Here is a 72,089-nt window from a genome sequence, read left to right as displayed (position 1 = left end):
AATATTATGACTGCTGCCCAATACTCCCTGAACACAGTAAAAAGAATCAGGCATGAACTAGAGACTTGCAATGGTGACTACGAGTATGTAGCAAGAAGAAAGATCCCTAGCAGACGATCTGATGGTTGTCTGAAAATTTCTATGACTTCACCAGTCCAAATGTTTGGCCTCCAAACTCCCCAGATCTTAAGCCCATGGATTATTTTGTATGGGGCGCAGTTGAAAAAGACACCAATCGCACTTCCAGTAATACAAAAGCCCAGTTAATGGATAAAATTAAAACAGTTTTTGAGGCCCTTCCCAGGGAGACTGTAGCATCAGCTTGTTCGAGGTTTCGTAGCAGGATTGAAGCTGTGATCGATGCTAATGGTGGTTATTTTGAGTGAATTTTGTTGATGGTATTGTAATTTACTCTGCCTGTAATTTTTTTGTCAATTCATTAAATTTAATAGATACAAAGCGGATTTTCTTTTTCCTTACGAAACTGTCGAATTTATCCCGAACACCCTGTATATAACGGAAATGGGAGCAATCGAGTAGATCTCTACTATGTCTTCGATGGTTTTGCAAACAAAAAAGCAAGTAAACAATATAATTCTAAAATGTAGAAAGTTTTCCTTCGAAAACAGCTGTAGAATTTTAATTTATATACCTATATGTCATCCCCCTCGTTATTTATTTGCATATCAAGAGGACCAGTAAAAATGTCCAGCTACGCCACTGTGATTGCAGAATGATAAAACGCATTTGATATAACAAATTATCAGATAGGCATTGTTCAATATTATGATTTTTGTGCATCATTAATGATATGGCAATAAAAAAGCCACATGCAATAACAGTTTGAGTCTTGACCAACGTTCTTGATTTAAGACGGTGCTAATAGCATCGAATTCGAAATAATATACGGAAAAGCTTGGCACTGCTCATTTTGCCATTTTCAGTTAACCTTTTTTTCAAACTTCATGCTCATGTAGAGTTAGCTTTTTTTTTTCATTTATTTAGAATGTTTTCCAAATTTGATAAACAAGTCGATAAGCGAATGCTAATACGAGAACATGGGGACAATTCACCAGATAATAGTGTTACGGATTTGGTATTTAAATAGCTAATATTAATTGAATTATAAATTAAATTGTTTTATTCCTCGTGCAGTATAGCGCGTGACGAATATTATAGGAAAGTTAAGTCGGAAAATTAAAAATACAAGAGTACGTACATTTAACATTTAATAAATAAATCTCTCTTTTTGATTTCGAGAAAGTTCCAGAAAATTCTCGCGCGCGATTTAAAATCTTATAAAAGGATGAAAAACCTCTCAGTTAGTTATGATTTTAGTTAGTTAGTTGCTATTTTAAGAGTTTGTTTAGAAAACTGCTCTTGTTGACTGTAGCGAATTGGCGGATTAGCTTTCTCTAGCTGTTTTGAATTATTAAGTTCTCTTGAACGTTTGAGTAGTTAAAAGATAACTGCTATGATATATTGTAAAACTGCACGAATATTTGAGGAAATTTAAGCATTTTTGTTGTGATAATAATAAATTTGTTCATTTTTCATCGGACTTGTACATTCAATTGAAACGAACCCGTACGCACGCAACAATTTTTGGTGTCAGGAGTGGGGTTTTGAATGCCAATTATAAGAGCGATGGAAGAACAATTCAGGCAAATGATGACTGCATTTGCTACTTTCCAAGAAAAGATGGAAGGGTCCATCAACTCCGTTAAAGAAGAAATGAGTTCGGGACAGGATTCTGTTAAAGCCGAGATGGAAGCAGATAACGAAGAGATGAAAGAGTCTGTTAAAAACGAGAAAGCTGGTCAGGAAAAGATGGAAGAATCTGTTAAAAACGAGATGAAACTGTCCAGGAAGAGATTACATGCATAATAGAAAACAAATTTGATTTTATGGAAGGCAGAATAGACGCCGTTGAAAATAAAGTTGGAGAAATTCAAGAAAGAGTTTCTGCTGTGGAGCTACAAATCGAGGGAAGAGTTTCGGCCGTCCAACACCGAATCGAACAACAAATTGAAGAAAAAGTATATGTCGTCCAAGAACATATCGAACAGCAAATTGATGACAGGGTTTCTGCAGTTGCCAGAGAAATTGATAATTTAAAGAAATTCGTAGCGACGGCAGAGAGCAATTCGGATGGTTTTAAATTTTTACCGATGCCTGCTCGTCCCGTTCTGAAACTATCTACATATGACGGCAAGACCTCTTGGCAAGTGTATAAAACACAATTTTCTATATTGGCGGAAGCGAATGGATGGGATTCCCAACCAAAGGCCTGTCATCTCGCCGCTTCTCTGAGAGCAGACGCCGCGGATATCCTGCAGATTCTTCCCGAAAACCAGAGATTAGACTTCGAAACTTTGTTCGGCGCACTGGAGCTGCGCTTTGGTGAAAAATGTTTGGAAGACTACAGTAGGCTTCAATTAAAATCCCGCCAACAGAAGCCCACGGAAACACTCCAGGAGCTCGCCACGGATGTAGAAAGGATGTCGCATCTCGCCTTTTCGGAGTGCCCGACAGAAACAAGAGACATCTTGTCGCAGCAATATTTCATCGATGGCATCCGTGGTCCCGAAATACAGAAAGCTCTGCGAATGGCGGATCTTAAAGATCTTAAAAGCGCTCTAGTGTACGCCATGAAATTCGAGGCAGCCCAGCAAGCAACTCGTAGAGACCGCCACCCAATCAGAACTGCTCAAGTCCAGGAGACAGGGGATCAAGTAGACGATTTAACTAGACAACTGAATACCTTGAGACGGAATATTGGTGACAAGAAACCTACCGTAAAGTGCTGGAAATGCGGTGCTGAAGGACACATACGACGAAACTGCAAAACACCCCCAGAGCACGGATGTTAAGACCGCTCCTAGCAAGCAGCAGGGAAACTAATTAGTGGCCATCTCGTGGGGCAGAGGTTGCCAGATAATGAAAAGCCCCAGTTTAAAGCGCTTCAGATTTCTGCAGTGAGAGGCAGAAGTAATGGACTTTTTATAATAGGACATATTAATGGACTTCCCTGCAATATGACTATAGATACAGGAGCCAACGTTACTATCATCCGAAAAGATTTGGCTCAACAACTGGAAAGCAAACATATCTGGACGCCGCCCTGCGTTGCCCTACAGACTGTGTCCGGTGAGAAGATCGACATCGATGGGAAAATAAACGTGAACATCACGTTTGGAAGTGCCACTTACCATCACACGGCATATGTGGCGGATATTACAGATCCATGCACCTCGGACTGGACTTTTTAAGGAAATATAATTTTTCCTTAGACTTCAAAAGCAATAAACTGCATTCTGCCTCTGAGGACATGGCGTTATTTGGAATTAATGATGAAGAAGTTAAATCTGCACATAAAATCATAGCAAAGACGATATCACAATACCGGCAAGAACAGAAATTTTACTTCCTGGATCCATAGCCGAAAACAGAAATTTCCGCTACGGCATCATAGAATATCCCAATAACTGTAATAGCCCGAAAGGAGTACTAGTAGCCTCAACAATCGTCGACCTATCGAGAACGGTTATCCCGGTGAGAGTTGCCAATGTAACTGAGATGGCGAGAGTTATAAAGAAAGGTGAAGTGGTTGCAGCATGTACTCCAGTAACCAGCGTTGAAAGAAAGAGTAGCATCTTGGAATCCGTGTCCTCAGAGAGTATTACATCGGAGTTATTGCACAATGCGGAATTAAACGATGAAGAGAGGAATGCTGTCGATCGCGTCATAAAAGATCTTCAAGTTGTTTTCTCCCGCTCGTCTTCTGACGTCGGTCGAACCAGTTTAACACAACATAGAATCGATACCGGCGATCATTCTCCGATCATGCAACATTCAAGACCTCTACCGTTTGCTAAACAGGAAGAGGTACGAACACTTTTAGGAAGAATATAACGTAAGAACTGGTGTCAGAAAAGAAAAACGCAACAATACTTTCTCTAGGCATTGTATATAATACCTAGGCATTATAAAATGACAAATGTTCTTTAGGCAAAGTATGAAAAAAAGGTTATGATAAGGCTATTATTTAAAAGACGTTCATTCCTCAAAAGAATAAATGTTATTTTGAAAAATTAATGAAAGAGTGCCATTAAAGAACTTATTCGAAATATGTAAAAAATAGTGAGATGATCTTGATACAATATAATAAATTTGTACTTTCTATTTGGCTGAGAATGGAAATCAGTAAGATCTACCTGACAACGGAAATTAAATTCAGACACAGTCATAAGTTTGACAACAGTGCCCTTTTTAATACCTTTTTGTTTTTTCTGGTAGGGCTCACAAAGGTGATTGTACAGTTCAATACCATTAAGTGTAACGTTTTTGTAATTGGTTGAAAGTTCTTTCAATATTCTGTCACCTTTTCCGTGTCCAGTACTCAAAAATGAGTTTCCATGAAGTACGGGAAATAACTCAGCGTCCGTGACGTAATATTGTATAGCAGGGGTGGCCAACAAGTCGATCGCAAGGCTAATTTTGAGTGATCATCGATTGCTCGGAATGACTGGAGAGGAATTCCGTATACAATGGACATTGAAGCGATTGTAGAATACAAAACGTTTTAGCAATAGTTTAATGCATTCTGGGAATTTGCCGACATAAATTCCTAGAATTCTGACAGCCTGACACTGTGGTCTCCGCCCATCCAGCACAATATATTTTCACTTACGTTTTACACTACCACCGGACGCAGTGCGTGAACGCGACTGTTCGGGCTCGACTTATTGATCGCAGTGCCTTCGCACCGACGGTGCGAATAGCCAAGAGGCTATTCACACCACCTACGTTCGCGCATGCGCACAATCAGTCCAGGTACCAGCATTTTACGCCGATTTCTGTAAAGCAGGCGGTAGCGAGAGCGAAGGTTGTTAACCCTAACTCAGCAATAGAAAGGGTTGTTAATAGTTCACCAGCAAGAGAATAATTCACAAGTAATAATTATCAGTTACAAAGACGAGGTCAATCTATATAATGTTCAGGAAATGATTAGATAAAATGGGGATTTAATGATGTTTCTAATTGCAAGCAAGTGTTCGCTTATGCGTCAAACTATTACGCTACCAGCGTATCAAAGACTCTAAAGAGACTACTATATTCTAAAGCATTCATTTATTTAATAAAAACATCACTCAGGTATATAACATACAATTAATCTTCACTAAGCCTAACTAACAACAGAAACATGTTTTACTAATTCTAAGAATTGCCCTTTTGCCACTCTCATGAAACCAAACTAACAACAATTATTAGTGGCCAAAAGGTACAAGTAATAAGTATTTTAAAATTATAAGTATAAAATTAAAGTAAATACAAACTACATTGTTTTGAAATACAACATCCTCCCACCTTAAGTTGTTGGGAAACAACTTAACCTATTAGAAATATTAAAGAAAAACTTAATGGAAAAACATAAAAGAACTGAATTAAAGTCCAAACATTTACTATAAGTCAAACTATAAGTCTAGTCTTTGGATAGTCCTGACTTCTCATCCACTCCTGGTTTTTATGCAGAATATTTCTAACCAATTTCTGTATTACTGGTGGTGCTTTTGATGGAAGAGGAGGTAAATCACTTTCATCATATGAGTCATTTTTCAAACAAGAATTTACCGAACGAAAAGGATTGGCTCCTATATACATTCTATTTACTAACGTTCCTGGTGTCCATAAATCTGATCTCCAATAATCAATCACTGAGAAAGGACCTGCTTCAGCATTTACAACGTCTGGTATCATTAATTGTATATTTCCACCTTTCTCAGAATCATATGAATTGTAAACCAAATAGAGGCCTTGAAGAGAGCATCCAAAGTCAGTTACTGCAAGTCTAGGAGAGGAGGCACGTACTGGAAATCTAATAAAGTACTGTCAGTCTTTAAATCTCGATGAGTAATATCATTTTGAAACAAGTGCACTAAAGCTTTCAAAAGCTGAGTAAGTAGTCGCAATGCTCTGTGACCAGAAACATCCATTCCTTTCAAATATTCTTTTAAATTGCAATTGTATCTCTTCATAACAAGAAACAGAGTCATATTTCTACCACATCCATCACTCAGAAGACGAATAGGAAAGGCTTGTGGATAGTTGGTGAAGGCACCAGGAAGTAAAGGTGTCTGATCAGCAAAAGCAAAATACATTTCAACTATATTTGGATGAGGCCACAGTTTCTTTTTCCTGACTTTATATTTTGTCATTTCACTCAAAGAAAACTCGCCAATAATTCGCGAAGAATTTGAATTTAGATAATTAATGATACATCTTTTTATCCAAGCAATCAACCGTATCACTTCATCATAACTTGAAAAATAATAATTGTACCAACTTGATCCGTAATGTCTGTATCCATTATTTTTCTTTTCATCCGTTTTGCGGCTACAAGTGTTTGAGTAACTTCGAGAACAGATAGAAGAGTGCTCATCAAATTTTGTTTTTCTCTTTTCCTGAGCTATAGAATGCTCATCAATATTTTGTTCTGTGACAGGCCAGTTAGATGATGATTCTAATAACCAAGTGGGCCCCTCCCACCATTTGGTTACGGTAGCTTCTTTTCTTTTGTGTTGTTAGTATTATTATTAATCAATATTATTTATCCTCAATGACCACTTTGGGTTTCAGTTTTTCTTCTGTTTGAAATGTAAGTAATTTTTTTTTTTTTGTTTTAAATCAAATTGCTTTTCTTACATATCTATTTACTCGATAAGTGAGCATTCTCGGCAACAGATCTCTAAACTGCGGTTATTACACTGAGAGAAAAGTAAGGGTCAGTATCTCTACATATAATAAAAGAAAGACTCTGTCTGTGTGTCTTTCGTTCGCACTGCGCGTAAGCTAATAGACCCACAGCTACGAAATTTGGTACATAGGTGTATCTAGAAAAGAGCCAGTGCACCTCGAAGCCATTTTTTCGAAATTAGATTTTTTTTTTTTTAATTTTATGTTTTGTGACGAAATCGCGTCATTTTGATACATAATGGGCTATAGGAAAGCGAGATTTTACTCTACACCAGGGATGTCAAACTCATAGGTACACTTGGGCCAAACAAACAAGGTTTAACTTTAGGCGGGCCAAAAAAAAAAAAAAATCAATATTTACAGAAACGTAGATTTATTTCGAATAATACAATAATAAACATATATATATATATATATTTATATAGAAAAGAACAACACAAATTTAATGTTTACGTCCTGATACTTGACATCTCTTCTCTGCTATTATCTTTCCTATATCAGGAGAAATTTTGTTTGCAGTGATAACTTTCAACGCTGACCCAAGGTGAGCATCATTAATACGGTTTCTAATAGGAGACTTATTACCTTTCATGACTGAAAATAACTGCTCGCACCGATAAGTGCTACCAAACATGGAAATAATTTCATATGCGAATTTTCGAGTATTTTCGAACCTGGCTGGTAAATATTTGTAAAATTCAGGCACGCCCACTTCAATGAATTTTGCTTTCAAATTTGAGTTGCATTGAATCTCGATCACCTCCATTTGCATATGGCTAGTTACTGAGTCAATACTTATTGAGAAAAATCGAAGAAAACAAAAAAAAAAAAAAAAAAAAAAAAAAAAAAAAATTGTCTTCGAGGGAACTAAAATTATTAAACCTCGTTTCAAATTCAGTTGTTAAATTTGCAATTTTTTCTGCGTATTTTTGATACGAACAAGTATCATCTAAACTTGATTTATTCATGCTGCACGTCGGGAAGTGCGTCAAATCTTCATTTTTAAGTTGTTTTTCCCAAAGAACTAGTTGACATTTGAATGCTTTAATTATGTCAAACATGTTCGTAATGAGATGATCTTTTCCTTGTAACGATAAATTTAAATCGGTTAAGTGTTTGGTTATATCAACCAAGAAAGATAAATCTTGTATCCATATTGGATCGTAAAACAAACTTACGTCTTGATTTTTCGTTTTTAAAAACTGACATATTTCTTCTTTCAAATCCCAGAATTGTTTGAGAATCTTGGAGCAAGATAACCAACGTACCTCGGTATAGTAGGACAAACCCGAATATTCACTATCTAACTCACTTAAGAAAGCAGTGAATTGACGCTGATTTAAACCTCAAAATCTTATAAAATTTATATATTTTTTTTTTATATATGACAAAACATTCTCCATATTTATTACTTTCGTGCATAGAACTTCTTGATGTATAATACAATGCATATGATGAATGTTTGAACCATGAATTTCACTAAGTTTTTTTCTTAGTAATGCTACGAAGCCCTTGTTTTCCCGGTCATTGATGAAGCGCCATCTGTAGCTACAGAATTTAATTTTGCCAAAGGTAGATTGTATTTCTGCAGAAGTCCAAAAACACAAGTAAATATATCTTCTCCTGTGGTAGTACCAGGCATCGGTATTAGTTCCAGTAACTCCTCAAAAATGTTAAAATTCTTGTCACAAGAACGAAGAAACGCTGCTAATTGAGCTTTGCCACTAACGTCCGTGCTCTCGTCACAGGCAATGGAGAAACTTTCGAAACTAGATGATTTTGCTTTGATCTGATCACTTAAATTCGCGGCTAAATCAGTAACTCTTTCCGCAACTGTATTTCGAGACAATGAAATTGATTGAAAAGCCTTCACATTTCCAGGACAAACAATTTCTCTGGCTTTCATTAGGCATTCCTTGATGAAATCACCGTCAGTAAAAGGCTTCGAATGTTTAGCTATCAACTCGGACAAGACGTAGCTTGCATGTACCGTCGCTTCACTTTCTTGCAATACTTTACTAAACATGGACTGTTGCTTTTTCACTCCTAACTTGAGCTCTTTCAACTTTTCTCTCATTAATCCTTCGTAATTGTTATATTTCGATTTGTGTTGTTCGTAATGACGTTTAATATCATATAACTTTGGTACATTAATAGTATTATTACATATCAAGCAGATTATTTTATCTTTTATTTCACAGCAAAAATATTCTAATTCCCATTTTACTTGGAATATTCTATGTTCGTCAGCGATTTTTCGTTTAATTTTACTACCACTTGGTTTTGATATAGACATACTGAATACAAAGGGTTAACGTTAAAAAGTTAACAAAAATTTATTCTCTCCACAAGAGATAAATCAAAATGCTGAAATATTTCTTCAAAAATATTCTAACAATATCACAAAATGTCAAACGTTTAGCAAAAATCAATTCAAAACAGAGAAACTAATTCTATCTCACAGCGAAATCGCTACAAATCAATCACAGCATTAAGTAAACAAACAGTTCGCTAGAACTACAGCTACTACTGAGATGAGTTGTTTGTTCTCGGCTTTTATAAGCTTTATAATTAATTTCTCGAATATACTGGAAACATCTATAATATCTGGATTTTTGTGGATGGCAACAGCAATTACGAGATATTTATTTATTAGGTATTAAATGCAAGGGCTGTTCTATTTTTAACCTTCCAACGCAGCTGTCTTTTCAAAAAATCGTCTGCGTTGCTAAGGCTACATGAAGCAAATCTAATTACAATTCTAAATAAAAAAAAACTAAATAAATAACTATGAAATCCGTAACAATATGAATTAAGTAATAATTAATTATAAAGCAAAGTGCATGTACATGCATGCACCAATATATCGTATAAAACTATGATTGGAAAACTGAGACCATGAGTTCGGCCACATTCGGCTATCGGGGGATGCGTACAAGGTCTGAGTGCACGTGTCCCCCAAAAGCCGAAGGTAGCTGAACGCAAGCTACTCACACGCATTTGTAACTTAATGAGTGTGTGTGTCAGCTCGCTGTGAGTAATCTAACAACACTGAATAAATTATCGTTAATTACTTAGCAGTAAACATTTCATTTTTTTCTTCGTTGATATGTTATTTTATTATTACATATTATTATTTGCCGATATATTGGCCGGGCCGCAAAAATATTTGTTGTGGGCCGAATGCGGCCCGCGGGCCGCGATTTTGACATCCTTGCTCTACACACTCCATTTTCACATCGTCATGAAACGTAGGCACTTACCTATTTTACGAACTTAAAATAAATCGACTAAATACGAATTTGTTTAACAAAGGGAGCTTAACACCTTTTAAACGAGATTTGTTCTAAAAATTTTTATTTTTAAAAATGTACAGTTTATTTTTCTTTGACTTTTGGACACGTTAAACTTTCATCTTGCGACTGCTTTTACAAAAAGAATTTTAGAAAAATGATAATATTTTGTATTTTTTTGAAAAAAATTGAATTGAAGCTTCCGAGTACACTTCTCACATTTTTAAAAATGTGATTTTGGCAACAATTTTCCTTTCTTATTGCTGTTGATAGATTTTTAATGAAATCGCATCATTTTGAATAGTTTCGTTCTTTTAGAAATATGGGTTTGGCAACAATTTTTCATCGTATTTCTTATGTCACTGTTTTTAAGAAATTGACATATTTCATTGTCATTTTTATATATATATATAATACATTTTTATTGATTTTTTTTTGATAAAGTTGTTCTACAGAGTAATATTCTGCGCGGAATTTTATGTTTTTTGAGTTGCTTTCATGTTATTTTTTGCTTATTTCACTATCTGTAAGATATTGAAAAGTTTTGCATGATTTTTTTTCTTCAACATAAAGTTGGTTAATTTTTTATTAGGATAATTAATATTTGTATTAAGGGATATAGCTTATTTCATTGTAATTTTTTCTCTTGAAAATATAAGATAAAATATCATTAATTATACTTTGCTTTTCAGAATTTTTTGTTTTTTTGTATTCTTTTATGTTATTTATTGCTCATTTCACTGTTTTTAAGATATTGAAAAGTTTTGAGTGATTCTTTTTTAGGAAACAAAGTTCTTAACCTCCTTTATACCATTTGAGTTCTTAAGATTTTGCAACGGGAAGTTGGCTAATTTATTTATTAGGATAATTAATATTTGTATTAAGGGATATTACTTATTTCATTGTAATTTTGGTAGGGTACGAACTGCGCCAAATTTGATCGAAAATTCCCGTCCCCCTTTTATCTAATCCACGAACTGCGCGACGTTTCCTATCCCCTATTTCTTTCCCAAGAAGATTGGGTGCTACAAAAAGTCATTTATCGTCATTAATGGAACATTTTATTGAGACTGCAAGCCTTTTTTTCCGTTTATCAATATTATAAAAATTGTGCATGCAAAACAAATATTAATTTAAAGTCTGGCGTGTGCTAAAGTAAAAATAAATTTGTTTTACGCTCATTTTAAAGTTTTATGATGCTTAAAGGAATGATAAGCCAGATCTTTTTTATGCTCTGTAAGAATTAACAACTGTCCAAGTTGTAGATTTTAGTCGCTGATATACATTTATATATCAGTTTTGAATACTAAAATTGATAGATTAATGACATACACAAAACTGACACATAATCAACCTATCAAATATCGGATTTGTAGCTCACCTTAAATAACTTTCTTGTCTAGATAAATATTAACAAATCTTCCTAGATAGCAGAATGGTTTTAACTTTAAAATTTACCATTTTAGTTAAAACAGTTCTAATTTAATTAAAAAAAATTCTCTTTATTAAATCTAAAAATTGGACTTCTTAAGTCGTTCTAAATTCACACTAATATTATTGCAATATATTCCCGTATTAAGCTTTCCATTTTTAGTCATTGAAGTTATTTTAAGGCTATTTAACTTTGTTACAAGTTCCATATTTTAATACCAGAAACGTTTAAATATTTATTCTGTTTTCCACCTGATGCACTTTGGCATACATTTAATTTATAATACACATTTAATTAATAAATTAATAATTATGAGCGTCAGCAGAATTTTCATAAAAAAAAAAAAAAAAAAAAAAAAAAAATTCAAACTGCCTTATATTCATATCCTGGGATTTTCAGTTCCCTTTTAATCCAATCCTTTTTCACATATTGTTGCACTGTACTCAAGTTTGCATGTATGCAGAATTTATATACTTTGTATTGTATTTATGCCAATTTAAATTAAAATAATTTTTACAAATTCTTGCATCACAACTCTAGTTAACAGAAGGTGTTTCTAACACCTTGGCAAAGCTTAATCTTCAGCATGTAGCTTATTTTCTAACCTAGTTTCAGGCTGAATTATTTGTAAAATTAATTACTTGAAATTATTTATTAACAAAGATCGCTAAATCACGCTAATAATATTTCTAACTGTTGTAATTTATAATGCAAGGAGTTCATGTGATTTATAATATAATTCATTTATAATTTTTTTCAGCAGTATTCAAATTAATAGCAGATACTGATAATGTTATACATTTAGATTACAATGATTTAGATTGCCATTGCTTTCTTCACTCATGCTTTTATGCTACATTCCTAATATTTCATAATGGCATACAGGTAAGTTTAACTCATTCATTAAACATGTAAATCTCTAACTCAGCCCAGTTTTGTTCTTACGTGTGCTGTATCTTTGTTCAGCCTAATTTCAAAAGGTCTTATGATCAAGCGGAAAAGTCACTAAACATTGGTAGTTCGACCCGAGTTTCTAGTCCCAGTGATGCCCAGCTATTTATTTTTTTGTATTTATTTACTGTGTAAAAATGTAGCGTAAAAATTTCAATTCATGAAGTAAAAATACTTTTTAAATTTATTCTTTAAAAATATTGCAAACATTTTCACCTTTACCTTAGCATATCTTTTTACAAATTCCTCTAATAAGAAAAAATAAAGAAAAAAATTAACTCGGTTTCGGTGATTGATACCTCGGTGCAAATTATATGTAACAATTTCCCAAAAGCATAGAATTTATATGGATATCAATAAATTAAGGATTATTTCTCCATCTAATTTTCTTAACATGTTTATTGCAGAATTCTCTTTTCACACTGTAGCGCTTAACTTTATGAGTTTTCTATAATCATTTAATTTCTCTAGCCATGGCAACTTTGCATACCTTCTAACAAGTAGTTATATTTTTAACCACTGTATTTTAATTCCTGTTGACTATCAGTACATTTTTCACTTGTTTCACAAGTGCAACTTTTAGTTTATACGCAAATCTACGTAAAATAGCATTAAAACTTCAGTTATGCGGAGCTCCTGATCGATTGCTTGTTTTAGATTGAATGAAATTAAGCTTAATGTTACTGTTAATTAGTTTGTTATTAATTTAATTATGCATTTCTAATTAATTATGTTCAGATATTTCCAAGTATATTACCCAAACTTTTGCATCCCAATTAATTTTTGGTTAAAAAGTAAACTTTTATTTATTGAGAGGCCTGATTGATTATATTAATTTGCAGTATTGTTTATCTAATTCCTTTCTTCTAGATAAATTAAAAAAAAAAAAACTTCTTAGCATAATAATTTAAATTTATTTACAATTTATACGTCACTGTCCCAAATGCATAATAATGTTGTTATAATAGATTTCCTGCTAAGCTTTTTTTAAATTAAATTTCTGCAAACATTTACATGATTACTTTAATTAACAAAAAATATTTTTAGCACACTTTGATATGAAATAATTTTTTGCACGCTAGTGAACTCTATTAAATTTTCCAAGTCTAGTTCAGACATCTTGACTATTATTAATGTAATTTATTACAAATATAATTTGTATGCTTTATAATTATTTAACTTATGCTATTATTATAATAAATGAAAGATGTTTGTAATGCTAATATGTATGTTTACCAACACCTTTTATTTTCTTTGTTAGCTCTCGCATTTATTACTGTTATTCAAGTAATTAGCCTGCTTCTTAGATATTTTTTACTTGTTCCTGTGATATATAATTCTATTTATTTATTTTTATTTTCCTGTTGGCTACAATTGGCTTCGAAAAGTTAATTTGTATCCCTGTAGGCAGCACGGGGAAGATATTTTGATTGGCGCAGTTGGACTATAGCTCGACCCGGGGGGATTTTCATTAGCGCAGTTGGAATACACCCGTAATTTTGTTATACGTAATAACTTTTTTTTTATGAAGTTGTTCTGCAGAGTAAAATTCTACGCAGTTTTTAAATTTAACGTTTGGTGTTCCCTTCAGCCATTTTCCCGGTACATTTAAAAGCCAGACGAAGGCTGGCAACGAAATATATTAGGAATAACAATAATTCTATTTAAATTAAGATTTCAGTGTTTAAACCGTAATAAATATATTGTAACTTTAACATACTTCTTGCAAATTTGAATATATCTTTATTAGATTTTAATAAACTTGTATTTCTGTGTCCGATCGTAGTATGCAGTATTGTTATTATTTCTCTCTATGTAACGGAGATAATAGCTGCAGTTCATGAATTTTGAACTTTCTAGAAAAATATTTGATTCAGTAATCATTCTTTAAATTGTCGTATTTCTTTGCATTCTAATATACCCATGAACATGAGTAGTAAACCGAAGAAATCGAAAACTTATCACTTCTACGAAGAATGAGAACTCGATTACTTTTTTACACTGTTGAATGATAAATGTTGTTGTTTAATATGCCCTACATCAGTAGCCATTGCTAGAAAGGATTACCTGGAGAGACATTTTTTAGCTTTACATAACCGGTATTAAGCAGATTATCCACCAAATTCTGAACTGAGAAAACAAAGTTAGGGACCTTGAAACTCAATTAAATCAACAAAGTGTTTTTAAAAAGCCAAGGTTGAAGTTACAACCTTGAATGAAGCAGTAACTACAGCGTCATTCAAAGGAAGCCATTTCTTAGTAAAAAAAATGTAAGCCATTTTCCGACGGTGAATTTGTAAAAGAAATTTTTTTAGAAATATCAGATTAACTTTTTAAGAACGAGATTGAAATCGTTGCTGCAATTCAAGATCTACAATTGTCTTGAAACAATTCAGGTATGTTGATCCTTGAAACAATTCAGGTATGTTGATCCTTGAAACAATTCAGGTATGTTGATCCTTGAAACAATTCAGGTATGTTGATCCTTGAAACAATTCAGGTATGTTGTCCTGAATCAAATAATGCGACGAATTGAAAGGATGAGTGGGAATGTAAAAGAGCAGTTCTATAATGATATTAATAGATGTTCTTGTTTTTTCCATCAGTGTGATGAATCTAGATATAAATGATAGGGCACAATTACTTGTTTTCGTTCGTATCGTTTTTAAGGATTTTACATCTGAAGATTTGTTGGTATGATTTCTTTGAAGGAAAGGACTAGAAGTGTAGACATATTCAAAGCCTTTCAAAACTTGTTCAATGATTTGAAAGTGCATTTTTTAAATGTCTCAATAACAACGGATGGCGCGGGTGCAATAATAGGTACCATAAATGGATTTATAGCCCTGTGTCAAAAGGAAGATGAATTCCTTGCCTTTTTAAACTATCACCGCATAATTCACCAGCAAGTGTTAACTAGCAAGAGATTAAACACAAAAGAGATACTGGACATAGCATTTAAAATTGTTAATTCATTTCGAGAAAGTTTCCCCAAACAGCGCCTTTTCCACCTGCAGCTCGATGAAGAGCAACTCGAATTATTACTACATACCGATGTCAGATGATGGCAAAGCACAGATACACTTTTGCAGTGATTTCGTGATTTATTGCCTGAAATTATAGACTTTTCTCTACGAATAAGATGGAAACTGTGAAAATTTAAATGATGAAACTTGGCTTAGTGACTTGGCATTTCTTACTGATTTTACTTCCAATATTAAGCCATTTTAATTTAGAATTACAAGGTAAAAATGAAACACTAATTGATATGATCAGCTGCATAGACGCATATAAAACAAAATTTATTTTGCTAATAGAAAATCGGCAACAAAATAACTTGAATCATTTTCCAAATATGGCGGATAACCTACAAAAACATAAAAATATTATAAGGTTGACAAATATGTTGCGGAAATCCAAAAAGTAATTGAAGAGTTTGATGCAAGATTCCAAGATTTTGAAAAATTAAAGAAATTGTGGAATTCATGTATTTTTCTTTAAAAAAAGATTAAAGTGTGAAACGCATTAGCCCAAAAATTTCAAACATGTATTTCATATGAATCAAAAGGCATTAGAAAACGAAATTATAATTTTACAAACTGACTTAATCTAACAAGCTCGAAAATTTGAAGAAGATTTTTGGAATGTCAACCGAGAAAAATATCTCAGTATCACCAAATGCAGCGAATATATCTATTCTTGTTTCGGATCAACATACATATGCGAATCGGCATTTTCATACTTGTAACTAAGGAAGACTAAACAACGTTCTGTCTTGACTGATTCTCATACTGAATACTCATTATTATTATCTTTATCAGGATATACACCTAATTATGTTTCCTTGGTTAGGGACATGCAAATTCAGTTTTGCTAATGATGTTAAGGCAACAAAGTAAATTCTAAATGTCTTTATCTGTAGCTACCTTTCAATTAATAAATATTGTTAATAATTATTGTTGCTGTTTTTTACGTAGGTAGATAATCCTTATATTTATATTTCAGTACGAGGTTGCTCAGAGAGATATTGAAAGATTATCAAAAAGTAAGCCATGTTATTCTTTCATGATAAATTCTCCTGGCTTAAAAAAATACGAAAGTGAAATATTGAAATCAAATTCTCAGCCATACTGTGCATTTTTATAACTATTTTTTCATATTAACGAACAAATAGTACAACTTATAAATGGCAGTAGATAAAAAAAATAAATAAACTGCATTTTAAGTTAGTAAAAATTTATCTTGAAAAAATGTAGTTAAATCGAATTATTTAGGTACCATTGATCCAAGGATGTACGGAATGCTGTTATTAAAAAAAAGCTGGGTCTGGAAATTTATTTTCTTCATGAGTCTATATCTTGAAAACTTAAAGTGATTTTAAAAATAAAAATAGTTTTGAACATACATTTGACTTATCTACCCATACCTCGCTGGAATGTACCTTATACTGAAACACAGTGTATAAACATCGTATATATTTTACACCCTTCTCCCCCTTAGACTAAACCTATGACAACAAGTCGATCGCGACACACTTTTAAGATAAAAAGTAGCTCTTATATATAGAATAGTTGGCCATCCCTGCTGTATAGCACTGACGATTTCTTTAAGAGAATAACTGAATATACTTTTGTTTTTCCCAAACATCCCGTCTCAGCGATTAAGCGGCCAGCAGTCTCGTGGTTCCTTTTTATTAGTCATTTTGGCTTTTTTACGTCATTTAATAACTTCTGGTAAGTAGTTTCGGCTCTTTGAAACGACTCGGAAATGTATTTCATACTTTGCCGGTTTGTCATTTGGCATTCTATAAGAATGCTTAGGAAATGTGTGAAATATGAATCCTTTCATATACTGCCGGCTAGTTTTTATTATACAATGCCTAGGCATTCCATAGAATGCCGGATTTCCAACTTTGCCGATAACATATACATTGCAAAAAGGAGTACTTCATGTTAAATCATTATATCGTTGATTTTTCAAGGATTGCTTAAACACCCATTCACCGTGAATACTTTTTAATATTTACCACATCAAGAACGCTAGCATAAAAATACACTCCTGCTCAAAAAATAAGCAACAATGGAAAAACACGGAATTAAAAAAAATATATATATATATTTAACGTATATGCGTGAAATTGATCCAAGGAGTTCGTGTTGCATTACCAGACCATACAGTAAACAACAAAGCAAAGACACACAAAAACACATGTATTATGAACATCACATTGCGAAAGGTCTAATGGGTTGGAAGAATGTGCAATGGAAACATCACGCTAATAATACGTATGATACTCTCTAGCTGAAATGCATGTTCGACAACAGCGAAAAACTCCAAGAGTGTCGTTGATCGCTTATTGTGGTAGTCGCGCCCATTCCTGTAGTAATGAGCTCGTGAGGCGTGCCTGCGAAACACTCCGAGCTGCTATCCGTCGTCCCAACATGTCCCACACGTTCTATGGGATTTAGGTCCGATGATCTAACACGCCACAGCAGATGTGGAATGGTTTCATTTTCCAGATAACTTCGCACCACTCGAGCTCTATACGGGAGGGCGTATTCGTCTATAAATATCGCGTCGACACCCACTGCAGCGATAAAAGGTCGCACAAGAGGGTGCAGAATTTCGTCGCGATATCGGATGCATGGACCTTGTAAGAGATAGACTAACCTAAGGTGAGGCGGGCCACGCGTCACCCACATGTCCGCAAGAAAGAGTAGAAACGATCTGGTTTACTTTAACGTTGAAACCTATAGCGTTTGTATCAAATAATTGTTTTTACGTTGTATAAGTGATGAGGTTGTGAAAGTCCCAGTTTTTTTCAAATAATATCTCTTTAAAGCCCTTTTTAAAAATAGCCAGGCCTGAAAGCATGCAAGAGCTGTATAATTATTTGGAACGTTAATTATGCTTGATAAATATGCTAAATTTTTAAAAATCAATCTCAGTTTCAAAAATAAAAATATCTAAAAATTCAAATTTTGCGCATTCTTTTAACGCGTGATTCTTGTATAAACATCTTTACTTTGGTAAAACAGTAAAAACTCTAAACACAAAATTTATGAACTTAATTTTGAGTACTAATGAAATAAAATTAAATAAGAATGATAGTACATGAAGCTTTGAAACAAATAAAGCAAAATTAAACGATCTGATATAGATTTTTTTTAATTTTACGAGAATTTTCAGAAAATTATTATAACGTTAAAAGACGATTTATATGATCATTAATTATTAACATAAGATGATTATTTATTTTAATAATTCATAAAATTCGGAGCATAAGCTTTTCTCAGTGTAGTGAAAATAAATAAATAAAATCTGGAAGCACACAGATTTTATGTTTACGCCCAAAGAGACGTTTTTACGCTTTGTGTGTTACCTCTATTTATTGAATATCATGTTCTTCGCACGTAAACCACACAAAATTCAATTCAACAACAGTATGACAAAATATTTGAAAACATTATACCTTTAGAATTTCCGCGCTGGAGATAAAAATGTTATTTTCCGTACAGTGTTGCCATTGCTCGCTTTGAACTCGTTGAGTTTCTTAATTAAAAATTCGTTAAAGTTTTACAAAATATGAAATGGATTAAAACAAATTCAAAATTCGGCTGTTCGGGTACAGCATTACGTTATTCAAAATTTGATAGCTCTAGATACCGTCACTTTCTTTAAATGTAATACACGGCAATAATACTTGGCGGCAACAATATGCAAAGTGAACCGGACGTTTATAATGAAACAGCGCAAAATGTCATTTCGAAACTAATAGCCTTTCTGGGCTATTTATTGCCCCTTTGGGCTAATAAATTAAATTCACAGTAAATAAAAAAAAAATCTTATGCAGAACTAGAATTAAATTAAAAAATAATCACTACAAAATGTTAGCCCAATCAATTATTACAGTTTACAATTTTGACATTAGAATTAAATGTATAAAAATTATTAAAGTTAAAAGTTAAAAATGTTTATCACTACGATGTACTGCGAAACAATTGAAATAAAACTCCTTTATAAAAAATATGCTATAATATTCACCTATAATCTTAAAAAAGCAGCACAACTTAGAATTTTAGGCAAAAACTTTCAAAATGAATTCTTTAGGTATTTTAGTATTTTTTACTTATTTACACCACTAAAAATTATAACAGAAAATTGTTTGTTTGCAATTTTCTATTGTTGAAATTTAAAATATTATTTTCTAAAAGAAGTAGTTACAAATTTCCTTACAGCATAGGAAAAGCTAAAAAAATAGCCAGGCCTGAAAGCATGCAACAGCTTTATAATTATTTGAAACGTTAATTATGCTTGATAAATATGCTAAATTTTTAAAAATCAATCTCAGTTTTAAAAATAAAAATATCTAATTTGTGAAATGAGGAGCTACAACCAACTTTTTCTTGACAATTATACACACTGCTATAGCCAACCATTGTAAGTTTTTGCAAGTCGTCCCTACTCCTCCGGATGTGGTCAAGGTGACAGTTGGGAATGCGTCAGAAGAGGGAGAAAACCCTACTAAAAATGCCCCATAGAAACCAGTAAAACTTTTTATGGGTACCCATAAGATTTTATGGGTTTTTATTGACTTTTACTGGTTTCTGTTGGTCTCTGTGGGTTTTTTTTACTGGTTTCAAAATGACCCATAGAAACCAGTAAAACTTTCTACTGGTATCTATAGAATTTTTGATGGTCTCTATTGACTTTTACTGGTTTCTATTGATCTCTGTGGGTTTTTCTTACTGGTATGAATTGACACCCATACAACCAACATTCAATGGCAGAACTTTGTACTGGTTTGTATAGGATTATATTGACTTTTGCTGGTTTTCTTACTGGTATCAATATAATAATAAATCTTCTGTTGGTTTATATGGGTTTGTGCTATTTTTTTATCTGACGTTAATATACTTCTTGTAAACAATAAAATTAACAGCATGAAAATATGATCTCTTTAAGACCACCAGAGTAACCTGTAAACGCAGGTGGTCGTTTTAGAGAGGGTTTTTACTAAATATGCTATTTTTTTATTTAAATTTTTTTTCGGAAACAATAACAGTAATCATATACACCAGACACAACGAGGTCTCTCCAAGGCGACCAGCCGCAAATAAAAATTCATCTTTGCAAGTGGTCGCCTTAGAGAGGTGATGCTCAATACCAATAGATACTCACGTTCTCAGAGATACGTTTATCTTTTAGATGTGGTCGTCTTAGGGAGATTGCATCTACGGAATGAATCTCTCTAAGGCGACCAGACACATTTGCAGAATTTTCTTTGTGAATGGTCGCCTTACAGAGGGAATATTCAATACCAAATAAGTATACTTATGTTTTCAGAAATACTGGTCTCTTTCAGAGGCGGTCGTCTTAGGGAGGTGGTTTTTGCTACGAGTTGGTTCTCTGAATACACACACATAAGCACTTACATTTCTGATATTACAAATAAACACCGGTATCAACCAACATCTCTTTAACGCGAACAAGTTCATTCACAATCGCAAAACTTTTCTCCCTGTTAACGCTGACGTGAAGAAAAAAATTCCCCCTCCCTACCCCACTCTCAGAAGTTTCCCAAACAAGCAATATGGCTCCGCTCTAGTTATTGTTGTGTGATGGTGGTGTTATTTTCTTCGTGGTTGTAGGAATGCAATATATTATTTACTAGGATTTACTGTATTACAAATTTTACTATGTTTGGGTTTTCATCCGCAGAGAACCCGTTGGCGCCGTTGCATTTTTACTCGCCAAGCTCGCCGTTCATCGACGATGAGCCGATCCGTAAACGTGATATTTTGTAAACGTGATTTTTAGTGCATGTAAATTCAAATAGGACACAAAACAATATATTAAGCATATGGTAGTAAAAATTCACAGATAATAAGCATGTAGATGTAAAACTAACCGGTTAAACGTGATATACGAAAATAAATGTGTATTAAATTCAAGTTAGCACAGAAAAGAATATATTAAGCATAAGACAATATATAAGGATTTATAACGGAAATAAAAATTTATTTAAAAAATATAAATTAGTATTAATATACTGAAATTAACCGGTTAACCGTGATATACGAAAAAAGTTTGTCTTAAATTCCAGTTAACACAGAAAACAATATATTCCTTACACCAGCAGTGGTTTGCTAATTTTGATGACCATGGTGATGCATCGAACTATTCTGACATCTTAGATAATCAATATTTTTTATTTCAATTTAATCATCTATTTATGTCACACCTGCCATCCTCTGAAAGGTTATTGTTAGAAAAGCATTAACAATATGTTATGTTGTTAAAATTTTACGCCATCAAAATTGATTTATTCTCATAATTTTAGATGACAATAACCAATAATAAAAATAAAAGCATTACTTAATTATTTAAAATGCACATGCACATTTTTGCGGTCTACGAAATCAAATTATTTTAGACTTTGGAAACCTCATGGTTCTTAGAGCTGTTAATAATTAAGAATACAACGTGAACAGCCGTGTTATAAATTAGCATTCACCCCTCCTTTCATCCCGAACCGAGAACCGGCATCTATCTACGAAAATATTTCTATCTATTCCTTGTTAAAAATTCAGAAGAAATAATAATAAATAAGAGAAGAATAATATATATCTGCAAATGCGAACAACGACAGTGTTAATTCAACAAAATATACGCAAAAGAATGGTTGCAAACTTCGAACAAGCGAATAGGATAAATCCGATGGGTTACCAAGTTTGAACTATTATCGCCAAAGTTGGCGATGTTTACATTTACCGGGTTCTCTGCGGAAGTGCTTCCCTATGTTTTACTGTTTAGAAATTGGTAATAAATAATAAAATACCAGCACTGACCATGAATATACCTCTAAAGCCATGCACGTGTAATCGTGTCTAATGTTTGAGAGAACGTTGCTGATAACTGACTGGTTGTGAAATGGAGTTTCTGAGCGTGAAATTGATTTTCCATCTTTACTTTTATCCTGAAAAACAATGTGCTTAAAGACTGAAAAGTGATAATTTCAGACTTGATAATTTGTTTCAGTGTGCAGATGCAGAAATGTAGTTTTTGCATTCTACTGAAACTGTATTTTGGAAAATTTATTTTTTTGATTACAGTTTAGAAATACTTTTTTAAAGCTTGTTCATGTAGATGCTTTATCATTTGAATATTATGTACTAATAAATTTGAGCATACCTTACTTAAAAATGATCTTGCATGATTCAATTTTGAATTTTTCGACTAATGTGATGTGGCCGAGCAAAAAGAATGTTTTTTTTTTTTATGTTTTAAAAAATGTACTAATTATATTTCGCGAGCAAAAAAGGTAAGTTTTATTAATGAAATAAACATTGAAGTATTTAATGTGTTTATTACTTATTGAATGGGGGTAGACAAGACATACAAGCTTAAGGAATCTTTTTTTCCACTACTAAAATTATGTGAAAATTTAGATGATCATAGTAGCTTACATTGTTTTTTCTTTTCGGTCTATTTTTCTTTACAAGTATGAGACTAGAACCACATTTTTACATTAAGTATTTTGTGCTATTTTGTTAAAACACATATAATCATTTTTATGCATACTTTAATTTTCATTATTATTAGTTTGATGAAGAAAATTTCAAATGTGTTTTTCATAAATTGCTTTTGAAATAGAAATAGATTTGTGAATAAGATTTATGTAATATTAAATGTACTAGTCTTGGGAGTATAAAAAGTGAATTATTTATTTGAAAAAAATTACATTTAGTTGAAACCTCATATAGTGGTTATTTTCTTAAATGACCACCTCTGATAATGGCACCATTTGTCAGGACAATAATTAAATAACAGGACTTAAAAATCATTCATAGTTTTGTCAGGCTACAGGAAACTCGCATTATCTCGAATTGTGGAGTTGATTGTTTTAGGAACGTTTTGCTGTATAATCAATTGACTTCGGCTTAGTAATTTTTACGTGGGTATGAATTTTGCAGAAGTAATTGAAAGTTTTTACGAGACATTTAAAACCAAAGCTTTTTGGATCATGAGTCTTATAAGGGCACTGTTATAGCATTGCTTTCAGATATAGTTAGAGTAATATTTAAACATTATTTTCGGAACCATTTCCACAGGGAATCCGGTTGTTCTCTGCGGATGAAAACTCATATAAATAAATCTTCTGTACAGCCTTATACAAATGCAGTTAAAATTACTGTTATTACAATTAAGCAAATATAGCCACATTTGTTTACAAAAAGTTATTATTGCTAAATACTGCACTATATCAATTTCATTTAGCATTGTAATTTCAGAAAATGCTCAGCATGAGGTATTTTTATATTATATAATCTACTGTCAAAAACAATAGCTACCTTTTCAGTACTTTAAATTTTACTATTGAGAATTTTTATGGTTCAAAATAATATTTCTATACATTATTTCAAGTATTCTTTCTACAATAGAAATCTAAATAACTTGCACCTAAAACACTGACTCAAATTTATTCCAATAATGCATCGCTTTAATTAAATTTATGTTCCCTTGAGATGATATATGAAAAACCTTGTGTAATAATAAATTATTAATATATATAGGTAAATAGTATTTTTATATATTTTTTCAGGTAAAGTGCAGAATCGCCCACTTATTTATTTGGCACTTTGTACAAAAGTAAAAGGAATTGGATTTTTGTCAATTTTCTTTTGACTTTTAAAGTGAAAATAGGTTGATGTGTACATGAATAAAGTCAAAGGAGTGCACAATGGCATTTTTGTGCAATTCTGAGATGTTTTTTTAAGTGAAAATAGGTCGATGTGTACGTGGATACCGAGTATGTGCAATTCTTAAAAACACGCCAAGCAGTGGGCGATTCTACACTTTCCCCATTTTTCTATAGGAATTTAGTTTCATTAAATTAGTTATTTAGTATAATTATGTGTATATGAGTATATTCATACTTATTCACATAGATGGAATTTTTACAGTACGAAAGTTTATCTTTTTTACATCAAGAACTACATATACTATAAATACCCATTATGTTATAGATTTTATTTATATAAAATCTGTGGAAGATTATATAGCACTAAAAGTGAGATACGGAATAAAACATTATACGCTATGAGATATTTTCTTAATTCCCGAACTGTGCATTGAGAATTGGTATTTGTTGAAACTTTTAAATTTTTTAAAATTCATTTTGTTACAATATAATTTATTGTATTTTGGGTACTACTAAGTTTATTATATGTTATCTTCATGTTTCATTTATCTTTTGAGAGATGCAGGTAACATTCAAAGTATTGTAATAAGGGGTCGACACAGTGTTTGTATATTATTATTTCTTCACTACATTATATTCTTGGATTCATCCTTTCTTCCATGCAAAACATCTATGTGTATGCATGTCATAATAAGCTGCAGGGTGTTACTATCATTGGTAAGCGAGCTTTAAGCGGATAGCAAGTATGCTAAATTTGAACTCTATGTTAAGTTTCTAATTTGCAAGTCCTGTATTCTTTTTGCTTGCTTGTTAATAATGTTTCTCTTCCTGAAAATTTGGGTTTCTTCTAGTTTTGTTTAATTTGGTTTAGTGCATTATAGGTAACTTAAAATTTAAGCAGATGCTAGAAAGTACCATCCTTTGGCAATACATTTCTCATTAGGTATCAAATTGTTAAACAAGCTGATGTGATTAAATACAATTGTTTAATTTCCTAATTAAAGAACTGAAATACAAATATATGCAGTGAGGTACAGTACTATAGTCAAAGTAATGATTCGCAACCATCAAATGAAATGATATTATATATATATGTAATAGATTCTGTAGTCGAATACAAGCAGCTGAATCCGTAATGAACAGCAAGAATTTTGATGGCTTAGAGATGTTGAAACTCCAATCCACAATGAATAAGAAATTTGGCAGTCGAGGTAGATTTAATTCAACTTTTCTTTCAGCAAATATGTTGCAGCCACAAACAAGTTGGCACATTATTTATGCCTATTCCAAAAATTAACATTTTTGATAAATGTGTAGTAAGAAACAAGGAGCAGACAGACTGCAATCCAGCTAATACAAAGCGTAAAAAGCAAATGCCTTACATTAAGGGTGAAATCTTAATTCAGACCGAGTTAATTTTGGTTCTCAATGCATTTTTACTCGTCTTTGATAGTTAATACTGCTGTAAAATTACTATTGGCTGTTTGAGTTTTAGTTTCTTTTACAACATCAAATTATGTAAGAGTCATATGACATGAATTAATCTCCAAATGATGCAGTGCAGAAAGATTACTGTTTTTAGAATAGAGAAGGAAAATTAATTTTACGCTGCTAATTTAATCTTTTGCATATTCCTTATTTTTCTTACATATATATATGTACATATATGATTCGATAGTTGTGAATCATGACTTTGGTTATTATCTTTCTATTCATTTTATTTTCAGAATTATATAAAGGTAGTTTAAAATTTTGTAAAGAGAATTTATACAAATATTTTGTAATATGTTTATAGATATTGACGTGCATTAAGAAGGACAGGCTCGTAGGCTTCTAGATATTTTAAATTTTTATTTATTCGCATTGAGTTTTATTTAAAATTACTTTACATGCTTTCTCCGCAATTTAGTTCTGTACATTTCATCAGTGCTAATTATGTACTTCTGCTGGCTTATGTTTTTATGGAAATTTGATTTACAGTTCTATTTTTGTGTATTGTTTTTTATAGGGATTCTGTATATGGATACCCTCTTCTATGTACGATTCTATGTATGGATACTTCACTATGGTATAATGCTATTGGTTCTGTTTATGGGTTTTGTGCAGCGATTTTTCCAAGAGGTACCTTTATTGGTCTGTGGATTTTTGTGTAGTGGTTTTTACAGGATTTGGCGTATGGGTGCCTGTATAGGTATACATGCTTTTGTTTACTGGTTTTTACAAGGCATGGACCTACGGAATATCCAGTTTTTTAATGGAAATTTGGCCAATGGATGGATATGCATATAAAGTTTTGATTTTTGGCTATGGGTTTTTACTGGGATTTTGTTTATAGTGCCTACAGTTCTACAGAGATTTGGCCTACTCGTAACCATACAGTCATACGGGTTTCTGTTTACAGGTTTTTTACGGGTATTTCGCCTACAGGTACCTATACAGCCGTGCAGGTTTCTTTCTATGGGTTTTTACGGGTATTCAGCCTATGGGTACCCGTACAAACGTACAGGTTTCTTTTTATGGGTTTTTACGGGTATTTGGCCTACAGGTACCCGTACAATCGTACGGGTTTCTTTCTATGGGTTTTTACGGAGATTTGGCCTACGGGTACCAGTACAACCCTGCGGGTTTCTTTCTATGGGTTTTTACGGGGATTTGGCCTACGGGTACCCACAGAGCTGTACGGGTACTCGTAGGCCAATTCCCCGTAAAAAAATTTTATGGGTTTCTACGGGGCATTTTTAGCAGGGAAGCCAATTGGGTTGGTCTATTTCTTATAGGTCTATGATCGGACGGCTGTGACGGAACCACCAGAAATCACACTGATGTCGGTGCGGCCGGTTCTTTGCTATCATTAGAAGTAAGCCTTTTTCTTTGTAATGGTCTCTTTCGACCATGTAATGCCGCCCGAAAGCGTGTCCCTGGCTCTCGCCATTTCAATGCCCTTCGGAAATTGTTCTGGATGTTAAATCGAAACTCATCCGTAAAAGAGTACGTGGCCCCACTGCTTTGGGGTCCAAATTCGATGATAATGGGCCCAGCTGAACCCAACGAGATAATATACTGGTAGAGAGCGTATTGCAACCTTCAACCGGTTCCAACATTAGTGACACGTGACTGCTGCGCGAATTCCGAAAGTCCGGAAATACTTTACATTGCTTCCTATGGGACGAAAGACTGCTGCTCTGCTTGGTCACATAAAATTTAAGTAAAAATGGTTATTCGCTGTAGCGCCTACGGATGTAAAGAAAGTTTCGTGAAAGGAGGACCTGTAACCTTTCATAGGTAAGTTAAAACTGCATGATTTATTATTTTATTTTCAGTATTTTTGTCATTTTACTATCTCTGTTGAATTGGTTGGAAAGTTTCAGCCATATTGTATAGGAAAATTGCCGCCGTATATGACATTTTCAGCATGTATTATTAGCATCAAAATGTATTAAATACTGTGATACTATTTACTGGAATCACCCTTTACAAATAATTGAATTTTATATGTTTTTTCCGTGTATTCCGTTGAAATAGAAAGCTGCGCCAATTGGCGTTAACTTTTTTTCGCCAAGTTGTACGAGTTTTGATTTCATAAACAATTACTGCCTGCGATAAAAATAGAAAAATGCTGTTATTAGCATTAAATTATTGAGAAAAGATTGTGCGATATGTTTACTTTGTTAAAAAAAAAAAGCTGAAGATTCCTGCAACATTGAACATAAACAGTTACACAGCATTATTTTAAAAATCAGATTACTTTTATAAAGCTCAATGCTGTATCATTATTTTCTATAAAATCAATTAAAATAAAAATAATCTGGATTATAATTCTGTCTTATCTACGATGCTGTTAGAAATTTATTGTAATTGAAAAAATGTGATGTGAAAAACTTACCATATTTTAAATAGTATTTAAAAAAAAAAAAAAAAAAAAGGAGAGTGAGAGAATATTTAACTGTAATATCGTTTTGATCCTAATAATAAATACTGAGTTGAAGTTTGTTACCGTTTGATACATATTCAATATAAAATATTAGTTATAGTTAATAAGATGTATTCATCCCCCCATGACATACACATGAGTGTGGAAATCAGTAATTAAGATTGCATTATTTTGTTCCAGTAATATAATATCAAGAAAAGAGAGTGCATTATTATGTTCCAGTAATATAATCTCAAGAAAAGAGAGGTGGTGCTCATTTTAGGAGTTGAACCTGCATGCAGTGAAATATAATTTTGTTAATAGATTTTTATGAAGAAAGAATTGTTGATGGCAAAATCAAACTAACTTTTTTCAACATTGTCTTGAACACAAATTTTTTCCCATCATTAACAATCTAATTTGAAAGTGACTCATTTTCTTTTAAATTTCACTTGACCCTCTTTTCTCCAGAAGGCAACTTTTGACCTGTAAGTTGATGTATTACAAATTGTGTTTTTGAATGTACGTACAATTGTAAAATAATTTTAAGAGAACTTTAAGGTGGTCAAAAAGGACCCTTTGATTTCCATTCCAATACAGAATCACGAAATAAAAATTCTCATGTAATAAAAGGCTAAGGGGAAAAATGCCACCCCCCATATACAGACAATTATATTATTGTTTTGACTCTAGGTATATTTACATTTCTTTCAAATGAAAAATTACTACACTTTTAAAATTTCATGATATTTTTCAGCATGTACTTAAAGAATTCTTAAATGATTCTGAAAAATTACCATTCTTCTGCACTATACCTGTATGACCTGGCATACATATATGTGTGTAATTTAATACTTCATTTGCTACTTTAGTACAATAGTACAATTAAGTTTTTTTTTTTTTTTTTCATTTATAGTTTCCCTAAAGATCCAGAAAGGCAAAAACAATGGGAAGTACAACTGCGGCGGGAAAACTTTAGAGTAACCAAGTATTCAAAGTTATGTTCGAAACATTTTACATCAGACTGCTTCGATAGAACAAAGTTTTTTAAAATAAAAGCATGTATTTTTAATTTGTAGTTTGTATTTTATTTACATTGTTTTATATATTCATTTTTTAAAAGTAAATATCACATTCTTTATATATCTATAAAGATTTCAATGGTTCGACAAGCTAATTTTTTAAAAATATATACCACCTCCAAAAATAATAATAATAAATAAAAAAAAGTTTGATAAGTCAAATTTTTCATATCAGAGCCATATATAGGGTGCAACAAACAACGGTGCAAATAATTTAAAGCGATTATTAAAAATATAGATAAAATATTCAGGAAAAAGAGGTTATTATTATTGTATTTCATATTATATTGCATTATTGTATTTCATAAAGTTATTCATGTAGTATATAACAATAACTAGTTTCTATATTTTGGCCAAATTGTGTGTTTTTGTTTTAAAAAGCTCATTACTTATTCACATATCAAAAATAGGAAATTTGGAATATACTTGACTACCATTTTGAGTAAGTGATTTTTAGTACTTGTTCTCGATATACTTTAGAAAAAATAATTTTAATAAATAAAATAAAGCATTAATCCACTTAAAATAAAAATATACTACTTTGTATGAACACCAAACTTTTAAATATGAGCAGGACATGCTTTTCAAACAAAAAGCTTCATTTCTTCATCAGATGCAAGTTGGATCCTTTGCAGCTGGTGAAGAGCGAAAACTTTTTATTCAAAACGTGCATCCTGCTCACGTTTAAAAGATTAGTGTTCATACAAAGTAGTATATTTTTGTTTTACTTAATTTTTGAGTGTTTATTTGTAATTAAGCCACTTACTTTATAGTAAATACTATATTTAAATGCACATTTTCATAATGTGTTTATTTAATTGGGATACAGGAATAAAATAGAATATGTATTGTCATGTTTGAATTTATAATTCAGAGAGAAAATTTTATTTTGGAAATGTACATTTTACAGCTGATCTGCAAAATATGAAATCTCACTAAATTTAATGTACAGTTAAGGCAGTAGCTTCCAAGTTTGCATGAAATTATTTTCTGGACATTGCTGAATTTATAAGCACTTTAATATGCAAGTAACTGAATAAAATGGGCATAATCAATTACTTAATAAAGATTTTTTTAAAAATTACAAATTCTTTACTATCGTATGTTTCCATAATGCAAGTACTATTGCTAACACCGAGAGGTCAAAAGTAAATGAAATTCTTCCAAAAACTATTTCCGACTTTAAATTAATTAAAATTATGTTTACTTAAATATATGAAAGTAAAATATTTTTCTTTAATATTTTACTTTCATATATTTAAGTAAACATAATTTTAATTAATTAATTCAGTATAATTTATCTTTTTGTATCATAAACTATATTAAGTTTGGACAGTAATAGTTTATAGTTCCAGCTGAAAGTCAACAGTCTGTAAGTATATATTTAATCAATGGCATAAATACATATAATACAATGTGATTTTCTTTTTCTCTTTAGGATGCAATGCATTAAAATTAAGCGAGATTTTTTTACCTTCTCAAATATTATAACAGTAGAGCAATTAATTTTTTAACGTTATTCAAAATTAAAGTTTCCATCTCAATTTTTTATTATTTATTTTAGATTTTCTTCCTAAAATTATTTAACCTAAACATCTTAAACAATGGTGCAAATAATTTAAAGCGATTATTAAAAATATAGATAAAATATTCAGGAAAAAAGGGGTTAAGTTATATCTAAATATAATTGTAAAAATTTGAACAACCTAATTCGAAAATTCGAACAACCTAATTCGAGGCCGTTGTCTGCTGACTGCTAGGAGACGGAAATAAAAAGCACTACCTGCCATATCAAAAGTGGGCCAAACTGGCGATGAACAGCCTAAGCTATCACTCCCCAAGAGCGCCAAGAGCATTAGTCACGTGGTATATGTTGGAGACACCCTAGCAGACGAATTCTCTGTAGGGTGAGCCGTCTACCTGTTATATGAAGTCGTTGGCTGAACCGCGCTTTGGCATAAGATGGAGACAAAGAACACAAACCACAGATTGTCGGGCGTACAATTCACCTTCACGCAGTCGACGAAACACAATCTGGAGGGATATAGAACGTCCTGCAGCAGCAGAGAGATGCGACACCGGCTGTCGTGCTATTAATGATCTATCGCGTCTTGCACACAGCAGCAGGAAGCGCTCGTCGGATTGGGGTAATCCTCCAAAGTCCAGACCCACGTCTTCTACAAGAGTTTTGATCCCTCCGGTAACGATTCCACAGCATATTGATGGCACATTCAGCTCTCTCGCAATAGCGGATTCTCTTGCATCAGGTTGCAACATCCCAATAGCCCTCCAACACATTTCGTCGTGCAAATGATGTCTTTGGCTCATGCTTTCCACTTTGGCTATCTCGGATTACACAGAAGTATCGCTGCTTGCGAACTGACACATAAGCCCGGTATGCCTCTTTCCAAGGTGTTGTGGTGTGACTGCGGGATTGCGTTTTATGCTAATTTTGGTTGCCTATTTGCATTCGTAGATGCAACCTCTACTTCATATCTAAATTGTAGGTTTTCATTCCCCTTTTGTACCCTTTTTTTAAACATTTGCTGCTTATTTTTTGAACACGAGTGTCTATTACAGTTCTGTCAACACTATATATAAATAACTACATATTCCAGGGTAAAAATAAACCATAACTATTCATTTATTTCTGAGTTAGAGAAAGCCTCTATATTAAAATAACATTTCTAACTCTATAATAAACTTGAAAAATAATAAATTAAATGTTTTTATAAGATACATTATTTTCAGACATTTACTAAAATATGCTAATTGCTCATTCCAAAGTGTTATTTTTAACTACATTTACAGGAAATTAACGCCTATGCCAAACTGAAGGCCTTCTTTAATTTTATCACCAGACTGGCTCGATAAAGGCATACAACAGTTTAATTCAAATCTAGCCACACTTGCAACAGAGAAAACTAAACCAATCCCACATGACCACCTTAGACCTGAAAGAAGCACCATTGCATTATCATGGTAATCGTCAGTAAAAACAAAATTACCAATGTTTCCTGTATTCAAAAATATATGTATTCTACATATTTTGTCAAGAACTTGCTTCAGAGGACGAAAAGGCAAAGGTGAATATGCATGAAGGCCTCCCGCCCAGTAACCTTCAGCCCCAAGAAAATAATCTTGAGTTTGGGGACCAATGCCATTCATAGAGAAACCCCTTACAGATAATGGTCCACCTAGAAAGAATCTATCATTAATTCTTACAGACTGATCAGTTCCTATGGTACGAACTAAACCACCCATTAATGTTGATTGTAAAACTAAATCACCTAAAACGCATTTGTTTATTTGGTACTGAATTTCATGCTTAAGGAAACTGACATTACCACCAAGTCCAGCATATTCTTGATATAAACGAAAATAACTGCCACGAGTAGGAAGACAAGGATCATCTCTCTGATCCATACATAAAATATGCTTCAAAGATGATTTCACACTATGGCCAGCTTCTTCCCTTATTTCAAAAGGAACTACAGGGGAAAGACAGCGAAGATTTCTCCACACTCCTTCCCATTTTAAAGAATGCTGTACTTGAGGTGATGATTCAAACATAAATTCAACTCCAAGGCCTCTTATTTTTTCTTGGTAACCACTCCATGGATATTCAGTAGTCTGTCCAAAAAGAAACTGATTTAGTCTAGGTTTAGCCCAATTTAAGAATGGTTTAGTAGATGTTACATTGAAACCAACAGTCTTTTTACCATATTCATAATCAGCAGATAGAGCTTCACCTCTTCCAAACATATTTGGAAGTAAAAATCTAAAAAGTAAACTGCCTTCATTATTTCCAGCTAATACGTTAATGTTACCATCAATTCTAGATTTTTCTCTGATATTAAAAATAACTTCTAATCCATCAGGTGTTGCATCGGGACCTTTACTAGTATCAAGAATAATGTCAATGCTTTTAAATGCCTGAAGAGTTTCCAGTTGTTGTCTTACGCCATGGGCCCTTAAGACTACTTCTTGAACGTTTTGAGCCTTCAAAAGATCTCCAATTACTTGAAGGAAGACATCATCTTTAGTTCGTTTAATTCCATCAAAATGAATTTTGTCTACACGAGCTTTTACTTCATCCAATGGTTTCCAATTTTCCTGAGTCATATTCCTCATTTGAGGAGGTGATTTGGCATGAACAGAGCCCATTTTGTCCAATACCTTAAAATAAATATATAAAATGATTATTTTCAAGAAACACGATTTCATTAAAAATATCTAACACTTAAAGAGGAATTATTTTCATAACTTCCATTTTAATTGCCCTAAGGAGGAAATCCATCATTAACCCCTTAATGCACCAATAAGAATTTAGAGAATGAGTTTTTTTTCGCCAATTCGTTTTTTCTTTATTTTAATTCAAAACTATAGCGAATACATTTTGTTAATATCTGAAATTATTTACAGCTGAAAAAAATTCTTTAATGTATATTTACTCGGGTGCGTACAAATAATTTAGTTTGGTGTATTCACGTTAACTCAGTTAAGTGCATTAAGAGGTTAAAGTAAATTTAAAAAATACTACTGGTGAAATGGCTTAGCAAAGAAAAGAGTAAATGCAGAGATTCACAATGGAATAAATGTCTAAATTATATATATATATATATATATACTAGTTTCGGGGGGGGGGGGAAACAGTAAAATTTTGCGATTCAATTAGCCTCAAAATGTATACTGTTAATAAAACAAATAACTACATCTAAATACGAGGGTTGGACTTTAATAGTGGCAACACAGCTGAAAAAACGCTACGCAACAAAACCAAAGAATATCGCGTATACCACACATAAACTACATATCTACCTTACCTCTCAGCAAAAAGATTCATCCTGCCTACGTCACGCGCATGCGGAGTGACGCGAAGCACGGATTCTTGTATTAGCTCGCAGTCTAAAGTGTTGTCAGGATGTTTTCAAAACAAGAACAACGATGTTGGATAAAAAATTGAATGTGCCAGAGGTCATACAGCACGACAGTGTCATCAAGGGCTTCAAGAGTCTTGCGGGGAATCTGCATTGCCTTACAGAACCGTAGCAAGATGGGTGAAAGCATTCAATGAAGGACGCCAAAACGTGGCAGACATGCTGCGGCCAGGTCGTCCGAGTGTCAGCGATGCAGACGTGCAAGCTGTTGCCGCACTAATGGACAGTGATCACCGCCAAACGATTCGTTAGCTGGCTGGACAAACAGGATTAGCGCATACGACTGTGCTGCACATTCTGAAGGAACGCCTGTCCATGAGAAAAATTGCTTCACGATGGGTTTCACATCAATTGACGGAAATGCAAAAATGGCTACGATAAAATGCTGCCCGAACCCACCTGGAGCGCGAAGGAGATGCTTTTTTACGCGGTATCATTACGCTGGATGAGACTTGGGCCCGATCGTACCAGCCAGAACTGACACGCCAATCAAACGAATGGCGTCATCACGGGTCACCACGACGTTTGAAATTTCGTCAGAACCCCAGCAATGTGAAAGTTATGGTGATTCTCATGTACGACTGTGATGGTATCATCCTAACACATACCGTTTCCCCACAGCAGACCGTCACTGCGCAGTATTACTGCTCATTTTTGGAGCACAATCTCCGACCAGCTTTGAGAAAAAAACGGCGACACTTTCTACAGAACGTCCTCTCATTTTGCATGACAATGCTCAGCCGCATGCAGCGCAAGCTGTGGCTGATTTGTTCAAGCGATGGGGCTGGGAAGTGCTTTACCATCCACCATACTCCCCAGATCTAAACCCTTGTGACTAAATTCCTAAGATGAAGGAACCACTTCGTGGCACTCACTTCCAAACTGTTCCTGAGATTCTTGCGGCAGTAGAGCAGTCCATTCAAACTATCAACAAAACAGGCGCTGCTACAGGTATTCTGCAACTTCCACATTGTTGGAAACAGTCTGTACACAATGCTGGCGACTATATTGAAGGACTGTGAAACATGGTGACATGAAACACTTTTGTATTCCTTGTAAATAAATAGTTGCCACTATTAAAGTTCCAACCCTCGTATTTATTTTAATGATCGCACTTTATTTAATAACCATATTATTTGGTTCTTTTTATTATTTTTTTTGCCATTTTATTAATATTATAAAATTTTTGCATTATTATAAGTCAATTACATACAATTGTTTGTTGGTGAACTGGAATATTCTGACTGTAAATTTCAGATAAAAAAAAAGTTCAGTACAGTTCTTGGAATATGTGCATTTTAAGAAAGAACAGGAATTTAGAATTGCATTTAATTATTTTGTCGGTTATAATGCTTCCTTGTTATTACAGTTATAATTAAATGTATGAAATATTTAAGTCTATTGAGTTTTGATAGAATTGGTAAATTTATTTTCTACATTTAATACAGAGTTTAGTGTTTTGTATTTGCACATAGGAAAAAACATCTGAGGATATTTTGTAGCTTTTTACAGAATCTGGAATTATAACAGCCTTGTGCAGAATAACTTCGGTATATCATATTTATTACAATTGGGTATAAGTTCCTGTTTTCTACTAATTTTTTTATTTTAAGCACTGTGAACTATCACAGCCAATTCAACTTAGAGCTGATTCATTTTATTTGCTGGCAAATTGGAATATATTAACTGTAATGAAAAGTTGGTTGCAGTATTTGAAACGTGTGCATTTATTGCACTGTACTCATTTATTGTTCACGTTGTGGATGTCTTTTGTAACCACCTATCCATATTTCTATAAATATGTAACTGAAATTGTTCTTCTCAACCGCAAATGCACCCTTCTTCCATCACTGCACTATCGTCTTTGTCCAGCATTTGTTTGCACTACCCCCAGCAGTCATCTTGAACACAATATGTATATATAAGTGTGTTATTTTGATCAAGTTTTTTCCGTCAGCGTGGCTACCTGGCCGATATGCTAACTACCCAGTGGACCGGCTGCTTTGCTGTCGGTGAAAAGAAAGAAAGTATGATGGATTGGTAAATATACTAACTGTATGAAAACTTAGTTGCAGCATTTGAAACATGTGCATTTATATAGCATAACTCATTGGTATATAATATGTTCTGAATAACTTTTGTATTTCATGTTTGTTAGAATTGGGAATTGGTTCCTGTTTATCTGTAGATGTTTTTAATTAGTTGAAGAAATTGGGCAATATTATAGCCATTTTATACGCATGATTAGCTATATTATACGTAATAAAATAAATAACAGTTTTTTTTAATATGTGCTCTGATATATTTTAGAAATACCTTTTAATTTTTATAGATCGGAATTGTTTAACAAAATCTGTCGTTTTGTGCTATTTTAGAATTTTATAGCAAAAAGTTATTATTTTAAACTGTAATGAAAAATTAGTTGCACTTTTTTTTAACATGTACATTTGTAAATTTGTAGTGTGATTGATTGGTAAATATTCCAACTGTAATGAAAAATTAGTTGCAGCATTTGAAACATGTGTATTTTTATGGTACAATTGATTGGTAAATAATATGTACTGAATAATTATATATTTTATGTTTATTATAATTGGGTATTAGTTCCTGTTTTTCAGTAGACGTTTTTAACTACTTGAAGAAATTGTGTAACATTGTAGCCTTTTTATAAACACAATTAGATACAAGTAATGGAATATGTTAAAGCATTTTTTAGCCTATGTGCTTTTTACTGTTGGAATACCAGTAAATTTGTATAGACTGGAATTATATAACACATATGTCGTTTTGCACAATTTAGAATTGTATTGAAAAAATTTAAGAATTAGTTTTCTTTCTTTTTTCTTTTTTAATCTGGAAGCCAAGTTACTATTTACACAACATTTGCTTCTGTGGATAATAGTAAAATAGTGTACATATTACTATGAACTTTCCAACTGCAATTTCTTGATTGCTTTGTGAATAACTGTGACACAGTGTGCAAATTCCTATGGACACACATAATGAGGTGTGCAAATTGCTATGGACACGAATCTATGATGTATTGAAATGGACAAGTGTTTACGTGAACAATGAACTTAACAAAAGTGTACTTCGAATTTACTTAGAATCCAGTTTATATGAACATAGAATAGTCTACACAACATCATAAACTTTGGGCTATGGAACTATCAACTGCCTGAACTGATGTGACTGGCCTACTCTGTTGATAACTGCAACAATAGTACGGATACACATCATTAGGTGTGTAACTGATAAGAGCATGAAGTTATGACGTATTGAAGTAGACATAGGTTTAGAGACTGGTTAATATATATCAGTTCCACTCTCTACAGCATAAATCTTATCCATGACAATGTGACTGTATATATTTTTTATGTATGGATTATTATGTAACAATTATTGTAAAGATGATATTGTCAATTTAGCATTACAATATTACTATCATTGATTCAATGAATAATACCAGCGGTAATGGTAGATTCTTTTCTGTCACATGGACATAACTCTCATTGGCGTAGAAGTGTAGGTCGGAGGTTCATGTGGCGGCGTTTTGGTCATTAACCACTATACCGGCTGAACGGCACTAAAACTAAATATAGTTTCTGTAGGCTATTGTTCTGTTGAAGGATTACTGCATTTAAAATGTAGAACTGATTTAAAACATTTAGAGACTTCATCTCTCTGAACTGCTATTACAACATTTTCACCATTATTGCAGTACCATATGTTAGTACAATTTCATCAATTAGAGTACTGAAGGTTCAATGACTTCTGATAATTTACCACCATTTTTGACTATGTAACTCAAAGAAACTTTCAGCTTAAATGGTATTTCATTAAAAGTTTACCAGCATTTAAGATGTTTTCACAGTGATTAATTCTCAATATAAATTTTGGGTTATTGTTTTTAGTTCGGTTAATTTGATGAATTTCCAAAAACTATTACAGAACGTACATGGATTGAAAAATACATGAATTCTTGACTGGGTTGTAAACATTATTAAAATCAAATAGCAGTTACTACAGCCTCAAGAAACGTTGCAGCATAAAGGGTTAATAATGCAAACCCTCTAAGCAGAATAACTACCTTAAGCCAGTTATGAAATCTGTTTTCACTTGCAATGTATTGCCTTATGATTTAAAATATTTTTTTTTATTGATCTAACATCGAGTGAAAAGAGGAAAAAGTTAAAAAATAAGTAATTATACAAATCAAGCACATAAATGTTGTTTAAACACAGCTCTTCATGCACACATCCAAATGGCCATAGTGCTATGAGGTTTAAAATAGAAGTTTCATTTCTTGCTCAAATGGTGCTAGATCCATATACACAGCTCTCCAAAAGTTAAGGAACAGAATGTTTTTCAAAGCTCACCATTACAAAAATGTCAGTAGTATTTTAATTCATAGTTTATATGCATGACTGTAACGAAGTTTAAGAAAATACAGTCAAAAGTCGTTAATCTGGACTCGTCGGGACCTCGGCGATTCCGCATTATCGATTTTCCCGGATTATAGATCATCAGTTTAAATCTGGTAAGATGGCATGCAGAAATTATAAAATTAAAAATATGAAACCATAATTTATGAAATAAAGAACAATTATGATCTAAAGGGTATCAAAATTTACAAAAAGGAAAAGCTTAATATTTATTTGTTTACTTTATTAAACATTTCTTTCAATGTAAGTTGTTTAAGTTGCTTCGTTTCATGTGATAATACTTTCTCTTTAATTCTATTAAACAGACATAATTTCTTGTTTAGGTACAAAGTTCCGCTGTTCAAGTCCTATAATTGCTGTGTCGAGAATACCGACTAATTTGTCAATCGAAATTTTTTCGTTTTCAACAACCTCTGGGTCACTTTCTTCACTATCGGAAGCGAATTATAATGACGAGGAACTTGATTTAAATCATATCAAAGACGGAGTACATCGAGATGAAATACTACATTTAGTAAGGAATTATAAGCCAAATAAAATAAAATCATCTGCTCTGAAGATAAGGATAGTGCTGACAGATCAACTTCCAATTCATTGCGCGCCGCGCCGTTAAAGATAAATACAGTGTAGGTAAACAAACGTTAAAGTTTAGATAAACAAAGGATATGCCTTTATCCATTTTTTGCAGCAATTCCACTTTTTGTTTAATGGACTTCGAAACATACTTTCGCTTTGTAGATCCTTTACATATTAGTAAATATATATCAGAAATTCTATTTGACATAATCGAAAGTTCAAGCTTACTTTTATAAAATTGCTCTAACAGTCTGCAAAAAATAATAAGCCAGATCCAATTCGAAGATTAAGGAACAACGCAATCTGCAACATGAACTGAAATAGATAATTAGATAATTTTAGCTTAGCTTATACCGTCCGTTATACATTAAACGCGCACTCGTAAACGTAATTTGCGCACATGCATATTCGCAGCCGTAAAGGTCTTACGCGCATGCGTCAACGCGACACATACGCAGAAAGTTTGTAGCTTTGAGGTCCGTATTATAGATTATTCCGGATTATGGGTGACCGAATTAACGACTTTTGACTGTATATGCAAAAACAACAGCTACCACCTTTATTTTATAGAAATGAATACTTTATATAGGAGTTGGAGAAAAAATGCAAAGATTGTAATTTTTGTTCACAAGTGTTGATTTTCAATTGTTATTAGCAATTCCGTTGACTATATCCAGGAGAAATCGTTTGCCCGATTTGTTGAGGTGGCAGGCAATTGCATGAATGGAAGGTGGGATGTCACAAGCTGATGCTGCTAGACATCTCAATGTCTCTCGTAGTGTGCTCCACCCACTATGGAATCAGTTTGAATCTGAGGATTCTGTGTCTAGAAGACATGTTCCAGGCAGAACTAGCATCACAACACCTGCGGAAGGCCATTATTTAGCTCTTTCGGCCCGAAGGAAGAGTAACATTACTGTGCCTCAGCTCATGGAAAAACATTTAGTGGCAACAGGAAGAAGAATCGCAGCTACTACAGTGAGCAGATGCCTGCACAATACAGGTCTGTATGCAAGATGACCAGCTGTTTGTGTCCACTTGATCCAAGGACACAGAGGTGCCCGTTTATGTTGGGTAAGAGAACATGTTTCCTGGACAAGTCAACAATGGGCATCTGTTCTCTTCACAGACGAGTCCAGGTTCACACTGGAGAGTGATTCAGGTCTTCAGTTGATCTGGAGGGAACAATGCACCAGATACAACCAATCCCACATTCTGGAAAGACACAGTTACAGAGGAATAATGGTTTGGGCTGGGATGTCTCTCAGTGGTCACACTGACCTGCATGTGTTCCATGGAGGAACTTTGGCTGGTATGAGATATCAAGACGAGACCCTTAATTAGTATGTCCGCCCATATGCCGCTGCTAATGGTCTGGGCTCAGGTTACTGAAGAATATCTTGAGGGCCATGGTATGGAATGGCCAGCTCAATCCCCAGACCTGAATCTGATACAGTATCTTTGAGACTACTTAGGGAGGCAGGTTGCTACTTTAAGTCCTCCTCCAAAGTCGTCAGATGACCTTGAACAAGGATTACTCTGTGTCTGATCATTTCTTCTCATTTCACTGACTGACAACTTAATTGACAGAATGGAACTTCGCTGCCACCAATGTAATTGCAGCTAGGGGTGGACAAATTCCTTATCAGAATCCATTTTTGTAATGTTACCACCCCACTTTTCCTCAAAATCTGTGATATACTGTTTCTACAAAAATGAATTTCTCTGCCAAAAGTGCAATTTTTTGTTGTAATTCATGTTTGTGTTGAACTTTAGAAACATTCTACGTCGCATTCATTAAAGAACTGTTTAGCGAACAAGTCCTCTAAGTTTCTGGTTTCTATGTTGCTTCATTCTCAAATTAGAGACAAAAAACATACTGTTCCTTAACTTTTGTCGAGTAGTGTATTTCATATTTAATACCCTACTAAACAAATGTAAGTTTTTTTTGCAGAATGCCAGCTAAGGGGCCCCGCCCAATCACAACGCAGGTATTAACGTTTACAATCTTATAAGAATCCAAAAAGAATGTATGTGTTTAGAATTTCAGCTCAATAACTTATCAGAAAACGGTTTACAAAGGCCAAAGTTTAGACTATAGCTACAAACACCACAAATAAGTCAAAAAAGATATTTTTAATATAAAAATATATAATAATATTTTTAACATTATAAAAGAAGTATGCATGTTGCATCATAAGTTACTCTCTATACTTACAGCCATCCCGCAATTACATTAAAAAGAATATTGCTTCTTTTGTATACGAAAAAGCATACAAGAGCCAACCAGTTTTGTTTGACAGCTTAAGACAACTTAGATGAATTAAGTTACACAAAGATTTAAATAATTAAAAACTGTATATATTGTTTTTAAATGACTCAGCTTGTTAATCAATAAAAGAATGAGACAACTTGAAAAATAATGAAAAAAAAAAAATAACTAAAGGTAATTTGTTTCATGAAGTTGCAAAATACTGTTTTTAAACTACTCAGTTCTTTTAAAACAGACTGGATAAATTTGAAAGAGAAGTTCAAGTTCTTACGTTTATAACAATGGCAATAATGCCAAAGCTACTTCCAGGTTCTTTAAATTTTTCTCACATATTTATTTCACCAATATATCATTTTCATATTAAATGATTGTATTTCATATTAAGCAAATAAATGCTGTTTAAACCCCATCTCTTCATGCACATATCCAAACAGCCATAATGCTACAAGGTTTGAAATAGAAATTTCATTTTTTTGCTCAAATGGTGCTTGATCCATATATTTCATGTTTAACACTGTACCAAATGATATGAATCAAGCATGAGTGTGACAAAAATTTTAAAAATCTAGCATTACTTGGTTTTTATACTGTTTGTGGTATATCTCCATTAATTAGGTCAATAACATATTTGGAGCAGGTAATGTGTATCGACAATAAAAACAGTAGTTTCTAATACGTATTTCCAAATAAATATACAGACAGTATTTGTAAAGCAAATAGCATTTTATGCAATATTTTATATAATATTCCTAATAAAATTAGCAACTGCACTTGTAAAATAACTGACAATTTCTTTGCATTGCACTTTTAACAGGGTTGCCACTCAAACAGGAGAATGAAATTACCTGACTTTTCCAGGTTTTCCAGGTGTGTTTCAAGAAAATTCCAGTCTATCCACGTAATGTACGTTGGCTGTGCTAAGAGGTAAATTAATTATGGTATTACTTGTATTGTGTAGCAAACTCACTTAATTATTCAATAAATCCCAGAGGACATTTATTCTTAATTATTCTTGGTATACTTTGATAATTTTGTTTAGTTTTCCACTTAAGAAACTTAATAAAATTTAAGATATATATATTGGATAACAAATGTATGTTTTATTTAATTATTACTCATGATCATCACCAGTTCAACACGAGGCTAATCCGGTCCTTATAAATCACAACGCAATGCTAAATAGTTAGGTTAGATTTTAGGTAAATTTAATTTGCGTGAGGTATGTTCTTAAAACCTTAACACTTGAAAACACAAATATAATTATAATAGTTGTTGTTTTCTCCACTGAAGATTGAGATTAGAATCTTCCCAATCTGGAATAAAATAAGGCTTTTTTTGCAGACATTCTGCACCTAAACGAAAGAAAGAAATCTATTTTAATATATTGAGGTATTTTATATTTATTTTGCAGCATACATAAGGAAAAAATATGTGCATTAAATTTCGTGATGGTATGTCATCATACTGCTATAATTAATTTCAGGATTATGCCAGAGAAAATTTCCTGAAATTTGGAAATATTATTAACTAATAATAAATAAATTTAGAGGGAAGAAGCAACATTAAATTATATGAATAACATAAAAATAATTACTTAAAAATTGAATTAGAATAATCATCTATATTTTAGCGAATATAGTTATATTACATGGCTAGCCTAGATGAGTGATTACTATTTTTTTATTTTACTGCAAAATGGCAAGGTATTTATTAAAAAGAAAAAAAAAAAAAAAAGGGTTAAAAAAGATTTTGCGGTAAAATTCTAGTATACGGTAAGGCTTTGGCACGATTTTGAAAATTGTCGCCAAGACCAAAATGACCCGTTTACTGCGCATCAAGATGTCGCCAAATCCCATTATTATTCTAACTAAAGAACGTCTATGTAAAGAAGAAAAGGTTCCATACAAGTAAAATGCTATTACGCCGCGGAGGGAATGCGGAGGGAAATTTTGCCAAGAGATTTGGCGACGGAACCTGGCGGTCAGAATTTCTCTCTCCGCGATGTGTACAGGAAATTGAGAAACACGTGTTAAGAAGAAACGCTCTTTGACAAAAAGAAAACTACGAAAATCCGTTTTTAAATTATTGCGAAAAATCCAAGAAGAAACGTTTTATCAAAGGACGTTTCTTCTTGGATTTTTCGCAATAATTTTAAAAACGGATTTTCGTAGTTTTTTTTTTTTTTTTCTCTGAAAATAACTAATCCATGAATTAATTTACTTGCGCCAAAAAATATTTTCTTTTCCTTTAGAGTTTAACCACTTGCGCTAAGACTAAACTTCACTGTTGCGGTGCCGTGCGCTACAATATAACAAGCGGTAAAGTGTCTCATTTACGCCGGTCCGCATCTGCGAGTGCAATCCAGAGCTGTAACTCGAGAAATAAACAATCTCGTTGTTAGGCGACATGTGCACCACGTTATTTTCATTTTTGCGATAAATGCTTATCGACGTGGTGTTCACGTCGCTCGCGGTTTGAGACAAAAGCATCTTGACGTGCGTGGCACGTCTTTTTAGCGCAAGTGGTTAAAGAAATTTTAAACGATATTCATTTTATAAACTCTTGATAACGTGACCTTCGAACTTCGACACCGGTTTCGAGCTTTGGTGACAGATATATCAGACATGCACAGCTGTTTCCCTCTAATGATGGAACGGAGCCACAGCCACGTCTGTTGCAGAGAGGTTTTCCTTCTTTACAATACATATTCTTTGATTCTAACCTCCATAGTACCATATACTAGGATTAAACCCATTTTGTTTTATACGAGAACAGGTACTTTCTTTAGTTCATGCACTGCACATGCGATTCTCGAGAATACTGGAAACCAAAAGTTGCGGGAAAGTTGCTTTGCCTTTCTAAAAGACAATCAAATTGGAGCTGCGAAAATTGGCTCTATGCCAGCTACCCGAATGACACTCACGTGATACATAATTCGCCAAAAAAGTTACCTCTTCCGACGTCGGCGCAAAAATCGCTTTTTTTGGCGGGATCGTTGTATGAACTTCCCTGACTTTTCCAGATTTTGACAAAAATACTTAAATTCCCTGACTTTTCCCTGAATATTTTGGTCAATTTTCGAATTCCCTGACTTTTCCCGGTTCTCCCGGTTTTCCAGGTAGCGTGGCAACCCTGTTTTAAATGCTAATTAATACAAGAGTTTTAGAAAACAACCACACTCATGCAAAGTGATTAAGAAAGCCATGAACTGCATATCTACATAATTAAAGAGTTTATAAAGGAAGGAATAATGAACCTAATCTCCATGATCTTGGAAATAATTATTGATTCTGGTTTAATGAGAAAGGAAGGTACAGGAACTAATATTCACATCTACAAGTCCAATAGAACTTATTATGAAACATTAACTTAAATCTTTAATATACTTCCTCTTTCTGTCAAAGAAAACCATATCCTTTTAGCTTGTTAATGCACTATTGTTTGTTGTAAAAGGCAAACGAAATGCTAAATACTTCATTTGTGAATATATGTAAAAGCTAAGTAACATATTTTATACAAAGTACAGGAATATAAATTTACAGATCATTAACAGAACTAGTAACGTAAATAGGGGCGTGCAAGGTACACAGCTGCATAAAAGCCCAAAGCATTGGAAGGGTTCTGCTGAACTCGATTTTCATGTTAAAATTCTAAATTTAGAGGAGAAACAGAAAAAGACTGGCACTCTTGCTTTCATAAACACATATATAAAAAGTAAAAGTAGAATATCATACAATTCAAGACAAGGACAATATGGGGTTCCTTATACTTCTTTCCTTTCAAGCCCTTAACTTTTGTTCCAATTTTGTTTTTGTGTACTTCTAGATAATCAGCACCAGGAACTGCACACAAAAGAAACTATACAAAGGTCTATTGCAAGTAAATTTGAACAAAAAAAGTCATATATTGTTATTCTGATTCTTCACGACACAAGCACTTTCAAATCATAAATGATACAGGCCTTTAGTGATTCTGCAGTTGTGACAGTTTAATAATCAGGCTTATCGTGAAAGCAATTTCCGAGTTTCTGGAGACAAACCTGTGACAAGGACTGCAAAAACAAAGTATGGGACGTCAAGATCCTCAGTAAGTCATTAGATTTTTTCAGTGCAGAAGTCCAAAAAACATTTTTTTTCGTTATTGCCTCACATCAAATGTTTTCACATACACAAAAAGGAGATTAGGATAAAGATTAATAATGCTCTTGGAGACTTATCGACTACATATGCATTATTGCTTTTAAAATTTGATTAGCTAATTAAATTATTCACATAACTCTCATGTAGTGCAATGCTCAATACAATTTTAAAAATAAATAAAAACATTTTAATTCCTTTTCATTCTGTTTAAAATTCTAATTTCTACTTTTCATAGTTTTCGACTAAATGTTTTCCCCAAATACCATAATAGCTGATATATTTAAGAAAATTGTCTTATTTCTTTACCTAATACCAAATGCTATTTTTTAATGATCATTATTGTTTCATTTATGCCAGTGATACTCATTATAACAATGCCGCCCCTCCAACAGAAAAAGAGCATTATAAGCATGTCATCACTATGGCAAAAATTGATTTAATATGCAGTTGAACTGGTCATTGATTTAATATGCAGTTGAACTGGTCATTGATTTAATATGCAGTTGAACTTTTTGTACTGATCATTGTAATGGAATGGCCACTATAATAAGAATCAACTGTACTAATACTATTCCCAGTGTGTCTACCTTAAAACTGAGATATATAAATATCACTTTCCTAAACTAAAGAAAAGTTACAGAATAAACTATTTAGATAAACAGTATAGGTTTTCTTAAGGTAGGTAAGCTTTTAGATATTAGACAACAAATAAAATAAAATAAATTTTGTGATAATAATCTATATTTAACAGAAATTTATAATATGGTGAATAATTTGTTCAAAGTTTTTATCATAACTACAACTGTACTTAATTTTAAATCATAAAAAATGACTACATTCATACCCTTCTGAAAATTATGAATTTTTCATAGAAACATGTACTGATAATGCGCAGTTACTATCTCATGAGACAGAGGCAGATCATATGGACGGTGGACCTGGTTGCCCCATACCACAGTGATCTGGAGATATAAGCTTTTTCTAATAGAAAAGGGTAGTCAACCAAAATTGATTATTAAAGTTAGTGCAAATAAGTAATATTTTTATCAATTCATTTTACTTAGAAGTAACAAACTGAAAAAGAAAGTGATATTTTAAATTCTGTCATACTCTCCCATCTACTTATCTTCTGTTCTTAGAAATTATATGCAGAGAATTCTTGAAAACGACCACTTATGGCTCCCAATACCTTTGCTCTCCATAGATGTGATTACTTGAATCATCACCTGAGAGAATATGACCGGCAATAATGTGTTAAATTTGTTCATTTAAAAAAAAAATAATAATGGTCACTTTTAGAGTTTATGGAAGTGGCTGCTGCAAAAGGTTTCTAGTCTTTTTGTCTAACTTTTTCCCCCGAGGACCTGTTAACAGTTGTTGATGAAACATATGGCGTAAATGGATCTTCCTGTGTATTTTAAATCAGTTTGGTAGAACTACACACTAAAGTCATCAATGATGCTATAAAGTATACTGCTGTGAATTGGCTCTAGAATAATGCTTTCTCTCTTTGATATTCTGATCACTTTTTCTAGTACAGCTTGAGGTTGAGCCATCTTAGGCTTTGTTCAGTTTCTTATTTCAGAAGAAATCAGTATTGCTGTTCCACATTTGCAAAACTATCGAGTATAAGTACTTAATAATAATGTTTGATTATTTTTCATGAATGAAACAGAATTTTCATTTAATTATGATTTAAAAAATTACACTATTATAACATTTCAGTTTCAAATTTTCAAACTGAAACAATTTTGTACCTAAAAATTCCTTAATTTAGCTTCAAGTAATAATACTTAACCTAGAAATACAGTCAAAAGTCGTTAATTCGGACACCCATAATCCGGAATGATCTATAACCCGGACCTCAAAGCTACAAACTTTCTGCATGCGCACAGGCGTTTACGAGAGCGCGTAAGACCCTTACGGCTGCGAATATGTTTGTGCGCATGCGCGTTTAATGTGTAACGGAGTTATACGCTAAGCTAAAGTTATCTAATTCAGTTGTTGCAGATTGCGTTGTTCCTTAATCTTCGAAATGGATCCGGCTTATTATTTTTTGCAGACTGTTAGAGCAATTTTATAAAAGTAAGCTTGAACTTTCGATTATGTCAAATAGAATTTCCGATATATATTTACTACAAAGCGAAAGTATGTTTTGAAATCCGAAATCTGTTTATCAATTTCACGCTGCTCTGCAGCAGAGGGGGGGGGGCAGAAACGTCATTATTAGATTATGATAGATTAGAAAGATTATGTCAAATAGAATTTCCGATATATATTTACTAATATGTAATTTGTATCTACAAAGCGAAAGTATGTTTTGAAATCCGAAATCTGTTTATCAATTTCACGCTACGGATTGGAAGTTGATCTGTCAGCACTATTCTTATCTTCAGGGCAGATGTTTTTATTTTATTAAACTGATGATTATAATTAATTATTAAACTGATGATCTATAATCCGGAAAAATCGATAATCCGGAATCGCCGAAGTCCCGACGAGTCCGGATTAACGACTTTTGACTGTATTATGGAGTTATGGAAATTAAATGGGGAGGAAATCAAAAAACTTCAATACCTTTAAAATCATACTATCAAACAATTTTGTTTATGAAATTTTGAACATAAATGTATGTTTCAGCGTTAGACGTATTTTAATATTATAAGAAGGCTCATATTTATTTATTTATATTTAACAATTTTTTTTTTTTTATATCTGTGAAATAAGTATGGTGCAGTGCTGCCATAATTTCTTGAATGTTTAACTACAGTGCTGTCTGTCTGCTAGTCAGTACCAGTAATTTATTCACTTCTTAAAAGTAGTAAATAAAAATAATTGTGATAAAGAAACTAAGGATTGATGCAAATTTCACATAAAATTCAAAATTAAATTGTACATAAAAGTTCTGCTAATTTAGGGCTTTTACCTTTAATCCTATAGTTTGCATATATTATATGGCATATTTCTTTCTTCCATAGACTATATTTGCCTTTGATACATGCCCCAATGAAAAAAAAAAATCTAAAAAATTTGATTGAATTAAAAACAAACTAACAACAGGAAAGAGGATAGAGTTTCCTCTCTCCTTACATTATGTTACTTGAAAATAGAAAAAGAGACAAAACAAGGAGGGATACTTTATAATTTTTCTTGCAAAAATATTCTGTGACATGAGTTCAATTTTATTACCCTATAAATACATACTTATACTGTTTAATAATTAATCTCACCCCAACAAAATTCATCATGATTGAAAAGGTCTAGATATTTTTTCTCTTTTTTCTTGGAGTGTCGTAAAAAATGAGAGAGCGGGGGGAGGGGAGGGGACCCAAACTTTTTTTTTTTTTTTTCCTGCATAGGGGTCGCACAAGCTCTTATTTATGCCACTGAGCAGAACCAGACATGAGAATTTTTCATGGGCCATAGAGTTAAGGACTAAGCGTGAAGACTTATTAAAAGAAGAAACTTAAAAGTAGTAAGACAATTTACAAATGACTTAAAAATCACTAACAGCAACAAAAGATATATATTAAGACATTATCTATAAAAGAATTACTAAGCAAATCTATGCTTTCAGTTTTGACAGAACAAACTCATCTTAAAAGAAGCTTTGGTTGATCTTTACATTATGGTAACTTGGCGATTTTTTGGCGAAAATTTGGCGACCAACTCTCCTACAGCAACCCTCTATTTTTTTTCCCCGCCGCCATTTTGTCTTCACGAAGTAAAGACATGTTTCTTTTCTTTTTATCTCCTGAACACTTCTTCCAACAATCTACTAGCCGAATTACACTTATGCTAGAAATTTTATCAAACAAAACTGCTTAATCATGACAAATATTCACTGCAAAATTAGGAAAAACTGCACAATACCATCCTCCTTACGTATTTTTCAAAATAACACATACACATAAACCATGTACACCCCGACTTATTTTTACTTAAAAAAACATCCCAGAATTGCACAAAAATGGCATTGCGCACACTCTTCATTATATCCATGTACACTGCTTTTTTCTCATAAATTACAAAAATTTCACGAAAATACATGACAATTTTCTTAATCTTTAAACCCGGTAAAAAGAACATACATGAAATTACCTGATCGCGAAAAAGTATTTACCCTTTACAAATATGAACATTTCCACATATAAAATAAATAAAATATCCAAAAACTTTAAATCATCTATTACATTATACACGTCACCAACGAATTCATACCGAAAGCATTACAAATACTTAGTATCAAATATTTAAATTATTTCCATGCACGTTTATTTCAACTTAAACGTATACCAAATTCCTACAAGCATAAAATTCACAAAATAACTATCATTTCATTAAAATATCACTAAACCATGTACACGTCGACTTATTTTTACTTAAAAAAACATCCCAGAATTGCACAAAAATGGCATTGCACACACTCTTCACTATATCCATGTACACTGCTTTTTCTCATAAATTAAAAAAATTTCACGAAAATACATGACAATTTTCTCAATCTTTAAACCCGGTAAAAAGAACATATATGAAATTACATGATCACGAAAAAGTATTTACCCTTTACAAATATCAACATTTCCACATATAAAATAAATAGAATATCCAAAAACTTTTACTTCTAAATCATCATTACATTATACACGTCACCAACGAATTCATACCTCAAGCATTACAAATACTTAATATCAAATATTTAAATTATTTCCATGCACGTTTATTTCAACTTAAACGTATACCAAATTCCTACAAACATAAAATTCACAAAATAACTATCATTTCATTAAAATATAATTAAATTCAAAAACACTACTTAAAATATAAATGAGCACATACATTAAATTAATAAAAATTACCTTACAATCCTGATTACTTTAAACTAAATCATTGCTAATAACAATTTTCCCAATAATACCAAATTCCTTTCCACCTTACATTTACAACAATGCATAAAAATAATATCCTCAAATAATTAAAAATACTAACTTACCTAATCTTCTTCAGAATCTTGATTACGTGGCGGATACACTTTTCTTCCTTCTGTTTCAGAATCTTTAAAATCATACTTATCTTTCAAAGCAAGATACCAGGTAAAATAAATAACATAATAAAACATCTTTATTTCTCTCTCGCACAACCTTAAAAAACATTTATTACTATCCTTTTCAATACCACTAAATACCCATTTCGAATTCACTTTAGTTACGGCCATGGGATCCAAAAATTCACAAACACTATTTCACACAACACAGAATAAAGCCAAATACAAAATTGCCAGATTTTTTCCCGATTAAAGAACAGTAATTTGTCCATTAATATCACATGACATATCCCATGATCTCTCATTTCCCTCACACAAAATAATGCGTAATCAGAACTGAATACTACTCACATTCTTAATAAAGTCTAACTAACCTAATCTTCTTCCGAATCTTCCTTACATGGTGGATACACTTTTATTATGGATTCAATAAAATTACTGAACGATTTTTTTTCCGAATTTGATAGAATTTGATAAAAAAAAAATTCTCTTTATCACATCTACAATTCACTTTAGACAGCGCCATACAATCCCAAAATTATTCAATCCTACTTCACACAACACACAATGAAGCTTAATACAAAATAATATACATCCACAGATACTTGTCCAAATTCCCCCCTTTTCCGATTAAAGAACCGTAATTCGTCCATTAATATCACGTGACATATCCCATGATCTCTCATTTCCCCCACACAAAATAATGCGTAATCGGAACTGAGTACTGCTCACATTATTACCAAAGTCCCAGGTATTAACCTTTATCGCCTCCAAAATGTCGCCAAACTACCAGTTACCATATTGTAAAGATCAACCGAAGCTTTCATAACACAGTGTACATAAAATTCCAGCTATTTTCTATGACAGCAATTCGATAATCAGTAGATGTATGGAGATGGTTAAGTTAATAAATTATGGCAAAGCTACTTGAGTGCTACCTACTTGAGAAAAAATACACTGGTGTGCAAAAATTAAGGACGAAGTCAAAAAATTAGCATATCAGCTGAATGAAGAGGCAGAGCGGATAGAAAGACCAATCAGGAGATTAAGTAAGGTGATGTACGGTAGCACATGCACAGATATGCAGGTAGACGTAATGGGGGAGTGTCTGAGTAGTATAAAGCATGTTGTCGATGTAAGATCAGTATTTCTGGCAAAGAGATTGCATGCCGTATAGCAGTTAAAATCACACCGAGTTGCTGCCTCAGCGAGAAAAATCATTAGGAAGTTGGAGGAAGGCCGCAGTGTGACAAGTGTGGCTGCAGAGTTCGGAATTGCTCACAGCATGGTTTCATGACTTTGGAGACAATTTCAAACTACAGGAACAGCTATCCGGAGGTTTAGAGTGGTCGTCCACGAGAAACCACACCCGCAGATGACCGGTATATTGCCTTACAGGCCAGAAGAAACAGGCGGCAGACAGCGGGAGAAATCACTAGACACACGACACAGGCAACTGGACGACTGATATCGCGTTTTACCATGGCCAGAAGACTGCATGGTGGTGGTCTGTTTGTACGACGCCCTGTACGGTGTGTACCTCTAACGCCTGCCCATTGGAGAAGGCGTTCTCTGTGGTGTAGTAGCGATTCTCATCGCATACTCATCTGGAGAGAGCGGGGAAGCCGCAATCATCCCTCGAACATCATTGAAAGGGACAGGTATGGAGGTCGCGGTGTTCTCGTTTGGGGAGGCATCATGCTTGGTAGTCGTACAGACCTTCACATCTTCAACGCAAGTTCAGTCAACGGGACCCGTTATTGTAACGAGATTCTTCTTCCATATGTGCATCTTTTTAGAGGCGCTATGGGTCTGCAGTTCCTTTTCATGGACGACAATGCACCATGTCATCGCACAGTAGCTGCCAAACAGCTCTTAGAGAGTGAGGATATTGAACATATGGATTGGCCGGCAATATCTCCAGATCTCAATCCCATCGAGCATGTATGGGATTTTCTAGGCAGATGCTTGGCAGCTCGTACCTTACCACCAGTAACGATTCCGGAGCTTTGATTGGCGCTATGGGCAGCAATGCCTCAACAACTCATTGACACCCTCATTCTCAGCATGGGCAGACGCTGTGAAACCTGCCTAGCAGTCAGGGGAGATCATATCCCCTATTAAAGACCAGATGTTTCTTGCTGGACACCCATCACAGGGATGTTTCGGCCTTCAGTCGCATTGCGCTCCATGCCACTTTTTCAATAAAGCTTCTTTTTATCCCTCTGATTTCTCTTTTAGTAAGTGTTGCTTACATCACTCAAGTCCTTACGTATTGGGGATCTTACGGTATTAAATGTGTTGATTTGGAAAGCTTTTGTACAAAGTTATATTGAAAAAAACCATCTCGTCCTTAATTTTTGCACACCAATGTATATTTCTAAAGGACTTTTTAAGGGACAATGGCTCATAATCACATTATATCCAGGGAAAACCATGAAAACTCCCACATCCCGGACAATGTGTAGATTATACCACACAACATATACAAATGTATATATATTGATAAATTTTTATTGATGAAGTGTTAGGAATATTTCTGCAACTCAATAATAAAATGTCAAGAGATTAATTAATCTGACAGAAAAATTGAAGATTTTTCAGCTTCAACGGAAATAAAAATTTTGTTTAGGGTAGAATTAAGGGTGCCCCTTGGATTATTGATAAGTTGTTGTTTCATTTATTGCCGAGTTGCTGTTTCATTTATCGTCAAGTTGTTGTTTAATTTATGATAACCTGAGTAGTTGAATGCTATGGAAACCCTATTAGGACGTAATTGGTTGTATGATTACAGTCAATCTGAATGATGAGAAAAGATTTGGAAAGTGCGTGTCGGATTTTGGATAATTAGTACCTTGTTATTTTGTGGTTTACATGGTAAAATGGCTGAATGTGGCAAGATTAATTTGAAGTTTCTGGACAATTTAGAGTGAAAGGGAAAAAAAGCATTAATAGACTGGTAAATGAAGGTTTACTTAGCCATTATTAAGTGTCCTGTTTGTAGAATGGAAATGCATATGGTCGAACGTCGGATGATAACGGCACTATGGAGGATATTTTTTACTCTTATTTTTGTGAATTTAAGTGGCGACGCCAGTATACAGATTATAGTTCAGATAATTTTAGGAAGTTTTTAGATGCTGTTAAGGAATTTTGTTTGACTGAAGACATGTAAATTCATAAATAAGGTTAGTGGATATTTCCTTTGTGTAGTGCTAAGATGAATTTCCTTTTTATGTTATTTCATTGTTTGATTTAAAATGTAGTTTATTGATATTATATATTTTTTGTTGGCTGCTCCCTTGACTTTCTAACAATGTGTACATGGACAAAGTCAAAGGAGTGAGCAATTCTCTGGTATATTTTTAAGTGAAAATAGGTGAATGTGTACATGGATACCGAGTTTGTGCAAATCTTTGACTAGTTATTTTTGATTTGTGTAGCGGCAATTTTTAGTGCAAAAACGTTATTACACAAGGCCAAAATAACAAGTCAAAGAATTGCACAAACTCGATGTTCATGTACTGCCAATTATCGCCAAGGGGTACTGGTAAATATATTTTAACCAAAATTTTTTTTGACAGCTAGGTATTTTAAACTTATATGCGAAATTTATTTTTTAAAAAAACTTGATATTATCAAACTACCTTGAATATGACAGAACTCCCCATCGAGGGAAAACTGAGTACATCTTTGTGGAGTTTATTTTGGAGTTTCAAAATTTAGACTTCTTAAATGCAGATAACCCTCAAGTGCTTTCCTATAGTTGACTACAGAAATATCTTAAAGGACAGAGTTTAAACGCCCCATGATTCAACTAGAGATTAAAGAAATAGATTAAATCTAATCTATACATAACGAATATAATCATGAATGAGAAAGAGTTGATTGCTAAAGCATGAATGGAGGACATATGTGAACACTCTGTGTAACATGCACAAAAGTTATCAGAAAATTAATGATATTTTCTATATTAACTATTCAGTTTTTTTTTTCCACAGACACACTTCATCATTTCTGTATGAATAATATTATTAAAAATTATGTTTAAATGTATACAGTCAATGAAATAGTGCTCCACAACAAAAGTAAACAACTAACTTTTTTCATATGCAGAATACTTATAACATTTTTAAAAGTATTTTCAAAAGTATAAGTTATAGATTCCATTTACCTATAAGTTCTACACAGATAAAAACCTAACACCTCCTTCTACATACCAATATTTCACGTCAGAAACTATGTAAACCGGCAAGGTGACCTACATGAAATACAGATAGGTTTAAAGCTAATAGCGACTTTAATTGATTAAACAGCAATCACTTCAGCACTTCGAAATATTTCTTTCAGGACTTTTAAAAAACTTTCACGATTAAGTATTTTAATATGAGATAATGTCTTACATATATTTTTACGTATATACTATATAAAATTACACACATTATTTCAACGAAATTATAATACAAGTTATAAGAAGATATAGAATATAATGAAAAGAAATTCAAAGAGAATATTGAAGTCAAACAGAAATACAATAACTCACGTTAAAGTTCAAAAGCAAATTCTAATTAATAGTAAACTCAAGGTTTGAAACTCCGTTGCCATTTTGTTAAAATGAAAAAATACTTATTTAAAGGAAAAATTGTGGTAAACGGAATGAAGTGTGTCTGTGGAAAAAAAAAACTGAATAGTTAATATAGAAAATATCATTAATTTTCTGATAACTTTTGTGCATGTTACACAGAGTGTTCACATATGTCCTCCATTCATGCTTTAGCAATCAACTCTTTCTCATTCATGATTATATTCGTTATGTATAGATTAGATTTAATCTATTTCTTTAATCTCTAGTTGAATGATGGGGCGTTTAAACTCTCTCCTTTAAGATATTTCTGTAGTCAACTATAGGAAAGCACTTGAGGGTTATCTGCATTTAAGAAGTCTAAATTTTGAAACTCCAAAATAAACTCCACAAAGATGTACTCAGTTTTCCCTCGATGGGGAGTGGTTGTTTTGAATCATCAGGTGCTGCGATCGCGAAAGCTGGAGGCAGTGTCTAAACATAGCTCCGAAATTTTTAAATAAGTTTCAGTAAATGTTTTCAACTCTCTAAAAAAGTTTAATGCACCTTTCCTATGCAATGTCTCATTCATCAAATTGAGAAGGAAACTTCTTCTTCGAAACTTCAAACATCGTATTCGCTGTTTACTATCAACACGAGAAATCCAAAAGAAACCCTGACACGGAATATTCAGATAAGTAACATTCTGTTCTCTATATAATATCTTATTCTCTATCACTAAAGTGCCATTAAATTTCTTTATTTATTATTTTCATAAGATTCTAGCATTATACAATAGTTAGTAATAGTAGCAAGTCATGTGGTTCGTTTCTTCGTAACTATTTCGTAGAGACGCCACATTCCTTATCAGTAGTCCGTTCTTATCAGCTATTCACACCCTTCGGCCCAAGGCGATATTTTCCGGAGTACCTTTGCAACTGAATGCAATTACCTCCACAACTTCGTTAAGAAAACTGAAGTAATTAAGAAAGAGCATTGGCTAAAGGGAAGTGATCGAAACCATTAAGGGTTTACTGTGAAAGAAATGGATAAGAAGTCCACGCTGGGGACGAGAAAGTCTTTCTTCTTTCAACTTGTTATCCAAGATTGAAAGAGAGAGAGGTGATGATTAAAGGCGAATTCCTGAATGCATTGCATTAATGGAATCGGAAAGGTTGGAAGACAATCAGCCGGGAAACATAATTTTCCAGGGCTTGGGAAAGGTATATTAGGTATTACGGAAAACCGCAGTAGTTGCTAATGCCTTGGGGATGGGCCGGGGGGTGAGAGAGTCTTGCGACTAAAGCCAAGCTCGAAGCAAGGGATGGAGGAGCGAAGAGGAGGGGGGGATAGTCGATTCAAGAAGGCGAAAAGTTCTCCGACCGCCTGTGGCGAGTAGAAGAATAGGAGCAACTTTTCGAGCGGAAAAGAACCGTGAGGAAAGTTAACTGTAAAAAAGACGGAGAAGTTTTTAAGAGAATTAAATGGAAGACAAGCGAGGAAAAGTGGTTTAAGTTGGAGATGAGAGGTGGATTAAAAAGGGGGAGAAATAAAAAATAGGGACAGGATTAAACTGATTTACCTGATTGAAGATGCTAATTGAAGATATGCAAGCTTGTAGATTTAAATGCAGATTGCTGAAAAACAAAAATTTGTAGCATAAAAGTGTTTAAAGTAATATTCCGGGAGAAATAAATTTTAGTGATTGCAAAATTTACGTGTGGTTTAAGAGTTAATTAATTTATTTGAATTTATAAAATATTAAAGAGTCAATTAATCTATTGTAAGGAGTCAGTTAATCTATTGTAAATTAGAATCTTAATTGTCTGGACCGTGATTGTGAAAAGCTGAGGTCTTGGCAACTGGAGGAGCATGTTAACTATAGCAGCACGGATAAAGGACCGAGAAACTAGGCCGAATTAAGTCCGGCGGGCATATGATAATATAGAAATAGTTAAGGGTCGCCGGGTTAGGCCCGTGAAGTGCTAGTTAATTTTAAAAATTAGAAAGAATTCCTAGTCAAGCAGACACCTCCGCTTTGGCTTCCTAGGAAAGATGTTAAATGTTCTATCTAGAACGCTCCTAGGTCGCTTAGCTGAGCTACACCCTTCGGAGGCCCCCCTCTTCGTGCTTAGGAATTTCTTGAGAGGGAAAAAATGGGGATCTCTTGACCATCGATGAGTATAGATTGTAATTTTTGTAACTAAGATCCCGGACTTTTTTCTCCAGGTATCAAACTTAGAATTATGAACAAATATAAATACAGTGTGACGGAATTTGTTAAACTTGTACTATAATAAATTACAACGGTTAAATTAATAAATTAATTTTATATTTAACTAATATTTAAGAAAAATATACTGTATAACTTATTTTTGCTGATATGCTCTCACACTGTGAATGGATTTATGATTTTGTCAATTACTGTTTTTCTGAAATATACATGAATTTTTTGGGAACGGAAATAGTTAATGTTACTTAAGTTAAAATATTATGTACATCTCTGTGATTATATATGTCTTTTCTAGTTAGGTCTCAAGACATGGGCATACACATTACCATGCAGGAATTCATTTATTATTATTTTTTTAACTTAGCTAAAGTTTGCTTCTTAAAGACACTAATTTTTGCAAATGAACTCCTTTTAACTACACTCATGGACACAATAGTATTTTAGGATATTTTCTACTTCTTTTCCTTTTCTTTCTATAGGCCCTTTTTTTCTATAGGCCCTTTCTATAGGCACTTATTTTTGGGCCATTTATTTTAATTTTATTTTGTCCCATCTTTTCTTTCTGGCCTTTTGAACTCGTACAAAATGTACGAAGTTCCTTTTTACTCTCCTCAAATACGAAATTGCCCTCTTTTCTATGTACCTTTCCTTCGCACCTATGCTTGATTTTTCGCCCATCGGCGCAGAAAGACTTAGCAGGAGCAAAATAAGACATCTGTCTACTTTGTCTGTCTGTCTGTCGGTAAATCGTACGGCAAAACGAAAATAATCGTCGTTTATAAACTCACCGATTTGTAAACTCAGCTGCTTATTAGGTTCATATTTCCAGGAAACAAAATAAATATATATTGATCAACAGAAAAACCACCGTTTGTTAAACTCAGCTCCGCCCCTCAAAAAAATGAAACTGAAAAATGTCTTATTCTTCAAATGCAGTACAAACTGTTTGGGGATAATAAACATGCACTTCATTTATTTACCTTCAATCTATTGTTTCAATAAGTTGAGTTCAGTAGAAATTTCAGCCAGTGTAGTTAGAATCAAGATCCTACGGGATATTGCGCAATGAGTATCCTTCCCTAGAGCCAAGGCCAACTAGATATCTACAGGCCTGCTCCACCGATTTGTGACGTCACAATCGAAGGCGATCGTTCCTCGGTAGACGCAGCCGACTGATTCATTTATGTAGTACGCAGCGTTTTATTTCAAACTCAAGTCAAGTTAAATTAATTTTTACAACTAATATTTCGAATTTTAGGAATAATAACGTACTATGTTACATCATAATGATGGATATTTAAATACTAAATACCGTTCTACCGATTTATCAAACAGAAAATAAAAATAAGATTCGAGTGATATTGTAAATATAGCAGAGCTGATTTAAATAAACTGAAACATATCTGAACTTTTATACAGAAATAAAATGGACACAAAATTATTTATAAAAATTATACGGTATGTTAATATCAATGAAAATATGAGATGTTTTCATTTTGTAATAAAAAGAAAAAATATGTTAAGGCTCTCAGATGATTTTATATTGCTTAAATTATGAAGACTGATTTATACTGCTTGAATACTAAACAAACATATATAGTATTTCATAATAAAATTAATATCAATTCATTAATTCTAATATGATAAAATATTGCTTTATAATTATTTTTCGGTGCAATGATATTGAAGCAAAATGAACTCTCTTTCCTTCATTCCCATAAAGATTTTTAAAGATTCAATCAGAGATCCTAAGATGCTTTTTAATAATAAATACACATGTGGACATTAAGTGAAATACATAAATCTTATTAATACATTAATATATTAAAAGTATATCTGAAGTTTAGTCTACATATTGAAAAAAAGGTTCATTCTAAAGATGTTTTATAGCAAAAACATTACACAGAATATTCAAAAATATATTTCAAATTCTCTTAAAAAAAGTAAGATCATAACTATGCAATCAATCCCAATGAGCATCATATGCTCCAAAAAATTCGTATGAAAGAAAATCTGATTAAAAATACACTCTTAATACATCTCATTAAAAATCACAATATTAAGCAATGAAAAATCCTGAGAGTCATTACGATAGTATAAGATACTGAAATGGATAAAGACATGAAGAATGTGACAGAGAGGTTAGTGAAAACGAAAAAATTTCGATTGACAAGTTAGTCGGTATCCTCGACACAACAATTAACGGGACTTGAACAGCGGAACTTTGTAACTGAACAAGAAATTGTGTCTGTTTATAGAATTAAAGAGAAAGTATTATCACATAAAACGAAGCAACTTAAAACAACTTACATTGAAAGAAATGTTTAATAAAGTAAACAAATAAATATAAAGCTTTCTTTTTGTAAATTTTGATACCCTTTAGATTATAATTGTTCTTTATTTCATAAATTAAGGTTTCATATTTTTAATTTTAGAATTCCTGCATGCCATCTTTTGAGATTTAAACTGATGATCTATAATCCGGAAAAATCGATAATCCGGAATCGCTGAAGTCCCGACGAGTCCGGATTAACGACTTTTGACTGTATATGAGAAAAAAAGTTTTATTTTAAAGATGTTTTAAAGCATGAACATTATACGAGAAATCGGTTAATCTTTGGATTATGGTAACTTGGCGATTTTTTGGCGACCAACCCCGCTACAGCAACCTACTAGTTTTGTTTTGGATGCCATTTTGTTTTCTCAAAGTAAAGGCATGTTTCTTTTCTTTTCTTTTTTTTTAACTCAACATTTAATTACGCTTATATTAGAACTTTTATGGAACAAAAGTGCTTAATCATGACGAAGATTAGGTGCGAAATTGGGAGAAAGTGCAGAATCGCCCACTGCTTGCCGAGTTTTTAAGAATAGCACATGCACGGTATCCATGTACACGTCGGCCTATTTTCACTTAAAAAAACATCCCAGAATTGCACAAAAATGGCATGGCGCACACTCTTGACTTTATCCACTTACACTGCTAAAGTCCTAGCTAGTAACCTTTATCGCCTTACCAAAATGTCGCCAAACTACCTGTTACCATATTCCAAAGTTTAGCCGAGAAATCTTGTAGCATATCCAAAAATATATTATAAAATTCCCTGAAAATAAAGTGAGATCATAACTATGCAATCTACCCCAATGAGCACCATATCATGCTATAAAAAATTCTTATGAAAGAACATCTGATTAAATATACACTGTAAATTTATTTAATAATAGACAAATAGTAAAAGATGCGTGCAGTATTAAGCAATGAAAAATCCAGCAAATCATTACGTTATAAGATATTAATTATTAAGTTAAACATCATTAATTCACATCAACAAGAAGTTTGCCATTCAAATTTTTGAAATATGAATGCCAAAACAGGCTTATCATTGTAGCCCCTGATTTGAGGTCTACAAAAATAAACATGATTTAGCCAGTTGTTTTGGCTTACGGCAAAGGATTTCGATTAATGTGCCTTGAACTACTACTTTGTTTTGGTTTTTTATCCAATCTATTAATGCTTGGCAGTCTGAATCTGACTTAAATCCAGGTGGTTGTTCCATGTAAATTGGTTTATTCAAGTATCCATTTAAATATGCAGTTTTTACATCAAAAATCTTATTTTGTAGTTTTTGTAAACATCGTAATTTTCTTATTGATGGATCTTTCAACTAATTTCCAGACTTCATGAGCCTCCATTGAACTTAGTTCTTCTATCATTTCATACATCATACTACATAATCTTTTTTCATTGTTCTCGCTCGTCTTTTCTTCTGCTTTAGTTTTGGTAAAAATTACTTTTAAATCATGATCTACAATTTGTTTATCTTAAAGCTTATCTAATTGAAGCCATATCTTTCTCTTTATTAGATATTTTATTTATTTTATACGTGGAAATGTTCATCTTTGGAAAGGGTATATACTTTTTCGCGATCAGGTAATTTCATATATATATCCATGGCTCAATTATGCACAGTTTGCAAATACTAATTATTTAACTTTAAAATTACGTAAAAAATTCACCTAAATTCCAGAATTATTTAATTTACTCATTTTTCTTTTTTGGTCATTGGTTTCCTTTAAATTGTTATTTTTAACCTTACAGTAATTATTCAGCAATATATTGGAAATGCATGTGGCACAACTTTTCAACAAATCATGCAATGATTTGCCACACTCACAAATACTATCATCCCAAATAATCCTGTTTTCAACTTTCTCTGTGATGAGACTTATTAATATAGAACGTTGATTTTTTGATGAAATATATAATTTCTCATACATTTCAGATATTAGGATTGAAAATATTTTAAATGCAGAGGTATTAATGAAAAGCACAAATTCTGTTGGCCAAAATAAACCACCTCGATCAATAGCAGCTAAGTATGCAAAATCTTCACAATATTCAGCTATTAATTCTTTGTCAAGAATTAATTTTTTCCTGAAAAGATTACAATTTATATGCTTCAATACAGATCTACAAACATATCCAGAAATGTAAATTAGACACATTATATCTTTTTCTGTAACATTAACATCATTGGATTGATGCAAAACATCAACAAATTCCTTATCAATAAGTTGATAATCATTAAAATCTTCAATATCATTACAAGAAAAATGTTGTAAAATAAATGAACCTTTCTCAGAAGACTGCATTTTAAGCAAACTAATTAATTTTAGTTTTCTTTCCGACTCTATAATCTGCTGTAAGGATACATTATAATTACAGCCACTCATTTGTCGAAATTGACCGAAACGTCCCTCAAGGTTATCTGTCTGAAATTTTCCTAAAAGAATAAAAGGTAATTTAAATTCTTTTAACAAATACTTTGAAAGTTCATGTTGCTGTTGTACGGAGAAGAGCAACTTGGGTTTCTTTTGACAGTTTCCCAATTTTTGACTTACTGTTTTTTGTTGTTGGGCAAAAATCGTTCCATGATATAAGCCACGAACAAAACTGTGATAAATATTCTAAGCTTTTATCTTCTGGTGTCCTTATAGGCTGCATAAATACATCTCGAAACTGTACGGCCTTTTTAGAGTGTTTAACAATCACAATTTTCCACCACTTAACATTCACTTTTTCCACCAAAATTATATCAATAAAATGTTTAGTTCCTAAGACATCTTTTCCATACCCAGTTCTATTATTCTGTGATTCAATTTGCAGAGCAGTCTTTTCATCAAAAAGTTTAATAGCAGTACTTACATTCTGCTTCTCTATAGAAGACAGAAATAAAACTTTTCTTGATAAATTTGGAGCCATTTTAATATTATAATTTTTTTCTATTTCATACAATTTTTTTAAATGTAGAACACTGGAATTGTAAACAATATTTGAGTTTTCAAATGACGGTATAAAAAATGTTTGGTTTGAATCTTTCTGATTGAACCAATTGTTTCGTATAGATTTCAATAAATGAACTGTATCAAATAATATAAATATAGGAAGATTATGCATGGTAGGGTTTATAAATGAGGATTTTAATGCACCACCACAAAGCATTTCAAACATATTTCTGTTAATTCTATTATTGTCTGATATTAGAGTTATAATTCGATAGCCACAAGACTGTACATGGTCAATTACTTGTTTTGTAAACATTAATAATTGATGTGATGATAAGTTTTTTACTGGAAACATTGCTACAATATCTCTGTTTTTTGATAATATAGAGCTTATCATAAATGTTTGCAGAGTTGTGGCCTCCATCTGTGAATTATCCGAAAAAAAAAACACGACCACTTTTATACAAAACTTGTGGTTTTATATATATCTCATCTAATAATAAATTGACAATTTTTTCAGAATCATTTAAAATTTCACATTTTTTTTTCAAATACATCCAGTGACTTGTTTGCAATTCAGAATCTGCTCGGCCAATTTTCAGAGATAATTTCCTTAAGTATGACGGATGAGGCAATATAAAATACTTACTGTTACGTATAATATTGTAGCTGTTTGGATTACAATAAAATACATAACAAGACCAGGCAAGGAATTCTGCACTATACGAAGGCTGTTTCATTTGCATTAATTGAATCTGTTCATACAAAAACTTAAATTTCTCAGAATTTGGTTATTTTCTGTTTCTGCACATTTCAACAGTAGTTTTGATATTTTATCTAAATTTAAATTGCAGTCATCATGAATATCAGAAGCAGAAAAACCATCCAAATGGCTAATCATTGTCTCAAGTTTAGACCATTTATCACATAGCTTTTCTTCTCCAAATATCCATTTGAACTTTTCAATGGGAATTTCATTTTCATTGAAAAAAACTCTTACATTTAAATCTTCCAATATTTTTAAAGATACAAGCCCTTTTGGACAGTTTAAAAATTCTAATTTCGATAGCCAAAAGATCTTACCTTTGGTAATGAATATCCATGAAGAGGGAAGATCTATTTTTTTTTGCAAAACCATTTATTAGGTTTTCAAAATCGCTAATAATATCATTCTTTTTCCACTGTTCAAATTGTTTATCACAACGAATATCAATTTCTGCTTCTCTTTCTTCCGGTGTTTTTCTTTTTGTGGGAAGTTTCTTCGATAAATAAGATGGCTGGTTCTGAAAAATCGTTGGATAAGCATCTTTTTTTTAAAGCTGGAATAGTTCTAAGAACTACTAATACCGTCCCATCATCACGAACAGCTTTATCTTCTCGAACGATAAATTCTTCTTCGAAATGCTTAATGCATACACTACTGTGTTTGCCAGCTACAAAATCTTTGCGATTAATATTTTTTATCCATTTCTGAGAGAGTACATGATCCGAAGGAAATTTGAAAGTGGACACATGTTCAGTAGTGCTATCGTAATTTGATCGGCATTTAGGTACACTACACTTTCTTGGCATTCTAAAACACACTTTTTCTTATAAATTCTAATTCACAATATAATATTTTACTTTCCGGTAAAATACAAAATTTTTCAGAAGAAAAAACACATGTAAACAATTATCTCACTAGCACTAATCCTACGGCGAAGCAAGCTCAACTTACAAAATTGAAAGCCTAAGATTATGACGTCAGATCATGTGCTCATCAGCTTGGAGCAGGCCTGTAGATATCTAGTTGGCCTTGCTAGAGCCCCTTTATAGGAGCCTTATCCTGTCTGATATCGACTAGTCCTGTCTGATAGTGTTTGTAAGTCTCTGTGTTCGGACTAGAGCTGAGATTGACAGAGTACTGAGACAGTAATTGAGAATACTTTTATCTTATGATGAACGAAAGCAGTCCACATTGGAAACAAGTTCATTCAAGCAAGACATTGGAAACAAGATCTTTGATTGTTAATGAGTGTTTCCTCTGATAAAAATTAATACTTAAATGGGCACTGGTTCCCTTTCTCGAACACCAGCTGACCAGGAATAGAAATATACCCTTTAACTTTGTAGAGTTTTTTAAAAAAAATATCGTGAATGCTTTACATTGATTACATTGAGGAAAACATTGATTACGCCTATCATAATCATGAAGAAACGGGTCTACTTGAAAAGCAAAGTGCTATCTTCGTGCTGACTAGAAAACAGAATTTCAAAATTTTCAGAACAAATCACTGGAACTTTTTATTTACTGTGTCCGTGACTTAACCTGAAAGATTATGATACGTTTAGTAAATGCAACAAAAGAGAAGCCTTATTTAGAATGGGAATTTGGGAAACAGCATTGTGAAATTTAGGTAAAGAAAGAAATAACTAGAATAAGGAACTAGTAAAAATGTAAATGTTTCAAAGAAGCGCAAAAAGACGGAAAATCGAGAGACGTTGAAACCACCCTTCTAAAAGAGTTTCAAGCTATGAAAATTAAAAAAAAAAAAAAAAAAAATAGGATTTTAAGTCTTTTGCCCACAAAAGCTGAATTTATCAAAACAGTGTGAGAAAATTTGTGCCAACTGATCGAGGACATATCTTTCATGGAAATAGAGCACTAACAATGTTTATAGGAAATTGCCTGGCTGAGAAGTAAAAGACTCCTATAGACAAGGCTGAATCATCCGCCAATCGGGACGCGTAATTGCAAACTGCACGTTTAGTTGATCAATGTTCAACGAATTTCGCACTCTGTACATGCCCAGAGGGGAATTTGGCGTAATTTTAAAAGAGGATAAATACGGTATATTGTTGATTTTCTGTTATCTGAGCGTAAACATTTCGGGTTTTTAAAACTTTTTAGTTTTTGTAAGTTGTTTCATTACTTAGAGTGTAAATACCGATTGTAAATTAGTAAATTTTCGTTTAAGAAGGACTACAAAACTGGAAACGTTGCAAAACATATTAACTGAATATTTATTGATTATATTTCTGAGGAATAAAAGCGATCGAACATTTGCCATACGTTTCATTCGTATATATTTTAACAAATTAAGGAAAGTGGCCAGTATTTATTTCTTCTCACGCCAATAGTACGCCACTGAGCATATGCGCACTAATGCGAAATTCGTTAACATTGATCAACTCAATGTACGGTTTGCCATTACGCAATCGGAACCCCAAGTTGGAATTTTAATGGCAGCTGCATAGTTAGCTGTGCAACAACTTCTTGTGATGTTTTGTGTAAAATAGGCGGATTTGCAGCTATTAATTGCTCACATCATTCACGGAAATGTCATATATTGATAAAATTTCCAAAAAATGAAGAATTTGGATAAATAATGCCAGAAGAGATAATTGGGAACCTAGTTCAGGTGCTCAACTTATCTAATATAATATCTTATAAGTAAAATATAACATTATTTACTCCATCATTTAGGGTTTATATCTTCTCAAATGTTTATAATGTGCAAGTAAAGTGAAATTCTTGTGTACAATAACTTAAGTATCTGCTAATTTCTGTCATAATAGCTATAATTAAATTGGTGTAGGGTTAATGTACCCGTCGCCAAATATCTCCAATGCGGATGTTTTTGAATGTGGAAAAGAAATTTCGCTTCTAATTTAATATGTAGATTTTGTTTTCCTGCGCTAATTGTTGAAATTATAGTAATGCAAAATAAAAATTATTAGCATACTGAAATTTATTAAAAAATAAATAATAATTTGAGAATAATAATTTAGCAACGCAACTTAAAATTTGAATGTTTGCGGAAGATATATGTAACATCATGAGTTTGAATATCGTTGACATTACGTCTAATTTCTTTCCCTTTCAATTTATCAACAATTGCCTTAAAAGAGCAGGCGTTAAATACTCACTCTAAATCATTTAACTGATAGGGATATGATAATTTATTCCTAAACCTGAGAAGGCGGTATAAGTTGGATGACTGTCAGTTGAAAGATTTGTATATAGTGTAATTACTCAATTGTATATATTGTAAAAAGCTAATTGTCTTCAGACATATACTGTTACTATACTGTTACTAAAAAAATGGGCCTATTTCCTGCCTTTAGACTGTCTATTAGCTCTTGGACAGCGAAAATGCCTTTTTTCTTTCTTAAATTCTTAATCATTGCGACACGACAATTAGCCAGAAATTAATTAATTTCCATTCACTAGTATTTTCAAAAAAAAAAAAAAATCTTAACAGACGGTCTCTCTCAGATAAGAACTACACAAAATACAGGGGAAGATCTACTCATTCGGGTGAGATCCTGGTAAAAGGCGTTTTTTGTGAAACTGGTCTGGTTGCAGAGCATTATTGGAGCACACGTTAATGTTTAAAAGTGAAACAGCAGCTGGTTTTAAGATATTAAAAGAACGATTAAATTCAGAGCTTCTGTGTTATTATTAGCTAATATAAATTTTTTCAAGAAGACGCAGGACTGTAGCCATACAGGCGTGTAGCCGGGGGGGTGCCCTGGGCGCCCGAGCACCCTCCCACTTCACTACCACCTATACTTAAAAAAAACGATAATTAATTTTTAATAGATAAGGCTTAAGTTTTTAAAATATTGCTTGCCAGCTTCCCAAAATATTCATGTGATTAACAAAAGGGGAACGGAAAATCTACGATTTTTCATTTAGAAGTAAGATCAGTAAAAATCATCCTTCCTCAGCTAACAAGTGGCGGGAAAATACTGTGAAGGTTAGGCCACACTTTCAAGTCGTAAAGCTTTGAACTAACCCTCCGCATCCGGTCCCACTTTCCCTCTAGCTATCAAGCTTAATGTCACTAAAGAAGTAAAAGGCCCTTTCATTTCGGACCAAGGAAACACAGTAAAATAATTGTAGTGAAATAAATAAAGTGTAATAAATAAAGTGATTGTTTTTTACATTAATTTCGAATTTCAGTTACGTCAATAAATATAGCAAAAATATGAAGCTTTTTTTAAAAAAGAAAATATGAAGCGATGCTTTCAATGCGATGAATTTTATTTTCTTAGTCATCTAGCAATTTAAATTATTGTTATTTAAAATGATCTACAGGGTAGTTTTTAAATACCCTTTAGATCATTTTACACAGATAAAAAATTCATTGTGCCAAATAATTTACTTTATTCTATTATTAGCACAAAGGGTCAGATTGCCCAGAAGGGCTATTATTTTCATTTTGGTATTTTGCGTTGGCTCCCTATAAACGGCGTTTCACTTTTCGAATTGTTGCCACGAAATATTAAAGACCTGCATTATATTTAAATAAATTAAATTGTAGGGTTTATATTTATTTTAACTAACATTTATTTTAAGTTTAAACTATCTTTCCTGTCAAGCCTTACTTTCCCCTGGAACTGCCAATGCCAGAGTATGTAAATTTTAGTAGAACGAGCAAGGATTCAAATTATCAGCGGAAGTATTCTGAGTTAAATAGAATGGAAACGAGTTCGAGGTGTGCTGTTCTTACTTCACGAGCTCGGAGGTAGTTAGCCAGAAATTGAAGAACCCCGCGTTTCGGCCTGTGTGCTTGCCTTGGAGAATTGTTATTCGTTCAACGTGATATTCAAAGTTTGCTGAATTAGCAGCGGTATTGTAAAACGCGGTGAGGTTAGTTACTTTTAGAGAGCCTCGTAGTTAGAGTCTTGTTATTATTTCTTTTCAGGTTCTTATTTTATTTTACCGCCGGGTCGGCGTAGTTTGTGAGCGTCAAGAGCACGCAATTGTAACGTCTTAAGTTGAATAAAAAGGGACTTAAACCCTTAGCAAGACTCCGTCTATTTTCCAGTTTCAACAGTCACCTCTTGGTTGCGTGCAAGTTGGAGGCGCGCAACTCTACATTGGCGCCCGAACACTTATCGAACTGAAATGGCCGAAAATCGGATGGAAGCCGCGGGACAACACCAAGAAATGGCAAGCCAATTGGAAGGATTTGGATACCTGGTCCAGACTTTGAGAGCGTCAATCAAGCCAAACGTCAATTTCGACGGAAAAAAATTCGGTGGCGATATTTCTAGAAGGCCTAGAAAATCACTTTCAGCTCTACCCTGTGCCTGAAAGACAAAAAGTTGCCATCGCCACATCTGCACTAAGACGACAGGCCGCGGTATGGTGGAAGAATATAGGTAAATTTTTATTAGGGGAATTTGGAAGCCAGACATATACATTTGAAAATTTCAAAAAATCGTTAGTAAAGGCCTTCCCCATAATGAGAGATCGAGCAAGGCTGGAAGCCGAACTATATAGTTTCTATCAACGGGATATAGAAGAGTTGACGGACTTTATTCTACGAAAAATTAAGCTGACGGATATGCTGTATGGGAAGAAACCCGACGCGGAGATTATTGAAATAATCTTACCAAGATTGTTACCTGCTGTTCAAGACTACTTCGAAATTAGAAACCCAAGCACATTGCAGGAGCTCTTCGAATTGGCGGTGAAGTTTCAAAATCGCAGAATAGCGGAAAAAGCTAGAGGGGCAACGTATTCTCAAAGTACCCGAAGGAAATCTTCAAATGAGCAAACCAGAAATGCAAACCGCTCTTATGGGGTAAAGAGCTAGCAAGCTAACTCATCGAACCTCGAAGGTCAAGGCCCAAAAAGAAAATTCGAAAACAAACATCCGCGTACCCAGAAGGCAGAACTTAAAAGGAAACCTTTAAACGAGTAGAGGGGCCTGTGAAAGCGAGGGTCCAGACCCCGGAAGTTTAAAAAAACCCTCAAAAAGACATTTAAATACGGTCATCGTAAAAAACTCACATCTACCAATTATACAAGTCCTGGTTGGCGATGTACAGTCGGTCACAAAAGTATTCGAACACCGGTACCCTATCAGAAAATGACAAGATGGCGTTTTTTTTTCTTTCTCTCTGTGTGTCGTGTTATTCCATCCTAGGTTTTCTTCTCCCCCCTATCTTGGAAAAAAACTGGAAAAAATTGGTCACGATCTCTTTTTGAATGGGGAGATGCCATTTTGAGAAAAAGCTGACGACCCTATCTTGGAGAATGAACATGACCGCTCTACACACCCTTTCACTCTCTCTCTCTCTCTCTCTGAATTGGGAAGCCATTTTGGGAAAAAGCAGACGACCCTATCTTGGAGAATGGAAATGAACGCCTCTCCCTCTCTCTTTGAAATGGAAAGCCATTTTGGGACCCTCTATTCTTGGGGAGGGAGAAAACTGAAGTCTGCACTTCGCTGTCTCTGAATGCGGAAAGCCATTTTGGGAAAAGCGGACCCTCTTCTTCTGATCTTGGAGAACTGGAAATGAACGCTCTACACGATCTCTCTTTGAATTCAGAAGGTATTTTGGAACCTTCTAATGTTGGAAAACTGAAATGGACGCTCTACGCTTTCTCTCTCTCTCTCTCTCTCTCTTTGAGATGAGTAGCCATTTTGGAGGATTCTCCACCACCATCCTAACCTTGGAAAACTGAAATGAACGCTCTACACCTTCTCTCTCTCTCTCTCTCTCTGAAATGGGTAGTCATTTGAAAACTCCCTAACTTTGAAAAAACAGAAATGAACGCTCTACACCATCTCTCTTTGAAAATGGGGGGTGTCATTTTGAGACCTCCCTCCCCTAAACTTGAAAAAAAAACTGAAATGAATGCTCTACACTTTCTCTCTTTGGACATGGGTAGCCCTTTGGGGACCCTCTCCTCTTGGTTGGAAAAAAAGAACTGAAGTGAAGGCTCTACACAATCTCTCTTGGAATGGGATCCATATTTCGGGAAACGTGGATCACCTCATGCTGGAAAACTGAAGTGAACCACCAAGATTGGACTCTATATACTATTTTTTTTAATTGACATCATGACCCTCCTCCAATTTGTTATTAAAAAAAATTTTTTGTTTTGGTTTTTATCCCATTTCCGATGTGATTTCAGAAATGCAATTCCATAACAGTTCAATTTCATTCGAGGTTAAATGATCTAAACAGTCTTTGACCCACCCATCCGTATGATTATTTTCTTCTCCTTCTTGTTGCACCAAATTTTGTAAGTCCATATAATCATTCCATACGGGAAGGGCTGGATCCTCACAAGGCTGTCTTGAAACACTTGGAGTCTCTTTGGGATGAGTGGAGGGATCTAGGATGTCTGGACCCGGCTGCGATTCTACCTCCATGATTTCTGGACGAGTTGGAACTTGTTTACCCGGCTGAAATTCTACCTCTACGATTTCTGGACCCGTTGGAACTTGTGAACCCGGCTGTGATTCTGCCTCCATGATTTCTGGACCTGTTGGAACTTGTGGACCCGGCTGACATTCTACCTCTACGATGTCGGGACTTTTTGAAGCTTGTGGACCCGTCTGACATTCTACCTCTACGATGTCGGGACAGGTTAGAGAAGAAGAAGAGGATACTGGAAGAGGTTCTGTCTGTGAGGAGTCCGAAAGAGGTTGCCTGTTTGAAGAAGTCGGAGAAGAAGAAGAAGAAGAAGAAGAAGCTTCTGGGTTCTGAAGCGGATCTTGCACGCCAGGTAGGTTCCGGTAAGTCGACCGTTTTTAAGAGGTAATTTTTTTTCTTCCTCCTCATCTTCAATTGTGATGACTTCAATTTCATTCCGTTGCCGGGTCGATTTTGTTTCGGGCCATGACGACGGTTTGGTCCAGCTCCTCTTATCATCTAAGGAAGGGATGGGTAAAGGTGGCGGAGGGTTTTCTTCTTCTTTTTCTTGAAACATCATCGGCGATTGGAAAGAAATCTCCTCTTTCAATTGTTTCCAAAGCGAGTACGAGCACCGATCGACGAGAAAGAGACTCTTCTGAGTTGTGACGATGAGATATTGCGTTTTCGGGGGAACGACATAGTTTTGAAAAGGTCTTAGAATATATTTCTTATATTTCATCCTGTCGCTGACTTTAAAACTTCTTTCCTTCAGATTGGGGGACGATGATTCGTAATAGACGAGAGGAGCGGCTGTGGTTTGAACAATATGAACTTCGTCCTCAGCCGTCGTTCTCACTCCAAACGTAAAATATCGTTTCGTGAGAAAAATATTCTTCCACCGAAAACTCGTGCGCGGATCCGTATATCGCCGGTCTGTTTGAATGGGCCGTCTCAAAGCTCGAGCCATCCGATTCCAAGAGAAGGGAGATTCCTCTTTCGTTTGTTGCGATTCGAATAAATTTCTGTATATATTCTGAACGAGTAGGTTGGAGGATTCGACATCTTGGTTGAAAGAAACGATCGCTTGATGAGGTGGTAAATGCGGAATAAATGTCGCACAATGACACGCCAAAAAATTTTTCAAGTTGGAGATTTGCTTTAGCGTCTTCAAATCCTCCCCGTTCGAAATCCGTTGAGTTGGAAAAACGTCTAATAGCGACATGGCTCCCAATGGAAAAGAAATGATCTCGCCCAGTACTCTCGCCTTTTTATATATATAGACAAACACAGACACACATAGAGGCTCTATGACGTCCGTTTTAT

General features: G+C 33.4%; 1 protein-coding gene across 5 annotated transcripts; it reads right to left on the bottom strand.

Moving 5' to 3' along the window:
- Positions 1–29,920: 29,920 nt before the first annotated feature.
- On the bottom strand, positions 29,921–55,206 carry LOC118205231 (sorting and assembly machinery component 50 homolog B-like). 5 transcript variants are annotated; one of them, XM_085819243.1, is made up of 3 exons: positions 46,345–46,471; positions 42,207–42,713; positions 29,921–33,307 (listed from the first exon to the last, which is right to left on the bottom strand). In XM_085819243.1, exon 3 carries the CDS (start codon positions 33,293–33,295, stop codon positions 31,934–31,936), a length of 1,362 nt encoding a protein of 453 aa, XP_085675369.1. In that variant the 5' UTR covers positions 33,296–33,307; positions 42,207–42,713; positions 46,345–46,471; the 3' UTR covers positions 29,921–31,933. The 5 variants fall into 5 exon arrangements, with proteins under 5 accessions (XP_085675369.1, XP_035233427.2, XP_035233429.2 ...); XM_035377536.2 differs by lacking the exons at positions 42,207–42,713; positions 46,345–46,471 and adding an exon at positions 55,088–55,206; XM_035377538.2 differs by lacking the exons at positions 42,207–42,713; positions 46,345–46,471 and adding an exon at positions 54,719–54,805.
- Positions 55,207–72,089: the final 16,883 nt, after the last annotated feature.

This window comes from Stegodyphus dumicola, chromosome 6 (assembly GCF_044657685.1).
Source record: "Stegodyphus dumicola isolate Sdum_Otavi_A_Nest chromosome 6, ASM4465768v1".
NCBI lineage: Eukaryota > Metazoa > Arthropoda > Arachnida > Araneae > Eresidae > Stegodyphus > Stegodyphus dumicola.
The sequence above is the reverse complement of the archived record's forward strand: the minus strand, read 5'-3'. Positions and strand labels throughout refer to the sequence as shown.

Coding starts and splice junctions, on each gene's coding strand:
- LOC118205231 (XM_035377535.2), bottom strand. CDS start 48,447: ATGCAAACTATAGGATTAAAG. Junction 33,308..48,426: donor TGCAAACTATAGGATTAAAG/GTAAAAGCCCTA, acceptor ATTTATTTTAAG/GTATTGGACAAAATGGGCTC.